At 43.6% G+C, this 72,089-nt stretch overlaps 2 protein-coding genes across 4 annotated transcripts in view; both read right to left on the reverse strand.

Annotated features, from left to right (window-relative positions):
- Nucleotides 1-1,836: 1,836 nt before the first annotated feature.
- On the reverse strand, nucleotides 1,837-39,514 carry Ccdc13 (coiled-coil domain containing 13). The gene is made up of 15 exons (XM_076869428.2): nucleotides 39,294-39,514; nucleotides 37,312-37,460; nucleotides 32,749-32,891; nucleotides 31,015-31,104; nucleotides 26,920-27,036; nucleotides 25,596-25,700; nucleotides 23,275-23,436; nucleotides 20,561-20,737; nucleotides 18,892-19,098; nucleotides 16,560-16,699; nucleotides 15,934-16,017; nucleotides 13,684-13,806; nucleotides 3,953-4,107; nucleotides 3,032-3,158; nucleotides 1,837-2,474 (listed from the first exon to the last, which is right to left on the reverse strand). Exons 1-15 carry the CDS (start codon nucleotides 39,512-39,514, stop codon nucleotides 2,315-2,317), a joined length of 2,160 nt encoding a protein of 719 aa, XP_076725543.2. The 3' UTR covers nucleotides 1,837-2,314.
- Nucleotides 39,515-70,325: 30,811 nt separating this feature from the next.
- The window catches only part of Higd1a (HIG1 hypoxia inducible domain family member 1A), a 9,338-nt gene continuing 7,574 nt past the window's right edge, over nucleotides 70,326-72,089 (reverse strand). For all 3 annotated transcript variants that reach the window (XM_076844180.2, XM_076844187.2, XM_076844194.2), the window contains 2 exons: nucleotides 71,446-71,580; nucleotides 70,326-70,480 (listed from right to left, as the gene is read on the reverse strand). In XM_076844180.2, coding sequence (XP_076700295.1) covers nucleotides 70,431-70,480; nucleotides 71,446-71,580 — 185 coding nt within the window. In that variant the 3' untranslated portion in view covers nucleotides 70,326-70,430. The remainder of the gene's footprint in view (nucleotides 70,481-71,445; nucleotides 71,581-72,089) is intronic.

The following is a 72,089-nucleotide window of genomic DNA, read 5'->3' on the forward strand; positions in this document are numbered from 1 at the left end:
ACTTGAAGATTGTATAAACTAGATTTTATATCCATAGGTGACCTAAGGACTGAACTATGCGCAGACTGACCCCGAAAAGATGCCAACTCATCAGTTTATCTAAAAATGTGTAAACAAGATCACTGTGTCTGGCTAGCAGCAGCTTTTCTCCCCACTCTCTTATTATAAATCCTATTTTTATTGCAGTGGAATGAAATCAAACTATAGATACATGTTCCTTGTATCATAGTAAACAGCAAGGCAATAATTAGCCTTCTGGGGTATTCTTTGACATCTATTAACAGCCCTTAAGGGAGGTTTTTATTACTGTCCCCATTTTATAGATGACATGGAGTCTCAGGGAGGTTGCATGATTTGCCCAAGGCCACACAGCTGGCAAGTGGAGAGAGAGATTCACGCCCTTTGATGGGATGCTCCTTTCTCTCTCAGCCCAGCCCCAAGCCAAGAAGGACAGCAGAGGCACCCTGGAGTGGTGGGTGTGGATCACACCCTGCCTCCTCTTCTCCAACGTGATCCTAAGGGAGGATGGTTGGTCCTATGCCTCCTTCTGTCCTAAGGACTCTGCTGAGGACTGAAGCCTGGGTCCCCACATGCTCAGATCACCCTCACAGGGCTCCCCAGGGCCTGAAGAAAGTGTCAGTTACTTGACCTGGTGTCCACACTCTGCATTTGGCCCACTCCTCACTGTCCTTCACTGTCCCCTCCCAGCACAGGCCCTCTTGCTCTTCTCTGGCTCTCTGCTTGGCCATTGCCCTTCACAAGGAACCAGGAAGAAAGTATGCGTTCCCAGAAGCCCTTAGAGCCCATCAGAATTGCCACTTCATTCCAATGGGCTCTGTGCCACCTTACTGTGGGAGCTCTAGACTGTGCTGCCCTTGGAGGCAGAGGCTCTCTCAGGGGGGTGAGGGCAGTGGGACCAGCTCTGATCCCCTCCATTCCCATCTCTGAGGGATGGCCTGAGCAGATGTAGTCTCAGGACCTCCAGGTGGAGGAAGGAGACGAATTGTCATAGTATGTGCTCCTGCATTTGTGTCACTGTACAAGCTACACACATAACTGTGTCTCACGTGGGGACTGTCTGCATCCACATACACGTGCTCACTTGTGCTTGCATGCGTGTCTACCTGTGTGTACACAGCTACATGCTCCTGTGTGTCTGCCTCTGTGTGTGTGCCTGTGCATCTGTGTGGCCAGTGCATCTGGGGGTGGTGTGTGTAGCTATAGGCTACTCACCCTCCCTGGAGTCAGCCTTCCCTGTGACTGTAATTGCAGCCAAGAGGATGATGCTGTGACAGTCACACAGAAGATGGGGGCTCCCAGGGTCACCTCCTCAGCAGCCTTTCCAGCTCACCATGGGGAGGGAGGTGCACCACACCCATGTCTTCACACACTTCCTCAAAACCCTTCTGCCCAAAGCTCCAGCCCAGCCCCACTTCTGCTCTCTGCCACCAGTGCCCACCCACACAGCCTTTTGGGAGCAGCAGGAGGTGCCCTCTGGAGCAACCAGTGAGGTGCAGAGCTGTTCAGCAGTGAGATGGGCATCCCTGCCCTGGGGAGCTGCTCAACTGGGGCCTCTGGTTTTGGAGGCTGACCAGAGTGAAATAATAGCTTCAGTCCTGCGAGCCCCATTTTCCCCATCTGTGAAATAGGGCGCAATCCCCTGTATTATTAGAGGACAGACGGGTGGGGTCAGGTTTCCATGGGAGATTACCACTCAGATTTCCATGGGAGATGCAGCAATTATGAAAATAACAATTATTATTACAAGTCCAAGCTTGGCATCTGAGCAGCAGGCTGACAAAGAGGCCGGGAGTGTGCTGCCCTACTCTGTGGATGGGGAGGGCCACAGATGGAGCCAGGGCAGGGCAGGGGGATGCCTAGTGAGGAGGGCCAAGTAGGTGGGGGAGGCTGGGCAATGTGCCCATCCCAGGGCACCAGGGGTTCTGCTGTGCATATGGAGCCTGTGGGCATGCAGGGGCCCCCAGGCAGGTTCTAAGACAAGGGCCATGAGCACCTGCTCGGGGGACTGCATCTGTCCATTCACAGCTGGCTGGTCCCAGAGCTCTGGCTGAGGCTGGTGGGCTGCTGGGCCTCCCCCCGTCACAGCCACATCTGCCCAGTGTTCCTGCATGGTTTTGCCATGGCTTCTCTTCTGGCTTGAAGTGTGGGCTGTGGTCACTCTGAAGGAGCTGCTTTTGAGGGCAGAGCTGAGCTGGTGCCCGGATGACTTCCTGAATCAGACGCAGTCCTCAGACAGCCTCATCCTCTCAAGGCCTGAGCTGTCCCACTGGCCTGGCTAACACAGGGCCGCATCCTAGTGCTTGTCCGCTTTCTGCTGCCGCAGGGCCTGCAGGAAGACCCCTTTCACCTGGCTAAGGGTCTCGTGGTACATGCGGAAGTCCTCCTCCTTTCCCCGCAGGGCATTGCCCAGGGCGGCTTTCAGCATTTCGTTCTCCTCCACCTGGATGGCCAGCCTGGACCACAGGGAGACAGGGCTGAGTGTGGTCTGAGTAGCACATGGTGGCGGTGTCCAGGGGGCCCTGGATTGCAGCTCCAGCATGACTGCTGTTTAGGCTCAGGGTTTTCTCTGACCCACCCCCTCCTCTGCCCTACCCCCTCCCCAGGAGGAATACCATGCTGGAGTCCTCTCTGGGCCCACCCACAGCTTTGGGTCTAGTGCCCAGTAGCCCCAGCATTATCAGCTATCCCAAGCAGGAGCCTCATTTGTAGAGGTGCTTTCTCCCCTTTCCCTTTGCATTGTCTTATAAAGCCAACTGAGGGAGAAAGTGGGTCCAGCAAACCCCGCTTAATGAAGCTTCTCTTGGGACTCTGGGGTCATCAGGGAGTGCCTGGGCCCCTTGGCCACTGCAGGGAGATCTCTGAATTGGAAGCCTAGAATCTAGGACCCAGCAGAACCAGCCCTCTGGGCAAATAGAAGTCAAAAGTGCAAGCAGGGAGGGACAGTCCCTCTGCCCTTCGTAGCACCTCTACCTAGACTACTACCCTTTCAGGAAGAGGGGGCAGGAAGCACCTGGTGGTCAGCTCCTCCATCTGCAATTCCACAGGTACACTGGAGAGTTGGGCAGAGGATGGGTCCTTTTTCTCACTTCCTGTTGGGTTGGGCCTGGTGTTAGAGGCTGGCAGACCAGCAGGGCAGTCTTCTGGCTCTGCCATCCTGACCCCTAGCTCACCCCAGCCCACACCATGCTGACGTGGCTGGTCTGGGACCACTCTTGAAAAAAACCGTTACAGCGACTGGCCTTTCACTTAAAGACCACATCCCCCAGCTTCAGCACAAGCCTGGAGTGTGTTCTTCTGTCTAGGGTCTGGGTGTGACCACAGCACAAGTGACGCAGGCCACCTTACAAGATGAGAGGCAGGTTGTCCCCTTCCTTCCTCCCCTTCCTGCTGCTGGCAGGGAAGCTCCAGTGGCCACCTTGGACCAGGAGTTGGAGCTGTGCGTTGAGGATGGTGGAGCCACAAGACAGAAGAGCTTGGGTCTCCCAGCCTGTGGAGAGGCCACGAGAGCCCTCATACAAGTTCACCTATGTGGAGGCAAAAAGGGTCTCCTCTGCTGTTTCAGCCACGACTACTTTTGGCTGACCCAGCAGAGCAACTGTGAACAAGGTTCACTGGGCACAGAAGGTAGAGGGCTGCTGGGGAGGCAGGAAGTAGTGGCTGAGGACATTCAGCAGAGGTACTGCCCCCTCATGCTAAGGGCTAACACGAGGCTGGGCCAGGTCCAAGTGGGCCCGTGGGTCACTGGGGCTCCTGCTTCTGGTTGGGAGCTGGGAGAGGCTGCACAGTAACAGAGGCAGGCAGAGCTCTGCCCTCATACAAACTCCACTTCCCACACTCCCTGATGAAGGCCAAAGAGCAGAGTTAACTGCCTCCTCCCTCAGCAGCGAGGCTGCCCCTACTTCCCACATCAGGACCCTTCCTTGGTCCCTACCTGGTTTATTTTTGGGGGCTGCTTTCTGTGAGGCGGATGCCTTGCCAGGCTCCAAGCGCATCTTCTCCAGATGTTGCTCCAGTACCACAGTGTGGTGCCGCTCCCCCTGCAGCCTCCTTTCCGCCTCCAGGAGCTTGCTGTTGCTCTCCTCCAACCTGGTCATTATAGAGGGGCTGCACACGCCCTGGCAGGCAGGGGCAGCCCCTGGCCCACCTACTGAGGCTCCGAGAGAGGTGGGCATATCTTACACTGGGTGGTGGAAATTGTTCTGGATTTTCATTGCAGTAACATAGAAATGTGCACTGAAAAACCACATAGTTCTCTTCAAGGCTTAAAATGAAAAAAATTGGCAGCCCATCCCTACGCCCTTCACTCTGGATTCTTGTTCCCCAGAAGCAACCACTTTTAGCATTTTAAGCTGCTTCTTTTGAGTGTTTACTGCCACATTTCTACAGATGCTTGTGCTGCTTTTTTTTTTTTAAGGTTTAAATATAATCTTTTGACTTCCTGTCATGCGGAATCAGAATTTGGTTTTATTTTAGCACTCTCCCCCTACCCAACAGAACCTACTTTCCTCTTTTTGACTGAATTGATATTAGGTGGTGTGTTAGTTTTCTGTTGCTACTGTAACAAATTACCACAAAATAGGCAGCTTGAAATCACACAAACGCATTGTCTTACATTTCTGTATATCTGAAAGGGAGCCGGTTCTTTTGGGTTCTCTGCTCCAGGTATCACAAGCCAAAATCAAGGTGTCAGCTAACCTGGGCTGTTATCTGGAGGTTCTAGGGGAGAATCTGTTTCTAAATCCATTCAGGGTGTTGGGAGAATCCAGTTGTAGGTAGCTGAAGGACTGTTTCCTGCTACTGTTGGCTAGGGGTCATTTTTAGCTTCTAAAGGGCACTTTGCCCCCTCTGTCTTCATAGTCAGCTCTGAATCTTTCATGTATGATGCCTTCTGTAGCATAACTCTTGAATGACCCCAGATGGAAAAATGTCTCTGCTTTTATGGGCTCAAGTGATTAGATTTGGCCCACCTGATAATCCAGGATAATCTTCCTATCGTAGGGGCCATCATGATCATTACATCCGCAAAACCCTTTGCAGGCATTACAGCAAAGGACACAGGCATCAAAATCCTGACTACCACAGGGGATATATTGGACAATTATTCAGAGCTGACACATAGTTCACTAATGATTACATTTCCTGGAGTTAATGTTTGTCTTATGTTTATTGTTTTGTTTTCTATATGTGTGTCATAAATCCATGGGCCTTGAAGACCTTGTTGTGTGGTTATTTCACATGAAAAATTTGTTTAATCTTTTTTTAATATTGTTTTTAGTTGTAGTTGGACACAATACCTTCATTTTATTTATTTTTATGTGGTGCTGAGGATCGAACCCAGGGCCTCACACATGCTAGGCGAGTGCTCCATCACCAAGCTCCAGCCCCAGCCCCAAGATTTGTTTAATCTTTAAGTCCCACTAACAGGGAAAAGATAAATGGTGACATATTCATACTATGAAACATGATAGAATATGACAGAACCATTATACTATTCAACACAGTGGCCTTTCATCCACATGAAGCTGTTAAAGTTATGATAATTAAATAAAATTTAAAATTTAGTTCTTCAGTCATACTAGGCACACTTCAAGTTCTCAAAAACCACATGTGGCTAATGGCTACTGCATTGGTCAGTGAAGATCTAGAACAAATCCATCATCTCAGAAACTTCTATTGGACAGCACTGGTCTAGCAATGACAAAGAACAAGGTAGAGCTATACATACAAACGTGGCTAATCTCCAAGTCATAGAACAAGAGCAATTGCCACAAGAATACATATTATACCATTTATATAAAAAAGCTCACTAAATAATGACATGTCCACGGCTACGTATTCAGGTCTGTAACTTCAAGAACAAGGGTCAGGAGATAACAGGGTGGAGTGGGATGACATAAGGAGCAAGACTTGGAAGTGACATACACATGAACCTGACCTGTTGTCTACAGTGGTAACAAGGAGACTCTGGTCCTGTGTCTGTGTTAACAGGGGTTTTTAAGAAGACTGAGGTGCTTTCCCCTGTGAGTGGCAAGAGGTGGGTCTGCTTCTCCCACCTGCCTGGGCTTCTTGAAGAAAAATGCTGCAGTCACTGAAGGTGACTGAGCAGTGATGGCCCTGGGGGCTGATATCCTGGGCTGCAGAGGTCAGCCTGAAATCAAGGTGTCAGAAGGGCTGCTACGCTAGCTCATCTTGGGGTCTTCTTCCAAGCTCATTCCATTTGTTAGCAGAATTGAGTTCTCTTGTGGCTGTAGAACCTCATTTTCTTGCTGGATATTGACTAGGGGTGGTTGCTAGCTCCTAGAGAGCACCCACCATTCCTGCCATGTGATCTTCCCCACAGCAGGGCAGTCTGCAGGAGAATGTCTTCAAGGTCAGCAGGAGACTAGCTGCTGCTTCAACTCTCTGGCTTCCTCTGTCTCTGACCTCTAGACTCATGCAATGAAGTCTGCCGTCTCTCTCACTTTGATCAACTCAGTCACCTGACTAGTAAACTTAATTATGTCTGCAAACTCCCCTTTGCCATGTAAGCTAACATAATCATGGCAACAATATCCCACCATATTCATGGGTTCTGACCACAATGATGGGAATGGAAGTATAAAAGGCCTGTATATAAGGGGGCAGGGATTTGGGGGATAATATTAGATAATGTTCTGCCTTCCACAGTGAAAACACAAATTTTCTTTTTTAAGAAAGAAACTAAAGCCCGGTGGTATTGTTAGAGAATGATACAACATTGTTCCAGGCACACTAGAGTCAACATCAGAATTAGGGTTAAAGGAGAAAAATCACATGGTCCTTCAACAGATGCTGAAGAAACATTGGTAAATCATTCCTTATTTCTGATTTTAAAAACTCAAAGTGACTGGAAATATAGCCAAGTGGTAGCCTGCTTGTCTAGCATGTATAAGGCCATGGATTTGATTCCCAGCACTGCAAAAACAAACCAAATCAAACAAATTGCTTCAAGTAAAAAGGAGAACAGAAGGAAACATCTTAACACAATAAAGTATTTTAAATTCAGAAACCAATAACTCATGAATAGAGGAATGGTAAATCAATCGGTGGATTTACATGATAAGATACTCTGTAACCATAAAAAGAATATGTACTGACATGAAGAGAAGTTCTGCAATATGTTACTAAATGAAATAAGTAGCTGAAGATTATGCATAATATATGATCCAATTTAAACATTTATAACAAATTAAAAATTTAAAAACAAATAAATATAAGGCTAATATAATTCAGTGGATGAACTGAAAACAAAGAGGAACAAGCAGAAGCTACTGAAGCACTGTCTGTGGGGTGGGGCTTTCATTTTTCTGTTATGGATTTCAGTAACAGTTTCCTTTTGTTTAACTTTGTATTCCATTTATACCAGGCAAAACAATAAAACAGCAGCAAACGCCATACTAAAATGGTAAAAGCATGTTATGAGTTTCCACAAAAACTTAGAAGCAATCAAACTCTGGATTTCTTCCCCAAATTGTGCCTTCACCATCTTGATACACATCACCATCACTCATGTAGTTGCTCAGCCCCCAAAGCTGAGAGTCATGCTTGCTTTCTTCCTCACCTTCGGCTTCTACTCTATCAGTAAGTGCTACAGCTTTCCCACAAACACACCAGAGCCAGCTCCCTCGCACTCCTCCTCCTGTGGCCTGGTCTGAGGCTGCTCCTCAGGCCTGGATCCATAGTCTTTGCCCTCAAGACTCTCAGACCCTTCGGATCTCCAATTATTCTCTTTCGGCCAGGCTTTGTCCTCACCAATGTTCTCTTCCTCAATTGTTAACTGCTCTAAGTCAGCCAGACCCTCATTTGTCAATGGCTTGGAGTGTGATTCTAACAATCCTCTAACATCAGGTGTGTCAACCTCATGAGATTCCAAATATTTTGAAAGTCTTGTCTTGTTATTTCAAAATTGATTGTCATTGTATTTCAAGAGTCTGACCAGATTGGCCCAATGCCAGTGTAAAGTGAAGAATATTAAGTGGTCAAATTATTAGTAAATATTTCGACATTAAAATTTTTGCTTTTGGGGCTAAGGTTGTGGCTCAGTGGTAGAGCATTTGCCTAGCATGTGTGAGGCACTGGGTTCGATTCTCAGCACCACCTATATATTAATAAAGTCTATTAACAACTAAAAAATCTTTAAAAAATTTTACTTTCATGTATGCTGTAATTGTGAGGATTTGATAAACAATATTCAGGAGATTTCCCAAACCAACAATTAATTTAACACAAATAATACAAGATCTTTATGAAGGTAAATATGCATAACATTATATACATAATATTATATGTATAATACGTAAATTGATCTTCTATAAATTAAGAAAAAATATAAACAATTTCAAAAAATGTGCAATGGCACAAATAGGTAGTTAACAGAAAAGAACACATACCGGGTTATGTGAAAAACATGCTCATCTTCAATGTTTTGTTTTTTTAAGTTTTTTTTTTTTTTTTTTTTTTTTTTTTGTGGTACTGAGGATTGAACCCAGGGATGCGTAATCACTGAGCCACGTCCTCAGCCCTTTCTCTTTGAGAAAGAATCCCACTAAGTTGCTTAGGGACTCATTAAGTTGCTGAGGCTGGCTTTGAACTTGCAATCCTACTGCCTCAGCCTCCTGAGCTACTGGGATTACAGGCGTGCACCACCGTACCCAGCTCCTCATTTTTGGTCACAGCAAAACAGATGAAGATAATAATGAGATATTAGTGTTCCTTAATGAGTTTGAAAAAATGTTAATGACTGATAAAACTTACTATAGGAGAGGCTATGGGGAAAGGATCAAGAGTTCACATGATTGGTAGGAATGCAAATTTGACTCATTTTAAAAGGGCAATTTGCCATTATTTGTAGATATGTTTAGTGTGAAGCTACTTTTTGATAATATACGTAATACATGCGTTGTCCATATGGCGAAATACACACATATACATATACACATGTATGTACATATGCATGTATATATTATTGGGTGTGGAAAGAAAAATTTAGTAGTTTTAATTGTTCTTATTTATGAAGAATGTGGAATTGGGTGTTGGAGAAACAGAGACTTTATGCAATAAGTAAATATACATTTCTAGTAGAAAACCTAGCAAAACTTCCAATAGTGTAAGGCAGGGGTTTTAATGCCAACATGAGGGCAGCTGATATAAACTTGTACATCTCTAAGGCAGCAAGTTAATTACAAGTGAGTTAATATAATTCTAGACACTTCAACAGAATACCTTGGTTGTGATAATCAGAATTAAGATAATCTCCATCAACAAGTGCAGGGAAGTGGTGAGGAAGCTGTAGTCCACTGGGGCCTGGGGCAGGGCAGGGTGGAGGCTCATCAGTCGTGAGAAACTGAACACAGGCAGCACTCCTGTGTTCCGGAAACCCTAAGCCAATAAATTAGCATAAAGCACTGATCAGAAACCACTGAAACCCCAAGGGCTCCATAGAAACAACCGAAGACCCACGCTCTAGGAGCACTTTCATAGCCTAAGAACTGCCACAAGAAAATCCCCACTGAAGATGAGCTCACACCACCAGAAATACAAGCCACACGGGGAGAACATTCATCCCAAGTGAAGAGTCAATCAACAGATGCTATTTACATCCCTAGGTAATAAAGGTGATACAACTATTTGAAAGGACTAAGTTTAAAATTATTGAAAAGAGAAAGACAATAAATCTTTGTTTGTTTGTTTGGTTATCATGCTGGGGATCAAACACAGGGCCTTGCACATGATAGTCAAGCTCTCTGCCACTAAGCTACACCCCCACTCTGGAAAGGCAAGAAGTCTTAATGAAAGGACAAATGCTATAAGCAAGAGAACAGGACAAATGCTATAATAACACACAACAGTTATTAAAATAGGTTTCATGGTAGATGAAGTGCAACTCAAGAGATTTAGTGAACTGGAAGATAGATTTGGAGAAATCATTTGGAATTCAGCCTAAAATATAGAGTTAAAAATTATGTAAGAAAGCAAGGAATTCTAATGTGTGGTGGCTGAACATTTTAGTAAAAAGAACAGGGAGAATCAAGAAGCAACAAATAAAGAAAAGTCCTTGGCAATACATAGATTGAAGTCCTTGAATTAAAAAAGTACACTAATTCCTGAACATAAAAATAGCATAATAATAATAATGATAATAATAATATAGGAGAATAATATATATAGGAAAAATGTATAGAAAATACATACAGGAAAATATCATAGGAAATATATATATCTATAATTGGGAAAATAAATTTGTTGGAAAATATATATAGGAATATGTGTGTATATATATATGTGTATATATGTGTGTGTATGTGTGTTTGTGTATCATATATTTAGACACATCACAGTGAAACCTTACAATATCAAAGACAAAGAGAATAAATGAAAAAGTATCCAGAGAGAAAGGATATCTACACACAGATGACAAACTGCTAGCAGATTCCTTTTTAGTAACAGTGGATGCTAAAAGATGAAATAATGGCCACAAAGTACTGAGAAAAAATACCCATCTACTCAGATTTCTATGCCAAAGTTTCTCCTAAATTCTCTTTTAAGAGAATGGCACAATAGAAACACTTAAAAGTAAAGATTCAGGGAGTTGACCATTTTTATGGCCCCAATGAACTAACACATGTACCTCAGTAGGGAAACTGAACCCAGAAGGAAGACTGAGGTACAAGAAGCACCAAGAGGAAAGACATCTATCTGTAAGCATGCTGCCAAAGGGAAAGGAATACCAATCAGCCACAGTGGTGCACCCTCTTATCCCAGCAATCTGGGAGGCTGAGGTAGGAGGACCTCAGGTTTGAGACTAGCCTGGGCAACATAATGAAACTCTGTCTCAAAAATTTAAAAACATGAGAAAAGGTCTGGGGATATTGTTGAGTGGTAGAAAGCTGCTGGGTTTAACTCCAAGTATCACAACAAAGAAAAGAAATACAATTTACTTAATATTTTCAGGGTATTTAAAGAAAGAATGTGGACAAGACTGTTAAAAAACAGTCACATGGGTGCTGGGGTTGTGGCTCAGTGGTAGAGCGCTCGCCTAGCATGCGCGAGGCCCTGGTTGGATCTGCAGCACCACATAAAAATAAATAAATAAAATAAAATAAAGGTATTGTGTCTAACCAAAAAAAAAAAAATCTTAAAAAAAAAACAGTCACATGAAAGACACAAGTGGAAAAATTAGAGTTAAAGCATTCATACACACACACACACACACACACACACACACTTGGGATTGAACTTAGGGGTGCTTAACCACTGAGCAACATCCCCAGCCCTTTTTAATTTTTTATTTTGAGGCAGGGTCTTCCTAAATTGCTGAGGCAGGCTTTGAACTTGCAATCCTCCTGCCTCAGCCTCCTGAGTTCCTGGGATTTATAGGCATGTGTCACTGCACCTAGCTAAAACATTCTTAATTTATTCTATTGCTCACAATGATGTAAAGAAACCTATTGATTTTTAAATCTCCTGAGCTGTGTTTTATGTTAAAAGTTAAGGATCACACTCAAAGAATACAGATAAAATGTATAACTTCCAAACTTGTCTAGAAGAAAGGGAAATAACACTTGGTCAGTCTAGTATCAGAGAAAAGAAAGGAGAAAAAGGAGCAAAAATCATTGCAAGTAGAAAATATTACTTGAGATGATTAAATACTATAAAAATGAAAAAGGGTTAGACTCTTATACTTAAAACACTGAAATTTTCAGGTTGAATTTAAAAACAAAGCCAACTATATGCTTTTTTTTTTCTTTTTTAAAAAGAGAGACATATTTAGTTAACTTTTGCTGTGGTAGACTAACCACACCAGCCCTCCTATTGTAAATAATTAGAGAAATGGACATAATCTAAGAAATAACTTGTTTTCAGACAATAGGTAACAGGACAACAGGCACGGAACTCAATACTTGAGAGAAAGGAAACAATGACTTGAGTTCCACTGTCCTGGATTTTGCCTGAGGTCTTTTCTCAGCATGAGGGAGAGGGAATCCCAGCAGAGCCCAGTAGTCTTACTGGGATAAGGACAGGAGACTGGTCAACAGGACAGAGGAGGAACATGAAGGCCCCTGGAATTTGTAGGGCAGAGTACAGGAGGGGGAAGCTACATAAAGACCACTCCTGTGTAAGCTTGCGACAAACTCTAAGGATCAAGAAAGGAATGAACATTGAGGATCTCTGAGAAAGGAAGTCCAGTGCTTTGGGATCAGAAGTCCAAACAGATTAGGAAGTTTGGAGTGTGGAATGAGCTTCATTTTCTTGCTAAAAGCCCAGGGAGAGGGCAAGGCTCTAGAGTAAGGAAAGTGATGTGTCTTGGTTGATGGGCCTGGGCCAGCCCCACAGAGTTTCCTGGCACCCTCCAATGACACAGGGGAGCAGAATGACTCTGAGGACTCCAGAAGGTGTGAGCTGACAGTGTTGTATGTGCATGACTCTTAGAGTGACAGCATCCTTAGATCTGTGTCATGGGTGCCTTGGTTGTGGATACTCTAATCCCAGCACTGCATGGAGAGGCCCAGAAGATGAGCTCTCTTAGGGAGAGATTCCAGGTAGAAGAACCAAGGTGGCCCTGCTGGGCTTCCAGCTGAACGAGGCCATCTAAGTGACCCAGCAAATTCCCAGTGAACCCACAGAATCAAGAAAAAGAACCAACCATCGTGTTTTATGCCACTAAATTGTGGGCAGCTTGTTAAGCAGCAACAGATGACGGAGTCACCTCCCAATTGCAGGTGTAACTTATGGGAAGTGGGAAAGAAGGCTGGTGTTGAGTATGTGTCTGCACCCGGAGGTGCTTTAGTCATGAGGGGCAGACATGGGGGCTGTACAGGCCAGCTGGACCTGGTTCCCCAGAAACCACTGGCACAAGAACAAAAGTCATTCCCATGCCCCAGAAAAGACTGCCCAAAGATTCTTGCTACCAAGATCCCTGTATCTTCTTGGGCTCCCTGCTCTTCATCTTGGAGTTTTCCAGTACCTTCCAAAAATTTAATTCAGCCAGAATTAGTTTCTATTATCTGTCATCAAAGAAACTTGACTGATACATGATACAGCCTGTTAGGACAGAAACTCAATGGTGTCTTTTGTATTTTTCAGTGTGGAGGTCACATGGCTGGCCATGTGTTGGCCTGGGCATCTGCAGTTCTTGCCAAAACGGTCACTTGAGCAAGAAGCACTGATTTATTTGAGTGGAAGTCTGTCAACAACCCTTTGGAGGCCACTGTACCTCCTGGTCCACTGCCTCCCCAGAGAAGTCTCAGCCCCTCGTCTCTCTTGCTCTTGGTAATTCTAGACATCAGCCCAGCCTGCGTCTTCTCCCCTCCAACCTCCAACACGACCAGGTACAATGCCGGTCCTGCCACGGATTTTAATTTATTGCTGGATTGATTTGACCGACTTAACTACTCCAAGGTGTCCCTCCCTGAGAATCCCACCTCGAGTCCACATGCCATGATGCGGTCCTACTGGGTGCACATAGGATAGGGTTGTGGGAAAACCTCAGCGTGATGGCAGGGCCCCAAAGTCATGGGGCATTTGGGTGGGCACATGAGTGGCATAGCCTGGACCGACACCACGGGAGCCAAGCTCTCACATGAGGTAGATCCAGTTCCCACCACATGTGGGTCTAAGGGAGAATTCCTGGGTGACAGATATTACCGTTTCTGCAGGACAGTAACAAACTCAGTGAGCCGGTCTCGCTCCACCTCGGTGGCCTGCCAGAGGGCCTTGATCTCTGTCACTTGTGCTTGCCAGCCTTTTTGTTCTGGGGAGTCCAAGCACCTGGGACTAGGGAGGAGGGCAGAGGGCAGAGGTCATCTGAAGCCTGAAGACACACACTTACCCCTGTGATGGTGGGAGGGAGTGGAAGGACAGTCAGAGGTTCTCAGAGATAGCCAGAGAAGGAACCCAACCCAACCCATCCTGGTCCATCATTCCTAGCCTTACTTAGCTGCTAGAGTTACACTGACCTCTGTCCATCCCATTACTGTGGGGGGCTGAGATTAGTCGGGCTGCTATGAAAGCTGCCCAGGGTACCCATACCTGTGTGGTCTCTGGGGTTTGGCTGCTGTGCCCAATGTCAGGAGGCCCTAATCTGTGGTCCTGCCAGCTTGTCCCAGACCTTCTGCATCTCCTGGTTTGGCCCTGAATCCAGTCCACTCTCCTGGAGCCTGGACATTGGGCTTTGTGTCTTGGTCAATGTTCTGCAGTCCATCACTGCTTTGCTCCTTACCATTGGTCCTGCCTACTGGTTCCTTACCTGTTGCCTGGGGCCAAGTCAGAAGGTGGACTCTATGTTCAAAACCCCCAGAGCCCACGAGTAAGTTCCCTGTTGTTCTCTGCTTGTGCCCTCATGTTTCCTAGTGTGACATTGTGTGACCCTGGACTTGCTCTTCCAGCAATGTTGGATATAGGGAGGTTACAGAAATGGGCAGCATCTTGAAGCTGGTCTGGCATGTGAGCCTGAGGGCCAACTCTCTCTGGGGTGTTAGGAAGGCCTCTTACCCTCTCTTGGCCCCAGTTTTCCTCTGAATATTGAGGGGGTTTGGTTGAGATGGGTTCTGAGGACTGCAGACCCCTCTGTGTTCTGAGTCCTAAAATGCTTTAGGGCATTGCTACTCAAATCAATGGCTAAAACTACTCTGGATCAGTGACTTTAGCATGGCCTAGAAGCTTGTTAGAAATGCAGAACCCTAATCTCCATCCCAGACCTGCAGCCTCAGAACCTATATTCAACCTAGTAGATCCCTAGTGACCTATGTGCATGGTACAGCTTGGAAGGCCCTATCTAGTCACCTCCATGATTCTCGAATGGAGCAGAGGAGATGCAGGAAGATGGGGCTGGCCCCCAGCTCTGTCCTATTCCCAGGCATCCCATTAGAGTCACCTGAAGAGAGTGGGTCAAACCATGGCAGCTCTTTCAGATACACTTTCTGCCCCATGAACTCCTATCCCATCACTGATGGGAAGGAACTGTAAGCTCCGTGAAGGCAAGGCCTATCTATGTATTGTAGAAGAAACAGGCTTGAAAACCAGCAGTCTGGGCAGCCAATCCTGTGTCCCTGTGGAGTTCAGAGGTCATAGCCACATAAGTTTGGAAGGAACTTTGAATGGTCATTTTGCTCATATCCTTGCTTTCAGAGCTGTGATTGAAACCTCACAGAAAGAGTCTGCCCATCCTCCTTTTGCTGTGATGAGGCCTCCCCACCCTCAGTAGTGGCATGTGCCCTGTGGCTCTGTGTCAGTCTACTTGCCTCTAAGTGCTCTTATGACCACAACCTGATGGGTAGGACAACTGCAGGTCTGACCTTGGTCCAGACATCAGGCCAGAAATGTCTCAGGTACTTTGGGGGAGATGATAGCCCAGAGAGAGGACCAACTCGCCGAGAGCCACACAGTGAGTCAGAAGTAGGACGGAGCCCACTTGGGGACCTCGCCTGGAACCTGAGCTGACCTGCCTGAGGGGCGGGGGTGTACTGACAAGCAGGAGCATGGCTCCAGTGGACAGTGGGCAGGGCTCGGGACAGGACTTAGAGGTAGGACAAAACCATCCTTTGTCTATGAGCTGGCAGTAAGAACAAAAGGCCCATTTAAGCCCTTAGGCTTGATTCTATCAACAAAGAGAGGCCAGAGAGCTGAGGGGATATCAGTGACTTAAAGTGGGAACCCATATGAGGTGAAATTCTCCCTCTAGAGACTGATTTTCCATGAGGAAGAGAAGGCCAGTGAAGGTACTGGGAGCCAGGCCCAGGAAGATAAGGAACACAGTCTGGCATCAAGAGGCCAAGGTTCCAGTTCTCTACCAACTGGGACCTCAACTTCCTTGACCCTCCACATCCTTATTTAATAGAGGAAGAGTCCCTAGCTTTCGCCTGGCCTCAGTTTCCCCTCCTTTGAATGGGCTCATACCTGGGTGAGGTCCTGTGGGGGCTGGACAGGGAAGGCCTGGTGAGAGCAGATTCCACCAGCGTGTGACCCAGGCTGCTCACAGAGCTGTGCAAAGGCAGAAGGGACCCATCAGCAGGGAAAGGCAGACTGGGCATGGCTGGGCCTCACCTCTGTGTGTGAGGTAGAATGGGGGCCAGCAGGGATCCAGGAAGCTCGTGGAAGTGACCAATGTGGGCCTTATAGCAGCCTGGGCTGGGTGGCCCTGTAGATTTGCTGCTCTTCTTTGCAGAATTCTTGCTTGCTCAAAATGAAACAGAACCTGGTGATATCAGAACTTTGAGCAACCATCCCAAGTTTGTTTGGGGGTCCTAGAAGCAGATGCATTCTGAGGCCAGCTCAACGAGGCCATTATAGGGAGCTACAACCAGTAACCAGCATGCTCTTGAGGTAATAAACCTGGACCTAATTGGTTCGTCCTGCAGATGCAGAGCAAAAATACTGGGAGAGGCCCACGTATTGGAAGAACAACAGCCCGGTTATCTTAAACTTGTTCCTATGGTTTCCCATCAGGGGCAGCAGGAAGCAACTTTTCTTCTGAATAATTAATAATTCGCTCTCCAACCCCTCTCTTACATTTTTTTTCTTACCGAGAAGATCCCAGCCTGCCGATGTGGTTGCTTGCTGAGGCTGGAGGCTTGGCCAGACCCTGGTCCTCCAAGAGTCTGGTGTGGGCTGGGTGGACCTCAGGCCCGCTGAACTCCTCACCCACTACTTTATTCTGAAGATACTGTAGGGGACAGATGTGGGTTCAATTCTCAGAGCTTTGGCACAGTGGCCTGGAAAAGGCAGGAGGGGGCCTTGGCTCCCTTTCGGGGCTTTCAGGGAAAGTGAAAGAGGCTTCTTTTCAGAAGTGAAAAGCCAGGCCTGTGTGGTGAAGGCACTACTTGCATGATAATGACATCTAATAATGCCTCTCTTCAGAAAGGGAGCTACATGGTATGAGCTCGGTAGCTGGGCCAGGAAGTTGTCCCAAAGGGAGGTGCGCAGCCTTATAATTGGGGCAGATTGGAGAATGATATCTGCAAGCAGGCCCCCTTCTCAGGGCAGCTGCACTTAAATGCCAGGTATGACTGAGGCCAGCCCCCTTTGGCAGTTGGAATACCTAGACCTTTCATACACACCTGGAGCCAGAGAGATTGGCAGGGTCTTGGCAAGGACTAGAAGCCTTGGGTGAAGGCTGGGCTTCCAGGTCCCCTCCCCTCCCACCACCCCCTTCCTCTCCTGGATACCTGGAGGGGCCAAGCTGAAGAAAGAACATTAGAGGACTCTCCACAGGAGGTCAGGCTGTCATTAAGGAGTGGACAGTTGGTGTGAGTTCCTAACAAACTGGCAAGACCCCACTCCCAGCCATTCTGAGAAATCTTGCAATAGGTGCCATCTTGTCTATGGGTAATGCTTGGCCCCCTACTGGCTGGTGACATCTGATGTAGGATCTGTCTTCTCTTGTATGCCTGGAGCAAGGACAGTGATGTGAAGATTCTGGAATGTTTCTACATGCCCTTTCAGATGTCCCTCCCTAGTGAGCTGGGGATGGAAAGCAGGGTGAGGACTACAAAGCAATGTGCCCCCTCCCTGTCACACTGATTCTGTTCCAGCTTTCCTCCTGCTCCAGGCTCTCCCTCAGCCCTAAGGGCTTCAGCATTCTTTACCACAGCCACTCCTATGGTCCCAGGCTATTGTGGCCCTGGAGATGGACTGCTATGTAGGACAAATCAGGCTGGACCAAGCTCTCACACCTCTGACTGGACCATGAATCCCTAGAAATAAAGGCAGGGCTGCTCTGTGACACACCTGTGGCTTTGCCAGTCAACCTCTCAGTGGACCAGAACCCATACGTCTTCTTTGTCATTGGGGGACCTTCATGCCTGTCAGAGAATCTTTGTCCCCAGAGGCCAGTGATTCCTCTCCCCACACCTCAAGCTGGAGGTGCCTGACTCCTAGCAGCCCCAGCTGTGTCCTCAGGCACCTGCCATGGAGCATCCATTGTGTGCTCAATTCAGGGGCAGGCACCAAGGCATGATGGGCTATGCCCCCTTGAAAAGGTTTAGCTTAGGGCTGCAGAGGGAGTTGGAGAGTGCCTGGGAGGGCCACACAACACATTCTGGGGGTCTGGTGCTTCCTGGAGGTGCTCAGGACTAAGTAAGACCTAACAGCTGAGGGTAGCTGGCCAGACAGAGGCAGCTAGGGAGGAAGTAGAGGTGCGCTTCAGGCTTGGAACAGCTCTGGAGTGAGGAGAAAGCAGAGTCATGTGAGGAGCAAAGTGGCATCTGTGTGGCATAATGTAGGAGGAAGGGGAAAGGTGATGAGAAGATGCAGGAGGAATGGCAGCAAGAACAGGTCACGCAGCATCCTGGAATCTGGATGAAGTGGTGTGGTCTTCTGGGATTGGGGTTGTAGCTCAGTGGTGGAGCACTTGCCTAGCTTGTGTGGGGTACTAGGTTTAATCCTCAGCACCATGTAATAATAAATAAATAAAATAAAGGTATCATATCCATCTACAACTAAAAAAAATATTAAAAAAAAGAAGTGTGCCTTTCTTTCCGCTGTCCTGCTGACTGCAACATGAACATAATGGCTGGAGCTAGAGTCGCCATATTGGATTAGGAGAATGAGAGCCAGAGCTGGGAATGGGCAGCCTGGATCCTTGAGGACTGAATAAAGCTGAGATGATGGGAAGCCATGGGCAGATTTTAAACAGAGCGAGTACACAACCAGATTTCTTTAGAAAGGAAAGGTGTGTGTGGAATGAGACAGGGAGCCAGATGGAAGCAGGTGGCTGAAGTGGAGCCAGGAAGGATGTGGTGTGGCTTGGCTAAGGCAAGTGGAAAGAAATGGAAGGAGCTGAGATTTCTCTGGATGTGGGGTGGATTTACCAGGGCTTGGAAATGGATGTTGGGGCAGTGCCAGCACTCTACTCACCTGCACACCAAGTTGCCCGATCTCTAATTCCAGCTGCCGCACCTTGGCCTCACGCTCGGCCACCATGGCCTGCAGCTGGGCCACAAGGCTGCTGCTCTGTTGGGCCTGGCTGTTGAGATTCTGGTCCATTTGGTGTTGGGATGTGCGCATCTTTTCCTCCTGTAGATTCAAGCTGCCCAGAATGTCCTGTAGCTGCTTCAGCTGGTCCTGGTGGGTGGGCAAGCAGGAGGACAGATGGGGGTCAGTGGAGGCTGCTCTGGTCAGGGAAGGATAAGAGGAGACTGCTTCCCCACCTGGAGCAATCCACCCCTCCCCCTAGCCACTGGGAACCTAGTGGTGGGACACTAACTGTCCCACTGAGAAGGAAGAACATATTCCTTGCCTGCCCTGGGTGGGGCTAAAAACAGACAAGTGGGAACTGTTACCCTTCTTCTGTCCTTAAATTCCTTCTTCCTAAGATGAGGACTGAGAAAGATACCAAAAGAGCTCTTGAGGACAAGAGAAAGTTGCTCAGAAGGTGGCTCCTCAGCTGGTAGGACAAATATTTGGGTAAAAGAAAGCCTGATCCCACTGGGTTGGGAAAGTACCTTTGGAGGCAAGACCTAGACTCTCCCAGGGATTCTTTAGCATCTGGCTGAGGCCCCCATCCCTGAAAAGGGAGACTGGGGTGGGAGCAGGAGCCTCCTGCCTGGGGGCCAACAGGAAGGACAATGGCAGTGATTGGGAACAGGTTGGGGGCTGTCGTCCTCACCTCCTAGTGAAGGAGACTGAGGCTCAGAGAACCCAAGGACACATTTCTGGTGAGTGGATGGAACTGATTTATAGCTCTTATTATGCCATCTTCAGTGACAAAGGATGGTGGCATGCATGGACTTCAGGGGACATCCACTCTGTATCTTATTTTAAAAACTGGTTGCTGAGACTCAGAAAGGAGAGCACTGGGCCCCAGGACATCCAGCAAGGTACCAATGGAGGCAGGCCTATCTTACTGTTCTACAGCAAGCCAGGCATAACATGCCTGGGGTGTGTGGGCACAACTTAGAATTGAGACATCAAACTCTGGAGGCACTTCAGGTCCCACAGAGAAAAGCCCAGGCTGTAGGAAAGCAGTATGGCCTTGCTCATCAAGGACAGTTTTATAGTCAGGAAAACCTGCTTTGAGCTGAGCTGTGTATTTTGGATGAGTTATATGACCTTTTGGAATTTCGGTTTCCCCATCTGTGGAAAGGGATTACACTATGTGGCTCTAGGCTCAACCGTTATCAAGTGCTCGTGACATCACACAGGCAAGGGTCTGCACCGGCCCCTCAGTTATCCCTTCATTCCTTATTGAAAAACAACCCATGGTGTGATCTGTCTCTTCCTTCTTCCCCCCATCCTTTTCTTTATCCTTTGAGGTCCATACAGCCAAGGCCTGAGCTGGGTACTGTCATCCCAGCCCTCTTCATGCCTCAAGCAACCCCTCTAAGCTGCTTTCTGTCCCAGGGGTAAGGCCCTGGTGGTGCGGCCCATCTGAAGGCAACCCATCTGGGTTAAGCAGGTGGCCTGTTGTGGGAGTGAGGGCTCACTCAGGCTGCTGGGGCTGGGTCTCAGGTGTCTGGGAGGCTGGTGGCCCATCGTTTGGGAATCAGGCCCTGGCTCTTGCCCTGCCCGAGTGGCTGGGCCATACCATGAGGGCATCAATGAGCTCGTCATCATGTCTGCCCTTCTCCACCAGGGTCCCCATCTGGCTCCTGAGGGTCTTCACTTCGCTCGATAGCACCTTGTTTCGAGACTTCACTCCCTCAGACTTCTTTCTCAGCTCTTCCAGCTCTTTTTGGAGGGTATCCCGCTCCCCAGCAAGTTTCTGTAATTAGAAATTGAGGAGAGGGCAGTAGGGCTGGGTGGGGCCTTGGCACATCTGGGTCCGTGGCTCCCACTCACTGGGAAGGCAGGGGCTGAGGCTAGGGGCACTGTTGAAGGCTGTAGAGCAAATCAGTAGAGCCGGCTCTGACTCCCCACCCCACTCCTCAGGAGTGTCAGGCGGGACTGTGCCTCCCAGCTTGCCCTAGCACTTGACAGACAGCACTCATGGATGACAGTGCTCCTGCCCTCAGCCTGAGAACTCCGCCTTCCAGGCACATGGGAGAAAACCCACAGCAAATCTTGGTGTGACCTCCAGAAAGCTGCCCCACCTCTCAACCCCCTTTCCAGCTAGAGAAAGGAGAAAAACCACACTTTAGGGAAGAGCACTAAGTCTAGGATTCAAATGGAGGCTCTTAGCCCCTCAGAGCTTGAATGAGAAGTTGCCCTGCCTCCCCATCCTCTCACTTCCTCCACCAGCACCCAGCACAGCACCCCAGACTGTGCCTTGCTTGGTCAGTGATAAGCTGGAGACTCGCATGCTACACACATCTCTGAGGCTCTCATTCCTTCATTCTATATGCTTGGCATTGCGATAGGTGCTGACAAATGCCAACTGAAGAGTGAGGGAAAGGGGGGGGAAGATGGAATATGGTTAAGCAAGGGCTTCCCCAAAAGGTTATAGCTGCGGAGAGACTGAAGACCAAAGCAAAGATCTGGGGTGGAGCATGTGTGCGTGGAGCACCATGAGTGAGGGGGCAGCTCAGGGGCAAGGGCAGAGGGGCAGAGGCCAGAGGAGGTATTATCTCCCGACCTTTCGAAGTTAGCTCTGAGACACTGAGGGAGAGTTTGGGATAGTGGGTGACATAATCTGACCTGGTGCTGAGGCTCACTTACTGCTGGAAACATGTCTTCAGATCCTCAATGGGGTAAATTATGGAAACGCAAAACGAGTAAAACAATATAAACCCACAGGACCATGAGCCCTGTGTGGGGATGCAGCCGTTGTTCACCTGTGCTCTGATGTCATGCTCTGGGCTCTAAGGGACAGCTGGCCATTTCCTCCCACTAGTATTGTAGCTTATTGCTGGTCAGCCATTCAAGATGCTGTCTGGTGTATGAATGTGCAAGCCCAAGCTGTGTGCATTTCAAATCTAACATTTCCAATCCTCACCTCCCCTTTGCCCCTTGAACCTACTTCTATTTCCCCTAACCACATGTGACACTCTCTGAAAGTCCTTTTTGATTCTACCTACTCCTTTTCCTTCCATGTTCAGTCACTCACAATATCCTGGAGTCCACTCTTAATGTCAGGTGTCCATCCCTTCCACTACAGTCCTATTATCTTGTTGTAGGTCCTTGGTCATGTCTTGAGCAGATTATGCTCTGTCTCCAATATCTCCTCCACCTCCCAACTATGTGACATGTTCAAAAAGCACAGTTGGCCATGTTCTTTCACAGCTTGAAACCCTTTGGAGATGCTCCATTGCCTTCAGGATAAAAGCCCGCCTCCCTGGCTGGCATTCAAGGTCCAGCAGGTCCTGGCCCTACCTACCTCTCCAGTCTCACTGTTCCCCTCCTCATAACTGATGGTCTAGAATGCTGGGAGGAACATGTGATGATGGTCACCAGGTTCCCAGCACAGGGTCCAGCCTGGAGTTGACACAGACGGAAGCCTCCCAGTGAAAAGTTTAAGGCTTCACTATCAGGAAGGACACTGTCTCAGGGTCACTGAAGTGGGCCAATTGTTTGGCCTTCTAGCACCTCCTCCTGCTTCCTCAGCTACTTTCTTTGAAGTAGACCCTACTTCCTACTCTCAGTCCAAATCTGGGAAAACTGACTTAATACCCAAACTTGGTACAGGTATCTGAAGCCTGACCAATAAAACCCCTCGCATCCTTGGCCACAAGGATTGGCTCAAAGATGGGCACCTGATCCAAGCTAGGCCAAACTTTGTTGGAACTACTGGGATAGGCCCTTTGTCTGTGGGGGCTGGGTTAGAATAGAGAAGTCAGGACTACCAGGGATTCCCATGGGAACAAGTGAAGTCAATCCAGGAGAGAGTGTACTAAGACAAGATCTAAAAGTCCCTGGATCCATCCATACCTGAAGCTAGGGCACCTCTAGACTAGTCATTTACATGGGCTAATAATTTCTCTTTGATGTTTAAACCTGGTAGAGTTAAGATTTTCAACACCCTCAAGCTGCAGACTCTGCTGCTGATTCCAACTTGCCCATCTCTTTTATTAGCCTGGGACTCTCTATCCTCCTTTAAGACCCATCTAATCTTATTCCACTTTTGGAGCTATGACTCTCCTCCTTGCTCCCTTTCACAATCAGGGTTACTCAAAATTCACTGAATGGTCCTTGGGTGAAGCCCCATCAGGCAGCTAGAGCTGGATTGATACGAAGCAAGGAACATGCACAGAGGTAACCCAAGGCCCCAGGCATCTCCTGCCTGTGGGGAATGCCTCAGACCCTCCTGGGAACTCTGATGATCTTCCCCCTGTCCACCTCACCTCCTTACTGGGCATGCATTACCTCCCAGCCTTCCTGTTTTTCCCTTTCCAGGCTACGGATCCTCAGTAGGTTTTTCTCCTGTGCCGACAGCTTCTTTGGGTCTGGGTAGATAGGTAGCTCATCATTGGCTGTTCCTGCAGACCTACTCCGGGTCTGTCCCAGCTGCTTCTCAAGCTCTCGAACCTGAGGGTGGGAAAACGTGTTCTGACCATGTGCCTGCAGTCAGACCAGCACTCTGAGGTGCCATGGATCCTGAAGACGGAACCACTGTTCCAGATGGCTGTGGGAGCCCCAGACAAGGGGGCCTGGAGTGGAAAGATCTGAGTTGGTATTTTGAGCAAAGCAGGAAGACACTCAAGAGGTTTAGCTTAGAAAAGACACACTTCAAGGTTAGAAAATCACCCCACTTCTGAGGGGCTGTTTGAGGGCAAGAAGCAGATGTATGGCCCCAGCAACCTGGAGGGATAGGAAGGCAAGACTCAGTACAAGGAAGAACTCTAACAGACAGTGTGGAGGGGGAAGGTTCTTGGGAGATGGTGGGCCATAGGCAGGAGAAACAGCAGAAGGAAGGCAGGGTTTGGAAGTGAAGAGCCTGGCTCAAATCCTCACTGGCTGTGTGATTTATGCACACCTTACTTAACTTCTCTACATCAGATCTCCAGGGCAAGGGTATGGGAATCTGCATCTTAAACGAAAGTCATGGGTGACTTTTAAGATTAGGCAATGTAGAGAAACCCCAAGATGGCCTCGGTGAAGCCCTCAACACAGAGCTCAGCACAGACAGGCTCTCACAAGATGCACGTAGATGTCATCCCACAGCACAACACCTTTATCACACTGGAATTTAATCAGAGAACTCCCAGGGTCCTTCTTATACTGGTTTCCATGTCAACGCAACCAAATGATGGAAGTTGGTGAACTCGAGCCAGGAGAGGAGGCAAGATTCACTAGGATCATTGGTAAAGGGCAGGAACATTGCTTTGAAAGCACAAATTAGTGCCCTCCTGTGGCACTGTATGGTAGCTCCAGTTAAACCTTAAAGAGCACAGTGTTAGCTGAAATTATTTAATATACTACTTGAGTGCTGACTGTGGCAGGCACTACACCCAGTGCTTTACAAATATTATTTTTATTATCATTATTGGTACTGAGAATTGAACCCAGGGGTGCTTAACCACTGAGCCACATTCCCAGTCCTTTTAAAATATTTTATTTAGAGACAGGGTCTGGCTGAGTTGCTAAGTGCCTTGATAAATTACTAAGACTGGCTTTGAACTCATGATCCTCCTGCCTCAGCCTCCTGAGCCGCTGGGATTATAGGCATGCAATACCACGGCCAGCAAATATTATTTCATTTAACCTTATGACACGCTACAAGGGCAGTATTATGGTCTCTACTTTGCAGATGGGAAAATAAGACCCAGAAAAGAAGAGATTTGCCTGAGGTTACAGACTAATAGAACAGTGAGAGGCTAGATTCAAACTCAGATCTCTTGGATCCCAAGGCCTTGCACTGATCAGCAACTAGAGGTTTTGTTTTTTTCTTTTCTTTTTTTTTTTCACCTTCATGTTGGCTTCAAGTAGACCCTGAGAATAAAAGCCACTAGTCATGACCCTGATGTTGCTGGGAATGAAAGTGATGTGCTCATGTGTTTTTCAGTTTAAGGGTAAAAAGAAAAAAATCAGTGCTGCTAATCTTTGTCCAGGCCTTTCTCTGGGCCAGGGACTATGCCTAGCACCCTGTACACATTGACTCATTCATTCCTCCTGGCAACCCTGGGGGTAGGTGCAGTTATCCCCATTACACAGATAAGGAACTGAGGCACACAAAGGAAGGAATTTGCTTGAGGTCACCCAGCCAGTGAGTGGAGAATCAGGGCTGGAATCCAAGCAGCTGGACTCTGGAACCCCTGTTTTCAGCCTCCTTTGGTCTGCTCCAAAATATTTAGAAAACAAAGAGGGAGACAAGGCAAAGTTTTTATTGGGTAATGAAAACTTTCAAAAGACAACAAGCATCTGGATGAAACTGGAAAAAGCCTACAATTACAACAGTCACGCAATCTTACGTGAACCAGGAAAAAATATGCCTGGAGAAAAAAAGTCAAACCAAAGGCACTGGCATTCATTAAGTGCCAGTGCCTGGCATGTGGTGTTATGTAAGTGCTTGTTCATTAAATAACAAATTAAAATCAGGCTGGGTGGAGAACGTAAACACTGGCCTGAGAGTACGCTCTGCAGGACGTAGGCCTTTGGAGCTCTGAGTGCTCACGTCTGTAGCACAGTTCTCTGGGCCTTTTTAAATCCTCTGTTCTGGGCCAGGAGCGGGGTGATGACACACTCACCTTGCTTTGAAGAACGAGAATTTGTTGAGCCCTTCCCCTCCAGGTCCCTGGAGAGGACAGGAGCTGCTGGATGTTCACGTCTTCCCCAACCTCACTGGACAAAACCTGTAATGAGGCAGCGTGTTCAGAGCGGCAGGAGACAGGGCACCACCTGAAGTGGTGCTGGTGTGTGGGACTCCTGGGGGCAGCCTGCACCACACGCCCCTCTCCTACCTCAGGGCGTAGCCCTAAAGGCTGGTTTGCCACTTTCCTGGCTCAGCTCTCGAGGGAAAGTAGCAGATCCATCATTGTCAGAGTTTCTTCATGATGCTTAGAGGAGCCATTGCCAGGAACTGCTAGCAATGGCCAGGTAGGTCCCCTTGCTCATGGCACATTCTGTAATGAGTGGGCCACAGAGCTGACCAACACCTGCTTCCTTAACCCACTCACTTATCAACTAGACCTGAGAGAAGTCTGGATGGCTACAGGAAGTACACGGCCTCAGGGTCTTGACCTTTGCGAAAAGCCACAGTGGCCATCTGAATGTAGCAAGGAGGAGTGCTGGAGTGGCACTTGAGGATGCTGTGCTTCAAGAAGGGCACAACTCTGTGGCTACTGAAGTTCCGTGTTCAGCTCCACCTCAGGGTCTGAGGCGGAAGCAGGACACTCCAGCTTGTGACCTGAGCTCTCTGAAGCCCAGCAGGAAATCCCTTTCGATGCACCAAGTTACCAAGTCCTTGGTGCTTGTTTCCACAATAGAATGTTGTTTTGGAAATCTTGGCTGGTCTGAGAGGTTCCAGCAGGGAAGACAAATGCCAGAGAATTCACTACATAAATAAAAATCAACAATAAACCAGCTGGGCCTCCAGGGCCTGTGCCCTACTTCTGAGTGCTTTCCTTTGAAAGGGCCCTTTAATGCACAAACCACCTGTTCATTTTCTGATACTACAGATAGCAGAGGGCAGGGGGAAGGTCTTGGCAGAATTTTGAGTCGATGGTGGCTTATTAAGTGGAGACCCAGGATCTATTAGGGCACAGGGAATGTAGGGAAGGCTTAAAGGAATCCCCCTGGGTGGAAGGGGTATCCTTCCTTAGTCCAGAGCTAGGCAGGCACCACAAAGGAATAACCCTAAGGCAGCTGGTGACCTTGCCCATCAGATGGGACTATACCAAGGAGCCCTGAAAGGAAGTTACTGGAAGTGGAACCTGACCCAGAGCAAGCAGGATGCTCACTGGCAGGACACTCCTTGCTCCTGGACTATGGAAGCTATGTGCCAGCTGTGCTCTTCCCAAGGCCAGCCCCAGCCCTCAACAAGTCCCAAGCTGAACCCAGGTTCTGAAAGACCTTCTGGGTCATCCGGAGCTCCTGCTTCACGGACTGAACCTGGTTGCGTAGATCACTCATCTTCAGGTTCATGGTTGCCAGCCTGTCCTTCAGGGTCTTCACCTCTGGGGTCTCCGGCTGGTTGGCAAGAATAGGGAGAAAGCAGTCACTCGTTGCCTGAATTGTAATAGCAATCAGCCCCTATTTATCCAAGTCTGCACTGGGCACTGTGCTGGGTACTAGGTGCTTGGTTCTTCCTAGCATGGACTCTCTCTGCTGTGCTCAGAGATGGCATCACAGCTAGTTTATCTGCCCTTAGAAGAGGGAGGGAACTTGTTCATTCACAGAAGGCCACTCCAACTTTGCAGGAGGGCCATGACCTTCCTAATTCAGGGTCTCCCTCTCCCAGAATCACACTGATCAATCTGGGCCTTGTCTCTGACAGATAAGGGGCTTTGGGCTCCCTTGAAGGCAGTGTGCTCACTGAACAGAGAAAAGGACCAGTTTCCCCCCGAAACACTCCATCTCTGAGACTTGAAAAACTGCAGCAACCATGGAAACTGACTGTTGGACCTCTTAGTGATGTCTTTTTCCTTTTTTAAAAAAATAATGCTTGGGGCTGGAGTTATAGCTCAGTGGTAGAGCACTCGCCTAGCACATGCAAGGCCCTGGGTTTGATTCTCAGCACCACATAAAAATAAATAAATAAAGTAAAGGCATTTTGTCCAACTATAACTAAAAAATCAAATATTAAAAATAATGCTTGATGCAATGTTGCAATATTTGGCTACAGCTTTTTCTCCAATGAGCTGACTACCTCTCTGTCTTCTATATACACTGAGGAAAACTCCAAGATCAGCCCATTCAAACTCCTTCCATCAATGATGAAAATAAAATCCAGAGAAGGGAAGTAACTTGCCCTCGGGCACACAGCTGGTTGGGGGTGACATAAGTAGGAATAGAACCCTGGAATGGACCCTGTCCTGGTTGATCTTCCCAATTTACGACAGTTGCTACTGTCGCTATTGCTGGCAGCAGTAATATTTGTTGGTGGACTGAGCATCACCAAGCAATGATGCTGGGTCCCTCTGCTCCTGCTCCAACAGACTCAGAGTGCTGGACTTCTGGGAAGCAGGGTGAGGGTACAGCAACGTTCTAAATCTTCTTCAGTAGGCACAAACAAAATCTCCTGTGGGTGCCATTATGAAAGACAGTATGGGAAGTTCCATGGACCTCAGAGGCTCTGAATAGTTCAACTGAAAACCAGCAGTCAAAGAAATTATTTGGACACATGGTCTAGAAACCCTGATGGTATTTTTCCCTCATCTATGGAATGGGTGTCCTGCTTCTTCACAACACCATCATGGGGCTAAAACGAATAACCAGTGTGGACAAAATTTATGAACTGGAAACTTATGTGAAATACAAGTATATCCTTTTGTAAAAAAGACATTTTTTCCATGTCCTCCTGCATGTCTGGCTGCCTGCCATCCCCTCATTGCTATTGGGTGCCTATCTTCTTGCCTGTTAAATGTGTGGCTTTGAATCTGTCCTGAGCTGGAAAGCAACACCTACTTCTGCCTGTCAGATCTTCATGCCATGAGTCCCAGTAGTCCTGGTAGCCCTGATGCTGAGAGCTGAGGGAGTACATGGGCTTCTCCTGGGGCTGCTATGACCCTGCAGCATCTCTCTGGTCAGAGCATGAAACTAGCATCCAGGTTGAATCTGGCTCTAGATCCTGGTTAATCGTGCCCTCTCAGCCTCTTGTTCTCACCTGTAACGTAGGGGTATGTGATATTCATTTCTGTGTTCCTGCAACGGTTGAAGGGATAACTCTAGTAAAGGGCACTATCTAGGCCAGGTTCTGACAGAGGGCAATGCCAGGGGCCCTTTGTCAGCTCTGGCAGCCAGTTGGCAAAGTGGACTGAGGTCAAATGATACTCTGGAAAGGGCTGGGCCAGGGTCTAGTCCCTTTGGGCAGCTGGGTCTGGCCTACCTTGCAGCCATTTTGGACCTCTTTCTACCCAGAGTGAAATTCTATAGGCTTTAGGGGGGACCTGGTATAGGCACATCTGCAGCCATCCTGGGCTGTTTCCTTTGAGGGAATAACTGGAATGCAGTCCAGGAGAGCAATGCCAACAGTGCTCATGCCTCAGCCTCACGCAGTCCCATGCAGAGCACGGGGCCTCAGCTCCACTCTGGAATGTATTTTAGAGGCGAGGACAGAATGTGGCAGCCTGGGCCACCCCACAGAGTGATGAGGGGGAGCATTGCTCTTATTCTCGCTCTGATCATAAGACGCCAGGGAAAACATGTGGTATGGATGAACTGAAGCTTGCAGCCCCGCACATGCTCTTCTGTCAGAAGCTCCCCAGGCTGCCCAAGGCCACAGAACTGAGTAGAAACTCCTGCTCCACTACCTTCTGAGGACCCCCTCCATGGGTGACCCCGCCCCAGCTCTTTTTGGCTCACATTCCTTTTCCCTGCTGTGGGCTCTGGGCTGTAGCCCAAATGCTATCCAGCTGGCATCCAGGTAAGCAAATGGAATGGGAAGGCTGAGTGCTTCCTAGCCTTGGCCCTGGCTTGCACTGTGCTCCTGGAAGGCCCTTCCTGTTCACCAGAAAAGCCAAGTTCAAGGATGCCCCCATCTCTCTTCTAGCTGATTTTCCTGAAGGGTATACTCCCTTTGTGAACATAGTGCCCTGGGGCTTTCTCTGAAGGCCCTGTCTGAGTCCTTCTTTCACAGGGCTATTTCTGTCCCTCTTGGATGCCTCTGGGGACAGAGGTCCTGTTTTGATTTCTAAGTTACAGGACTCAGAAAATCCCAACAGGCTCAACAGGTGACTGAACAAACAGTTTCTCTTTTAGGGCTGCTCTCCTGGGAACATGGAGGTGCTTGATGTTCTGGATAAACCAGGGGCAAATTAGCAGCATCCCTCAGAGCCAGGAAAGGCCTAGAACACTCAGTCCAGTCCCTGCCAAGGGCAGAGTCTCACTTCCGCCTCCCCAGCAATGAGACAAGTTTTCACAAGGCTAGACTTAAGGGGACACACACCCTCCACACTGGGGGACTGAGTCCTCAAGACAGGACTGAGGTGGACTAATCCTGCAACATAGCAGACGGGGCAGGAAAGGGAGCACCAAACTAGGAGTTCTGGGCTCAGCTCCCTGTCACCAATTGACCTGGTTTCCCAAGAAAACCCTGGTGAGTCCTCCCAGGATATTATGTTTTTGTTTTTGGCACAGAGGATTGAACCCATGGGTGTTTTACCACTGAGTTACATCCCCAGTTCTTTATATTTTATACTTGAGGTAGAGTCTTGCTAAGTGGCTGAGGGTCTCACTAAGTTGCAGAGGCAAGCCTTGAACTTACGTTCTTTTCTGCCTCAGCCTTCTGAGTAGCAGGGATTACAGGCATGCACCACTACATCCAGCTCCTCCTGGGATGTTCTTGAGACTGATGCTGTTTCTAGTCTGGCTTGGGCTACCTGCCTCTGGCAACCCACTGGGTTGGCTTCCTTTCATAAAGCTACAATTCCTGGCTTTCATGGACTGTGTGCTGGTTTAGTAAAAATAGGATCTGGGGAACAAGCCCCTATTTCCCAAATTTACTCTTATTCTGTAGATTTGGAGCTCTGCAAAAAAAGCAAGACTCTTCATAGTATGATTGCCCATAAAGAACAGGAACCCATTGGGCAGGGGTGAATTCCCTGTCCCTGGGGCAAGGTAGAGTTGGATCTCCCTAGTGAGGAGCTATAAAGGTTAATGATTGGACTGTAGCAGAGGCCAGTTGGTCCAGGCCTGCCCTTCTGGTGCTGAGGTTCTAGGATTCCAGGGACCTGAGGTCCCTCCCACCTGCCCTCTCTGGAGAATGAATCAGAGCTAGATCCACCCTGGGGTGTAGCCAGGGCATCCTGGCCTCAGGCCATAGGCTGCCTAACCTTCCTGATAGCAGCTCTGAGGAGGCTGCAGTGGTAGACAATGAGCCCTGTCTCAGCAACAGGTGTGTGTGGGTGGGCCCTGGCAGAGGCACCTAGGCTCTGGCTCTGGTGGAGGAGGGGAGGCCCTGGCTGATAGCTACCTCATGCACTCCCCTGTACAGAAGAGAATTCATACCAAGGCTTTGTCTCCCAGCTGGGCCCTCGGTGGCTTGGCTCCTGCATCGGTGGACCCCTTGGCTGGCAGCCTGGATAGGGCTGTCTGCAGCTGAAAAAGCAAAGCATGCACTTAATGTTTAATTCTGCTCCACAATTGCACAGCTCAGCTGAAGTGTTCTGAGTGTGTGGTTACCTGTCTTAGAGGTTTGTCCTTTTAGTTCACTTTAGGATCATTAATGGAAGAATTCTCCTTTACTAACTGCTCTGTGATGGGAGAGGGTTTAATTGATTGCCTCCCCCACTCCTCAATTGAATGGTAAGAAAAGTTTAAAGCTAATAACATAATAAATAATAATGCTATAGTCATAATCTGTCTCCAGGAATTCTATCCAGAGCCAAGGAGTAGAGAATAAAGGAATTATGGACTTCAGGTTACAGATGAGACAACAGAAGTAGAGACACAGAGATGCTGCCACATTGGCTCATGGCCTCATGGCGAGATTGCTGTAGACATCCAGACAACTGAACCTTTAATTATTTCTTTATTGTTCTTTGCACAAAGACCATACCCTATCTGACACTGTGAGGCATGACCCACTCTCCAACCTCTCTGACCTCATCTTGTGTCTGCTCTTGACCATATTCAGGCCTTCATTTTGCTCAGGGCCTTTGTGCCTGCTGAGCCCTCTGCCCGGAGGCCGTTCCCCACCCACCTCTCTGAGTCTTGTATGTATGTACCTACTCCCTCCATGATCTCTTTAAGCAGCTCCCATCCAGGCCCACATCATCTCCTTGCCATGGCCATTACTCAACATGTTGTTCTCCTTTACCTCTGCCATGGTTTATTCATAGTCATGCACAAATCTGTATTGGTCTGTCTTCCAGGAGGCCAGGAATCATCCTTCCCTACAATCTCCCCCAGGGCCCAACAGAGACCTTACATGGTTCTCAAAAAATACATCATAGAAAAAAGGAGCTCTTCTTATTCAAGGCCAAGTGTGATGACTGACATGGATTCTGGAAGGGTCTGGAGTGGAATATAGCCTAATACTACCACATCTGGTGTGGCCTGAGAAGGCCTCTCAACCTCTGGCAGCTTCAGCTTCCCATGTTACACTGGGAGAAGCTGTGAGGTGTCCCTCTAGCCTCTGGATCCATTCTAAATCCTAAGGGACCCTGAGCCATTTGGGCTGTGCCTTTGATTGACCATCTGTGGGATCATCTGTGGGAGGGCAGGAGGCTGCAAAAAGGAAGAGGGACATCAGCGAGATCTACTGATGGAAGGTCTCTGGCTCTGGCTTCTGATGAGCAAGGATCTCTGTGAATTTATTTAGCAAATGTTTATCTAGTGCTTACTAGGTGCCAGGCAGTGTTCTAAGCACTTTATAATGTTAAATCATTTAATCCTCATAAAGCCTTAGAGTGGGTACAATTATTGCTACCATGTGACAGATGGAGGATCTGACACACTGAATGCTTATGACTTGCTCACAGTCATAGGTCTATCAGTGCTGGAGTTGAGAGCCACACCCTAGTAGTCCGGCTCCAGTTCTGTACCCTTAGCCACTCTGCCAGGCTGCCTCTCAATGGCTTGTGTCCCCTTGCTTTCCCTCTCTGGATGTAACAAAGACTGAGGAACTCATTGCAATTTTAAGCCCTTCAGAAGAACCCAAAGCATCTAATGGCTCTCTCTCTTGACCAGGGCACTAGGAGTGTTCCCCCCCCAAAGGAAAAAATGACTTTGGCCCCTCACTTCCCGCTCCAGCTCCTGGATCCGATTGGTCAGCTGCTTCATTTTCATTTTCCCACTCTCTGACTCTGCCATTAATGCCCGATTCTTTTTGGAGAGTTCCACAATTTTGGTTGCGACTATATCTCCAGCCATACCAGCACTCCCTAAAATGAAAGAAATGGTGAGGTCAATTAAAAACACAGGTCTGCACATCAGACTCATGCCACACCTCCAACAGCACCAGGGTTTAAAAGCCAAAGTACTGGGAATGAATGGTCACAAAAGGTAGAGGTCCTGGAGAGTCACCACATGCCAAGGAACCCTAGGAAATGTAGCCACTTAGATTCAGTCTTTCCTCAGTTGTTCTAGGAAAATTGTAAGATCAGAAAGCAGACTTTTACTACACTGAGATTCATCTCACCCCAGTCAGAATGGCAATCATCAAGAATACAAGCAACAATAAATTTTGGCAAGGATGTGGGGAAAAAGGCACACTCATACATTGCTGGTGGGACTACAAATTGGTGGAACCACTCTAGAAAGCAGTATGGAGATTCCTCCAAAAACTTGGAATGGAAACACCATTTGACCTAGTTATACCACTCCTAGGTTTATACCCAAAGGATTTAAAATCAGCATTCTACAGTGACATAGTCACATCAATGTTTATAGCAGCTCAATTCACAATAGCTAACCTATGAAACCAACCTAGGTGCCCTTCAACAAACAGATGAATGGACAAAGATTTTGTGATATATATACACACATACATACATACACATATACATACATACATATGTATGTATATACACAGACACAATGGAATATTACTCAGTCTTAAATAAGAATGAAATTATGGCTTTTGCCAGTAAATAAATGGAACTGAAGAATATTATTCTAAGTGAAATTAACCAATCTTAAAGAACCAAAGGCCAAATGTTTTCTCTGATGTGTGGATGCTAATTCACAATAAGACGGGGGGAATAGTGGTACTTTGGATTAGACAGAGGGGAGTGAAGGGAAGGGAGGGGTATAGGAGTCGGAATAATAGTAGAATGAACAGACATTATTCCCCCATGTGCATATATGATTACATGACTTGTGTAACTCTATATCATGTACAACCAGAAGAATGAGAAGTTACACTCCATTTATCTATGATGTGTCAAATGCATTCTACTGTCATGTATAACTAATTAGAACAAACTTTTAAAAACATTTTAAAAAGCAGAGTTTTAGTTCTGTGGGAGACAGGTTTATTGCTCTTCACATAATCTCAGTGATGGGATTGTAATTCACACCCTATGATCTGTGATTTTCCTGTGTCCTCAAACAATCAGGGTGCAGTGTCCTCAACCCTCCTATATCTGCCTGGCTCTGGGCTTTGGCTGATGAGATGCCAACAGCTGAGGTGTGGCAGAGGCTTGGAGAGCATGCGTGTAGTTAAGCTTGCTCTGCTCACATATGCCATCTCCACAAGAACAAATCCATGCCAGCTAGTTGATCCCAGGAGGAAGAGGGGCACATGAAACAAAGCTGAACCATTACAGCCAAGCCTGGCCTAGCTCAACAAATCTCCAATTAACCCCTAGATGTTTGAGCTAAATAAATTATTATTGCCAAATGCTGCTGAGATTATGCAGTTGTTTCTTACACAGAATTTTGTGGTAACATCTAACCAATAGACATTCATACATTCACTCAGCAAATGTTTTACTAGTTTCTACCAAGTACTTGACCCTTTTAGAGATTCAGGGTTGAATAAAAAAGATGGATGGGATTTACATTGTAATTAATTATCTGTAGGGAAGACAGATAATAAAACATCAAACAAATAAGTATTAGAAGATCTGGAAGGAATAAGTGATATGAAATAAAAAGAGAGGCTGAGCAAAGGATGTTAATGATGGGGTGATGCTACTTTACCTGGAGCAGCCAGGATAAGGTAATATGTGAAGAGACCTGAATGGATAAAGTAAGGAATCAAGCCAAGAAAAGCAGGTTCTCAACTAGGAAGAGTGTTCTAAGTAGAGGATACAGCAAGTGCACAGGCTTGGAGATGGGGGCACGCACAGGGAATCTGAGGAATATAAAGTAGGCCGCAGTAGCTGGAGGGCTACTTGCAGTGGGTAAGGGAAGTGGTTGGTGAGATGTGAATGGGGGGAGTTGCATGTTGTGAGGGCTGTGCAGAAGGCAAGCAGTGAGAGCTAGCCCAGACTGGCCACTGACTGCCTGGGTAGCCTTGGCAGTCACTTGTCTTCTTTGGAGTACAGTTCCTCTACCTGTGCAATAACAGCTCCCTGAATGCTTTTGACACCCCAGAAGTGTGTGACTGGCAGGTGTTTTCTCAGTTCTACTTTTTAAAAAGACCATGATATGCTGCAGAACAAGACAGAAGGTGACAACCAATGGAAAGCAAATGGTAGCCCTTGGTGGTTTTTGAATTACTGCCGTCCAGGCCTGCTATGGGTAGTTAGGAACAGCAGCCCTCAGAACCTCACATCTGCTGGAAAGGCCAAGCACACGTCAGGAGAAAGAGCTCAGAACAGACCTGGAGCCCTGGAGTATCTGGAGAGAGACAGGAACTGCTGAGCATCAAGAGAGCACACTGGCTCCCTAGCTCCTTTAACAAGTTATGGGCAGGGAGGGGATATCAAGGGTCACTGGAAAAATCATCAAACTAGCAGTTTAAGAAACACCGTTGTAACACCAATTCTGGTTCTGGTTGAGACAGAGTCAGCACACTCTTTCTCACTGAATACAACTAAAACCCTGGGACAGTATGTGTGAAGCAGCTACCTGAGGGCTCTGGAAGTAAAAGGCAGCAAAGCATACGGGGTAGGATACCAGACCTAGAAGCACAAATGATCCAGAGGGGAGTTTCTTTCCAAGGACTCAGGCAGCACAAATCCTAGAACTAGCCATCAGAAAGAGGTCAAGAGAAGCCCTCTTTAGTACAAAGTGAAGGAAGAAGAGCCCGAAGTAGATGAAGAAAATCATCTTTTTTCCCTTTTGTCTCCCAATCCTGTCTCCAGGCCAGTCCCACTTCTGGGCTGTCCCCTTGTTGATAAATGGGGGCAGAAGGGGAATGGGAAAGCACAGAAATGCTAATAGCTAGGTATATAAAATAGACTAATTTCATCTCTGTAAGTTTTTAAGACTTATAATGTTCGTAAGCCAAAGCTTTAATAGTGATGGAATTACCAGTTTTGTAGGTGTAATTCATGTAAAGCCTGCAATTTATAAGTGGGAAGGGTGAGAGACCTATGTGGTGACAATACTTCTATGTTCCACTTGACATGGTAAAACACTAATCCTAAATAGACTCTAAAAAGGTGAGTATTATTTTGTAATCACTAAAGCAATCACTGAAAATCCAAAGAAAAATAGTCCATCAGCTATCAGTAGCCTGTCACTTGTGGCTTGGTTTAAAAACATAAACTGAACCAGTCAGACCTCTCTCTGGATTTAAGCAGTCCCTGTTATCCTGATGAGGCCATCAAGGAATCTGGAAGTTGGCCAAAGCAGCTTGTGGCAAAGAACAATGGACAAACCCAGGAGGAGGGAGCAGCCCAGGTTCTCCCTCCAGGCTCTACTGGGATGAAGATGGGTCTCCTGCTCCCCCTGGTGCCCATCAGCTTCTCGACAGCCTTGCAAAAGTATAAGCAAGTTGCCCTTGGAGCAGCTGAGTCTGAAGCCAGGTTGTGTCTATCCTCACAACACAAAACTTATCTACAGGGTTTTTGTTTTAGATAGAAAAGGCCAAAGAATGGGATAGGCATCAGGGATTTTAGGACACCAAATTCCTCTTGTTTTTTAATTCAGCATTGACTGATCAGATCTTAGTTCTGAGCATTTATTTTCAAAAGCAGGGAGTGATGTTGGCAGGCGCTGGGTCAGCTCTGTTGCTCTCTATGATTGGTAATACCTACTTTTTGGTATTTTGGCCTCTTGGGAAATGTTCAGTGGGTGTACACATGACAGAACAAAATTGGGGCCAGAACTCCACCAAATCTGCAGGGCTAAGGTCAAATTTATAACCTCAGGGCCAATGTCCTGCTCACACCCACAGGGTCAAGTTCATCCCCAGGCCAACAAAACCAAGGACCACAGGGCCAAGGTCTCCACCAACTGAGCCAAGGTCCAGCATAGACTCTGCTGAGAGAAGCTGGGTCCCAGGAACTTCTCCCAGGATGACCAATGTCCTTCCTGGAAGCAAGGCAGATGCTGTAGAGTTAAAGCCTGCTTCTATTGGGCCTTCTTAAACATCCTTGATGTGATGTTTGAGCCAGAACACCAAGGAGAAATAGATCCTAAACAGGCTACGAACATGATGGAGACCCTGGCTGGGTCATCAACATTGCCTTGATGATTGCCTACTGCTTTTGCTGCCCCTACTGTTCCTTGGCATGCAGGCCTCCCTGGCTGCTCTCTTCTTCTACCCTCTGCCTCACTTCCAGAATTCATCTGGACAAACGTCACCACAACTGACTCTTGGCACTATCTCTTGGGCACCTGCCTCCTGGAACCATGCTAACTCCCCTGGACTTCAGGGCAGGACTGTTGCAACAGTGGTGGAGCTACCTGTGAAGGCAAGTCTGTCCTCTTCTATTTTCTTTTTGAGGTGCTTGATTTCAAAGTCCCTTTCCTTCAGCAACTTATACAATCGCCCGTTCTCATCCACCGTTTCTCTGAGCTCCTCCCGAAGTTGTTGGATCTCATCTTCAAGCACCCTGTGAGGCAAAAGAGGAATTACTGCTCCTCCCTAGGGGCAGGTGGGCAGGGGTAGGGCCTCTCCTGCCCAGGCTTGTGGTACTTGGGTACTAGGTGGTGATAAGAACTTGTTTGTACAAAATAGGAAAGAGAAACTAATGAAAGACTTGAGCAGATTTTAACACCCTGTTCTCGGATCTGAGTGATTAAGCAGATATTCCCCACATGAGTGAAAGGAGAATGAAGGTTTGAAAAACATTGGTTATTAGTTGGCTTCAAGACACTGATATAAAACCTGACTCAGGAAATTGACACAACTTTCAAGCATCCAAGGGACATGCATAAAAATGAATTGTAGGCTGTAAGGCAATCTGAGCAAAATTCCAAATAAAGATATCAGAGAGATAATTTCCCCTAATGGCAATTGACTAAATTAGAAATTGATATTTAAAAAATTAGCAAACACAATCATATATTTGGGACTTAAAAAACCTGATTTATATATTGTATTATGAAGCATTTAGAATTAATAGACCACAGAAGCTATATCAAAACTTGTCAAAGGCAGCTATAATTAAGGCTATGATTTTCTTTCCATTTCTTTAGCTGCCTTGCAAAAGTCTGGATATTGTTTTAAACACACACACACACACACACACACACACACACCCCAAATAGGAATTTTCTAAGTCTTAGATTGAGGCTAGGTTTCCAGGTTTTAGGTAAATTTGACAGAAAATTAGAACAGGAGGTTGATTCTGTATATTCCAGATTGTACTGGAAGGGTCCTTCAGAACTCTAAACACTAAGAAACCTGTGATCATGTCTGTTAGGCAGAGAACAGACTCCCTAGAGACAGTTGCTAGCAAAGTAAATATTTTGTAGGTTATAGTAATTATTAGGTAACAGTTCTTGTTATTACTGCTGCTTCTATTATTATTATTATTATTATTATTATTATTTTATAAACGGTTCTAGTCTCCACTAATTTCAGTTTCTCTGGTTTGGGATAGATCATTTGGAAATAGGTCTGAGGTTAACTTGAGCTTATATATAGGAGTTTTATGTTTTTTCCCAATTACTGACAATTATTTTTTTTCCAACTGACATTTTTAAGTAGGTCATTTAAAAAATGAGAAATCATAAAAAAAGTAAAATTTGAAGATGAAGAAAAGAGACTCTGGGAAAAATCAGACGCAGAGACAGCTCAACAATGCTTGTACTTTTTATGGCAAAATGATTAGCAGAAGATTTTGTATCAATGCAGTCTCCTGCTTCCAATAGCCTTATAGATCCATGTGCATCTGTGTAACACTGTTGAATATAAAACACACTAAGAAGATTCTGGATACCTTTCAACTTTTCTACCAGCTGTAAAAAAGCCAGGAATCTACCAAGAGTTCTTTAGGACAGGGTGTGTTTATGCGTTGCTACATGTGAGGAAAGGAAAACTGGAAGAGCAGAATAAACTGGAAGAGCAGAATGGTCCTAGATGGGATTTGGAGCAACGACCAAATAAAACCATCAGTCTGCCAACCGGTTCTTAGAGACACACACAGTTTACATGAAAGACTGTGAAGGAAAATCCAACGTATAAACCACACCTTTAATGAGTTTAAACATGTTCCCTTTGACTGTAAAATGATTTTTAAATATATTTCATATCTATTTACGTTTGCAGGAGCACAGCTTTATCAGATGCAACAGCCTTTAATAAAAACCTCTGTATCAAAACCACTTTCAATTTAAGAGGCTACACAGGGTCAAGCTGAGCTGCTGGGTGCCTGCACCTGTTTCTCCCCCACCACCCCTACCTTATGTAATGTTCCTGGAGAGGTGAAACTTGCATTTACCTCTGCTCAAAGATGTTTTTCAAGTTTTGCTCCTCTGTGTGGAGAAGGCTGAGGCCATCAGAGATCTCCATGGATTCTTTTTGGTCATCATCTCTGCTTTCCTGTTCCTTTTCCTTTTCCCTCTTTTTCTCCATCTGCTGCTGTAACCTTCTGTGCTGCAGTTCCTGCATCGCCTTGAACTGGAGCCTCAAAGTGTCCTGTGAGCCTTCGTCGGCTGCCATCTTGCCTAGGAGTCAGCAAAGAAGCCTAAATCAAACTCCACACTGAGTACTCAGCACACAGTCAGCCTTGTCTGCAGCCTGGAGTTTGTTGTTGAGCTTTGCCTGTGTGTCCATGTGTGTCCATGCAAATACTCAGGAGCCCCATTGCCACTTTGGAGCATCTGAAACCCAAAGCTGAGCTGAGCCTCCTCCCCCAGCCCTGGACTTGCCACCAGACTGCACGTGGCATCAGGATGCTCCCCATTATGCAGATATGATATTTGCCTGTCTCTTAAGTCAGTGGCTCTCAACTCTAGCTGAACATCAGAATCTCCTGAGAGGTCCTAAAATAGAAGAATGCTTGGACTCTTCCCCAGATCAATTAGGTCCCAATGTCTAGAAATGGGGCTATGCATCATGACTTCCTTTTCTCTTAAAATTGAGGTATAATTCACATATAGTAAAGTGCATAAAGCCTGAGTACACAGCCCAGTGAATCCCCCAGGTGTGTGCTTCTGTGGTGACCCACTGCTGGGGCTTAGAAAATGAAACCTCCAACTATGGTGTTTTGGACCTGCTGAGTTGAAAATATTTCAGAATCAAGATTCTTTCAGGCCTATTTCATCCACCACTCCCATCTCTTGGTCTTATTTCTCCTCCATAGGCACAGGAAAGGGCTTTTGCTGAATATAGTATGTCACCCTGAAACTCATGTTGAAATTTAATCTTTGTTGTGAGGTACTAGGAGGGTAGAAACTTAGAATCTGACTGTGGTGGTGTTTAAAGGTGATACCTTTGAGAGTTGATTTGGATTAGATGAGGTCATTAGGGTAGAGTTCCCATGACTGAATTCTAGTAGCTGTATAAGAGGAGGGAGAGAGACCAAAGAGACGCATGTATACACATGCTCCCTATTTTTTGCCATGTGATGCCCACACCCCCTCAGACTCTGACAGCGAGAAGGTCATTACCACAGCCAAGCACAGTGGTGCATGCCTGTAATCCCAACCACTCCAACTACTCAGGAGGCTGAGGTGGGAAGATTGGTAAGTTTGAGGACAGTTTAGTCAACAGAGCAAGAGGCCATTACCAAATACAGCCTCTCAACCTTAGACTCCCAGCATTGTGAGCCAAAGTCAACTTCTTTTCTTTACAATTCACCCAGTCTGCAGTATTGTGTTACTGGTAACAGAAAAAGGACAAAAATACATGCATCATCCAATAGTTATAAATCCTAATTCTCCATAAAAATCATCCAATCTGTCCCCATATCTCCCGACAACACACACCCCAGTTCTCGTTAGCATGCTTATAACCACCTCAGCCACTCCCTCTCCCTGGAAGGATCCTCTCTCAGACATTCACCTCACTACTTCCTCTCAGACGTCATCTTGTAAGAGGCCCATCTCACATTCTATTGGAGAAAGCATCCCTGTCCTCACTCTGCATACCCCTTACTGTTTTTATCTTTCTTCATAACATTCAGCTTCACCTGACTAATTTTGTATTTATCTGATTATTTGTTGACTACCTGTCTCCCTCCCCACCAGCTTCATCATGGTGGGCACTGTGCATTGCTCACTGCCCTACCCTCAGTGCCTCTATCAGGGCTTGGGATATGGCAGACTAAATTGGTTCCTATGTCCTCGCTTCCCACTCCTCCTCACCCCACTTGTAGTCCATCATGCACTGGTTGAGGGACTGGTTTCTCTAAAGTACAGCTTTGAACTTGACATGCCTCTTTGCAAAAAACAAAAAATAAACAAACAAACAAAAAACTGTGATGCTCATTAGCTACAAAACTAAGTCCAAAAGCGTTAAAAACTTTAGGGGATTTGGCCTCAGTCTCTCCTTCTAGCTTGTTTTCCTTCCATAATGCTAAGTTCTAATTAGTTGTGTTCACTTGCTCCTTTGTTCTATATAAGCCCCCTGCCATAGGCTTAAATCTTGCTGGTCCTCCTGGCCCAGCACTAATACCACGTCCTTTCCTGATCCTCCAGGAACAGTACTTTCTCAACTGCTTTAGCCATACCTTCCTGATACACCTATCTCTATTTTATGGTCCCACAGCCTCTACCCAGTGGTTCTTAAACTTACTTCCATTATGAATCTGCAAGGACACAATCTAAAAATACTGATTCCCATGTAATTTCCCTGGAGAATCCGACTTTGTTATAACAGTCTGGAGTGGAGACCAGGCATGGAGCTGCCCAGGTAGCTCTAACATGCTGTCTGTGGACTGAGCCCAGGGTTTCAAAAAGGTCTGGCCAAAGCAGGAGCTGGCACTATGTTGAAATTCCTCAGTAGACAGATTTGCCCAGTAAGAGAGATTGCACAGGAAACAATTAACTTGCAGGTCTGGGTTGTCTACACTTTGCGTGTTTCAAAGAAAGTTTTCGCCCTTGACTTGCTGCTAGTAAATAACCTCTAAGCCCTTGGAATATCCTGCCTGATTAAGAGTAACTTTCTTCACTTGGGGTCCTTGGAACCCTCCAGATAGTCTGTGCTAAGAATGTGGGTGAGCACATGGTATTTGCTTGACTTCTGGAGGGGCTGGAGATTGAGTGACTAAAGTCAGTTATGCCAGTGGTCAGCCATTCCTTGGTGACCAGCTCCCAACAAAAACCCTGACCACCAACGTTCAGGTGAGCATCCCTGGCTAGCCATACCTCATGCATGTTGTCACAAGTTGGTTTTAGGAGGAATAAGCATTGGAAGGTTGTGCCTGGTGTCTCCTGGACTCTAGCTTTCTTCCCTCACTCATTTTTATCTGTAATCTTTCACTATAGTAAAGCATAACAGAGTATAATATGATGGCTTTTCTAAGTTCTATGAGTTCTAAAAAAAACACTGAAACCAAGGGTGGTCTTGGAGACCCCTGAACTTCAGGAACCCTGGAACATTTCTATTGAAAGTGTTATAGTCACAACCACCTCAGTGGGTTCAAAAAGATGGGGATACCCAAGGATATAATGTAAACATAACAATTAGACTTAATGTTTTACATTTTAGGCAAATTGTACTCCATGTTTTAAATTTAAGCAGGGATCAGCAAACTTTTTCTGTTAAGGGTCAGACAACAAATAGTTTAAGCTTTGTAGGCTGTATGTTTTTTGTCACAATTACTAACACTCTGCCATTGTAGCAGAAAGGAGCCAGAGACAATGTGTAAACGAATGGGTATGGCTGTGTTCCAATAAAACTTTACTACAAAAAGAGGCAATGAGCTGGATTTGAACCATAAGCCCTTAGTTTACCAAATTGATTTAGAGGAATTTCACCTGAAAAAAAATTCCAGGGATTGATGCAAACCCTATTTCAGTCTTTTATTTGAAAATTTAACTAAAACAGTTTTAAAATAAATTTATCTTGTGATTCCCCTTCTTTTTGTAGATTACAGGGAGAAACAACCATATCCTTCAGTTTCCAAACTGCGTTACCTTGGGACGAGAAGGGATGTGCTATTATTAATAATCACTCTTCATCAAAGCAGGCCAGGAAAACAAATTCGAGTGTAAAGTAGTGGTTCTCATTCCTGCTGCATGCTGGGATAACCAGGGAGTCTGAAGGAGCTGGGGTTTGGGTGCCATGCCAGGGATTCTGAAGTCATTGATAAGGGTACAGCCTGGTTTGGGAGGCCATATTAGTAGGCTGGCCTGAGCTGACAGCACCTGGAGTTCAAGGTGGACTTGGCTCTCAACCAGATATGTGCGAGTTTTCTAGAACCCTCCAGGACTTAGTCCCTTCTTCAGTTAAGCAGGAGATGATGGTACTGAGGTCACAGATGTGCTGTGAAGGGCAAATGCAAAGGGCAGTGTGAAAACATTTTGTCAACAATGGACGGATAGAAACAGTATCTCCCCCTTCCTGTTGGTTTCTTTGGAGGACCCTCCCTTCCTCCTCTACTTTATCCAACATCCAGATTCTTATGGTGACACTAGTGACCCACTAGCAGAAAGTCTTCCCTGGCTGCTTGGCCAGTAGTGACTAAACCCTAAAACACCACTGCTTCCAGCCTCTGTCCACGTAGCCTCACATCACAGGGTCACCTCCCTTGACCTCATCTACCAGGACTTTCCTGTCTCTCTAGCTACCTGATCCTTCCCTAGCAACTTGGCTCTTGCACATTTATCCCATTAATCCATTCTGTACATGACCATCTGGGACCTTTCTAAAACAAGATCTAAGAGGCTCCTCCTCTGCAAGACCCTGCCAGGATTCACGGGAGGAAACTCTGGCTAGCCTGAAGGCTGTACCGTATCCCACAGGCATTTTTGTTCAACTCTTACAGAGCACTATGTTAGGATTTCATTTTTTTTTGCCAACATTCAAAGATCTATAGATTTTAATTAAATTCATATTTGCAGATTCTTTTATAAGTTTATAGGTATGGCAGTACTGGGCCTGTAGTCCACATGGTCAGCAGGCACTGGGCAGAGGGAATTCCCTCTGGACAGGATATGTTGTTCCCAGTCAATCACTGTCCTGGCCACTTTTGGAAGCAGCAGATGGCACATCAGCTGCCCATTATCATTGCACATAAAGCTTCTTTCTCTTACACCTTCTAGATTCACCCACTTTCATTTCCTACTGGTGCCTGAAGATGCCTGGGTTAGTGGCTCTTGTTAAGGATCAGGATCAGAGGCATCTCAGGCTTTCTTCAGCAACTTCCCTGCCTAGGATGCCTCTCTCCTATTACCTGGGTTGGCCCTTTACCCTTTCCACTAACTCCCACCTAGTCTTTAGGATTCCCCTAGGGGCATTCTGCGGACTCTCAGAATATCTTGGACATCCCCTGGTCACTATACCTCCAATATTATAACTACCTATAATTTTATTTATATTCCCTTTACAAAGAGGTCTCTTAAAGGCAGGGCTTTATGTCTTATTCATTTATTAATTCTCAGCATCTTGCCCCAAATAGGCCCTTAATTAGTGTTCGCAGAGCTATCACTGAATGAATGTAGCCAGTGCTCAAGAATGAGAGAAAATAAAGTTTGAAAAAGTAAATGAGTGAATGAACAACACAGTAACTTGTAAAGTTTTTTTCCTTTTCCATTCCCAATTTGCTCTTGAAGACACTGGAGAACCAATACTTCTTTGATGTTCACTGTGCTATCGGAAAATTACATAATCTCTTTGCTTCAGTTTCCTCATCTGTAAAATGGTATGATAATCACTGTGAACTTTCTGGAGAGGTTTATAAGGATTGAGAGAGCACATGGAAACCACTATCTTTATCACCTTATGAAATGGTGCCTTGGCCCAATCCAACCTCTGGAAGATGGACAGTCATGCTTGCACTGAAGGACACCTGTAGACCAGACCAGCTCTCAGGGCATTGGCATCTGCTCTGTGCCACGTAGGAAGTCATTAGAGATTTGGATTTAAATGGTGTTGGCTGTGGCCAGGGCATCTGTCTGTTTTTAAAGCTCCCCAGGTGAGTCTAATATTCAGGGGGAGTGAGAATGACTGTGGAAAGTGCACTGAGAGGCTGGCTGGGCAGGGATGCTACAGGAGAGGCATCTGTCAGCTAGTCCAGCCTGGCAGGGAGGGAGGAGGAAGAGTGCCTGAGTGGGAGCGGGGGGGGGGGGCGTTCTGCTGGGAAAAGAGCACTGGCAGGCAGAATGTGGTGTGTGGGAACTGAGAGATTCAGGATGGCAGAAGGTAGGGTGGAGATTTGAGGAGCTCTGGACTTCCTCCTGAGGTGTTGGGGATACTCAGAGAGTGCATACAAGACCACAAGATCACACTTGCCTTTCATGAAGCTGGAGGTCTAGCTGGGAGGGGGTTTCTGGAAAGGACTGTGGGCCAAAATCAGAGCTGTGGCAGTGCAGATGAAGAAAAGGGAGCAGGAACTGCCACCAAAGGACCAGAGGTGGTATGCAAAGGGGAAGGGGAAGTCTAGAGGGCTGAGGCCTGGGTTTGAGTGCCTGGGGAGATGGTAGGCTCTGGCAGAGAAGCAATTTCCAGGCTGCAGGCAAGTAGGTGGTAGACTGTTGTGTTTGAGCCCTAGGCCTTCCATATGGAGAGGGTGTGTAGGCAGCTGCCTGGGTGGGTTTGAGCTCAGGAGAGAAGCCTGGGCTAGAGCCTCAGGTAGCTGAGACCAAGGGTTTGGAGACAGTATAGAGTGAGAAGGGCGTGGCAAAGAAGGAAGGGGAAAATGGAGGAAGAAGAGACATCTGGGAGCAGACAGAGGTGCGTAGATGTCACTGGGTAGAGATGGGGACAGATGTGTGAGTCTGATCAGGGCAGACACCATGGAGACAGGAAGCTGTGGTTAGGAGCAGTGGGAGAGTGGAGGCCAAGTTCTCCTCGGAGATGGACCCCAAACCACATTCTTCCCTTTCTTCCTAAGCATCTTAATTGTATGTCAAGGACATCAGGGTCTCAGTGGGGGCTGCAGACTTCCAGAAAACAAAAAGGAAAATGTCCGCTTTTTCAAAGCACATAATAACACTGAAGCTAAATTTTTCAAAGTGCACCTTGACCCTACCTGATTCCTGATAAATCCATGACAATGCAGTATACATCAAAAAGGTTCAAAGATGTGCTTGTCATTAGGGGGAATCCAGATTATTGAATGGAAAGCTTTTGGTCATGTTCTACCTGCCCTGAAGGTAGACAGTGTTGTGTTCATCTTTGAATCTCATTCTCCACAGTACAAGCCTGCACATGCACACGTTGGGTACTAAATTAGCATTTGTGCCATGATGAATAAACAATCCACAGCAGCAATTTTGACACTAAAGCACTAAAAGCACTCAACTTGGATCCATTAGTTCATGTAGAATGTGGGTCAAAGAATCAATGTGCAAATATTTATTGGTGCAACAGAGTTACAGACAGAGCTCTGTTCTTGTGGAGTTTATGGTTTGGCAGGGGAGCAGACACTGATCAATTGACTATGCAGGTAAGTATACAGAGCTGTGATGCTCTGAAGGAAAGGTATGTGGTGCTGAGACTCTTTATCAGGGGTCTGGGGTCCAGGAGGGCCTCCCAAAATGAGAAATGAGAAGAGACCTGATGTACATGCAGGAGCTAACTAGAAGAACATTTGGGGACAGAGAGGCAGCAAGTGAAAAGTTCTGTGGCAAAACTGAACAATGACACTGACCAATTTTTTGCACATCCAAACCATCAGCAAATTCTCTTGGTTCTTCCTTCAAAACATATCTAGATGCTGAACACTTCTCCACCTCAATCACTCTAGACCAAGAAGCATCATCTACTTGGACCATTACCATAGCTTCCTAAAGCAGACTCTGTATCTACTCTTGCTCCCACCCCATATACTCCAGTCTCAGAACCTTAGCCAGGGTGACCCTGCTACATCCTAGCTGAGACCATGCCCACCTCAGTACAAAACTAGAGCCTAGTGTAACCTGGCTCCCCCTCCAATGCCAACTGCATTATCAGGGATGCATGAAGCTCACAGCCTTCTGCACGGACTGTTCCCTCTACACTCTTCTCCAGGCATTCACATGGTTCCTTCCTTGACCTGGGATAAGTCTCCACTCATAGGGTATCTTCTCAGGGTCACCTTCCCTGATCATCCCTAATTAATGTTGAATCCCCTCCCCTCCACTCTTTCTCCCATGGGTTTAGTTCTCTTCATTGTATTTTTCACCACCTGACCTACAGCACAGTTGACCCATTCATTGTTTTTTCCCCACAAGTATGTGAGCTACCTGAGGACACATATTTTTATCTATTTTATTCATGGCTGTATTCAGCACCTGTGTCAGTCTGTTATGGAAGGTTGCCAATGAGGAATTTTGCAAGGAGATGGCTAGGCGAAATGCAGCAGCTGGTTATCCTCAGAGAAATCTAGATATGTTGTTAGGAAAGGGACCTTATGAGGGTCAGCACCAACAAATTGCATATGATCCTGGCGTATACGCACAAATTGCTGCAGATGCTGTTAGGGCATGGAAGACTTTACAAGGACATGGAGGTTTACAAGGTCAATTATCTAAGATAATACAAGGAACTAATGAATCTTATGCTGAATTTGTAGATAGGCTTATTCAAACAGCTACCAGAGTTTTTGGGAATACAGAACAAGCAATGCCATTAATAAAACAACTGGCTTATGACCAAGCAAATCGTTGGTGCAGAGATATCATTAGACCATGGAAACATGAAGATTTAAACACATATATTAAATTATGTAGAGACATTAATGAACAAGAGCAAGTCATGGCAGCTGCAGTAAAACAGGCTTTAGATGCCAGAGACATTAATTAACAAGGGAAAATTGTGGCAGCTGCAGTAAAACAGGCTTTAGATGCCAGAGACATTAATGAACAAGGGCAAATAGTGGCAGCTGCAGTAAAACAGGCTTTAGATTCCAGGCCAAGAACATGCTACAATTGTGAACAAACAGGACATTTTAAAAGGAATTGCCCCATAGGAGGAGGGTTTAACAAAACTAGGTATCAAAGGAGTAGAATACCGGGTATTTGCCCACGATGCCGTAGAGGGAGACATTGGGCTAATGAATGCCGTTCTCAAACCACCATAGAGGGTACTCCATTATCAAAAAACGAACAAGGACCAAGTGTTTATCCACGATATCGTGGAGAAAGGCATTGGGCTCCATTGCCAAAAAATGGACAGGGGGGCCCAATGCTCCGGGGCCCAAAACCACAAATATACGGAGCACTGGAGGAACCCAGCAACCCTATCAGGGTAGTGCCCAGGACACATTGTCCATCAGATCCCTCATCAGACAAACCAGAGGGAGCGGAGGGTTGGACATCTGCGCCTCCGCCAGATCAGTACTAACTCCGGAGATGGGAGTTCAAATCATTCCCACAGGGGTGAAAGGACCTCTTCCCAAAGGAACAGTAGGCTTATTATTGGGACGCAGCTCTTCTACTCTAAAAGGACTTATGATAAGTCCTGGGGTAATTGATCCCAATTATGAAGGTGAAATAAAAATTATAGCCAGTTCTCCAAATGGTATATCAGTAATTTCACCAGGAGATAGAATAGCACAGTTACTAATAATACCAAGCCTACATGATAAATTTTCCAGTCGTGCTATAGAAAGAGGTTCCAAGGGATTAGGCTCCACTGGTGTAGATTGGGCTATGCTGTCTTTAAATTTAGATTCTCGCCCCATGCTAAAACTAAATATTCAAGGACATGAATTTAATGGGCTACTGGATACAGGTGCAGACCTTAGCATCATCTCTCGTCAAGAATGGCCAAAACATTGGCCATTACAACAAGCCACTCAAATGCTTTGAGGCCTAGGAGTGGCGACTAATCCCCATAGAAGTGCAATGGTATTAGATTGGAAGGATCCTGAAGGATGTGAAGGAACTATACAGCCATATGTATTGGATCATCTTCCTATAAATTTATGGGGACGAGATGTCCTAGATCAATTAGGTTTGACATTAACAAATAACATCAACCAAAATGCACCCACTATTATGACTAGACAAGGTTTTAGGAAAGGAAAAAGATTAGGAAAACAAGAACAAGGTATAGCAGCACCAATACAAATAGATCAAGGAACAGACAGACATGGGTTGGATTTTCAGAAAGGGCCACTGAGACAATAAAAATTACTTGGAAATCAGAAAGACCAGTATGGGTTCCTCAGTGGCCCCTGACTAAAGAAAAGATACTAGCAGCCCATGATCTGGTCAAACAACAATTAGCAGAAGGACATATACAACCTTCTGTATCTCCCCATAATACTCCCATTTTTGTCATCAAAAAGAAATCTGGTAAATGGAGATTATTGCAAGATTTAAGAGCCATTAATAATGAGATGGTTATTATGGGACCTGCTCAATCGGGGATTCCTCAATTGTCTGCTTTGCCAAAAACTTGGTATGTTTTAGTTATAGATATTAAAGATTGTTTTTTTTCAATTCCAATTCATCCTGAGGATAGTCCACGTTTTGCATTTACTATCCCTGCACTGAATCATGAAGGTCCTGATCAGAGATATGAATGGAAAGTACTCCCTCAAGGGATGGCTAACAGCCCAACTATGTGTCAAATTTATGTTAACAAAGCAATCCAGCCACTTAGAAATCAAAATCCTGAACTACAAATATTTCACTATATGGATGATGTATTATTAGCACACAAAGCTAAAAACACATTGCTAGACTGTTATGCCACACTTACAAACTTATTAAAAATTATAATCTAGAGATAGCAATAGATAAAGTACAATTAAATTTTCCAATTAATTATTTAGGAGTTCTATTATCCTCAACCATGGTCCGTCCACCAAAAATTCAAATACGAGTAGATCAACTCAAATCACTTAATGACTTTCAAAAGTTATTAGGAGACATAAATTGGATAAGGCCTTATCTAGGTATACCAACAGGAGAGTTGGGACCTTTATTTGATATCCTAAAAGGTCCATCAGATCCAAATTCACCCCGAATGTTAACGCCTGAAGCAAGAAAGGCATTAAAAATCATTGAAACATATATGGAAAATATGCATTTGGATAGAATTGATATAAGTTTGCCTTTATTATTTATTGTACTACCAACAAAAAATATTCCTACAGGAGTATTTTGGCAAGAAGGCCCATTATTATGGATACATTTATCTTATTCTCCTAACACTATTCTTACTAGGTATCCTGAGGCTGTAGGACAATTAATACTCAAAGGATTAAAAGCAGCAAAGGGAGTGTTTGGAATTTCTCCCAATAAAATTATTACTCCATATACTATGAATCAAATTGATGAGTTAGCTAATGAGTTAAATACTTGGGCAATAATCATGTGCAAATCTAATGTTTCATTTGATAACCACTTACCATCTAATCCTTTATTGTCTTTTTGGTCATCGCATCCTGTAATTTTTCCAAAAATGACAAGAAAAACACCTATCGGGAATGCTCCAAATATATTCACTGATGGATCAAATAATGGTACAGCAGCAATAGTTACACCTGATCAAACTTTTACATTTTTAGTACCCAAACAATCAGCTCAAAAGGTAGAGCTTAAGGCAGTATTACAGGCTTTTGTGATGTTTAAAAATTCTGTATTTAATTTATTTTCTGATAGTCAGTATATAGTTAATGCTATAGTATCCCTTGAAGATGCTGGTAGGATTTCCCCTTCCTCTACTATTTTCTTTTTGCTTTCCACTATACAAAGTCTAATCTGGGACAGAAAAGATCCATTCTTTATAGGACATATCAGGGCACATACAGGATTGCCTGGAGCCCTTAGTTTGGGCAATGATTTAGCAGATAAAAAACTACACATGACATACATATTTTCTCTACACTAGAAGAAGCTATAAATTTTCATAAAAAGTTCCATGTCAATGCTAATACTTTACAAAAGCGTTTTAAAATAACTAAGGAACAAGCTAGACAAATAATAAAACAATGTCAAAATTGTGTGACCTTTTTACCACAAGTTAATCTTGGAGTCAATCCTAGAGGATTGATACCTAACCATATTTGGCAGATGGACGTCACACACTTGCCAGAATTTGGAAAATTAAAATATTTGCATGTTACAGTTGATACTACTTCTGGATTTTTGATGGGCTCCCTTCATGCCGGAGAAAAAACTAAAGATGTTATAGCTCATTGCTTACAAAATTTTGCCACTGTGGGCGTTCCAAAACAGTTAAAAACAGATAATGCCCCTGGTTATACTTCTACCTCTTTTAAACAATTTTGCTCATCATTTGGCATTACTCATATAACAGGAATCCCATACAATCCACAGGGACAAGGCATAGTTGAAAGAGCTCATCAAACTATTAAAATGTACTTATTAAAGCAAAAAGAAGGAATTGGGAAGGGGTATATATTCCCCAAAGATAAACTTAAAATAACCCTTTTTACTCTAAACTTTTTAAATTTGGATTCATCAGGGCTTAATGCTGTGGAAAGGCATATGTGTCCAAAAAATGTATATAAGCCCAAGGTACTTTGGAAGGATATTCTAACAGGACAATGGAAAGGTCCTGACCCAGTAATTGTCTGGAGTCGGGGGTCTGTTTGTGTGTTTCCACAGGGAGAACAGCAGCCGATTTGGATTCCAGAGAGATTAACTAAGGTCCTGACCCAGTGATTGCCTGGAATCGGGGGTCTGTTTATATGTTTCCACAGGAAGAACAGCAGCTGATTTGGATTCCAGACAGATTAACTAAAGCGATTTCTACAGACCAAAAAGAAGATGTGATATCCAGAACTCCAGTTTGGTTATTCTTACATCTGCGACAGAACCAGAATGCTTTTTTCAATATCTATATTATTATTGCCCTTTCCCATATTTTTTTTTTGAGCTCATACAGACCTAGGTTAATGTTTTGCTGATCAGTTCTATTTTTTGACTATAGAGTTTTTAAACATTGCAATGGAGATTTCACCTGTAAAAAGTTATAAGGCCTTTACTATTATGTTATGTGTCGTATGTATTATGTGTGCACACTTGTGTTTTGTGTTTGAATGTACGTATGTCCATATGTCATATATGATGAGCGCTCATGAAAAAATGGATCCAAATAATTTTTTTTTATTCACGTGATTTAAATGGTTTAATTTAAATTGGGTAAACAGCTGTTGAAGATTGTTTTAAAATGTGAACAAAAAAGGAGGTTAACAGATCTGTTTGTTTACTTTCACCTTTCCTTTTCATTATATTTAATAATTCTCTTAAAGATAATGTAAATTGTTAAGAAAATTGTTTTCTTTTGATGCCTTCTGGAACGTTACATAATTTTTTCTTTAGCCATTATTGCCAAAATTCCTATCTTCATCCCAGTGCCGGTGAAGACAATGTAAATTGTTAAGAAAATTGTTTTCTTTTAGTGCCTTCTAGAATGTTACATAATTTTTTCTTTAGCCATTATTGCCAGAATTCCTATCTTCAGTGAAGACAATGTAAATTGTTAAGAAAATTGTTTTCTTTTAATGCCTTCTGGCACATAATAGGTGTTCAATAAATATTTTCAGAACAAATTAATGAATTTGGTTTTCTTTAGATCACCATCCTTAGTAGTCAACTAAGGCTATCAGTAAGTAATTGTGACTATAAAGAGGCTATCCTTAAGTAATTGTCATAAATGCTTACATAAGCATAATCCCTTAAAACCACTCTTAATAATATTTGTGCCTTCCACTTGTGGTGCTCTGGGGCAGGGCCAGGTCTTGTTACTTGCTCTAGACTTAAGTAGTAGAAGCTGAGATGCAGAGAAGTTCAAAATTTAAGGCTAACTAGAATTTCTGGTCTCTGATGTGACATGTAAAAAGCTTAGAAGCTGCGGCTCCCATCCTCAAAACAAGAAGAAAGCTGAAAAAATGGAAAATTGGTAGTACTTGGATCCATCAGAGAACTGTGATATATGGCAAACTGAGCTGACCACTGGAAAGACAGGTGCATGCAGAGAATCACAGCCTACAGGGAATAGAAGCTCACAGCTAGAGCCGGTATCAACAGGGACACTTTAAACTGTACCTGATGACTTGCTGGAGGCTCAGTGTAGATGAGCTTAGGAGTTTAAAACTTGAAGGGGTCCAGCTTAGGAGGCCTTCAGACTTTCATAAATTTTACCTCTAAGAACCTTACCAGGTTCTCACTATGAGGTCACAGGGAAGCCCTGACATACTTTTGGCAGGGAGAAGGGTAAAGTAACCATTCTGAAATATGCCTAGAGCTCTCTACTAGGCTCCTTAATGTGGACTGCCTTCAAGGGACACTATTTTATCAGAGTTTAGTTGACTGGAGTTTACTAAAACCTAATAGATTCAGAAGCGGAAACACCCAACTCAGGCTCAGTAGGATAGAGCTCTCTTTGTAGGACTATAGAAGGCTCCCCCTTCTTCCATACTTAGCACCACATCAATAGGATTCCTGTGTGACAGAGGGTTCCAGTTAAAGAACCATAAGCCTTGGACCCTATTTATAGAGTTTTTAAGAAAACCCATACAGGAGGGGAGACAGAAACAAGGACAGCAGAGGAAATTTTAGTCTCTTGACTACAGCAAATAATAAATATAGCCTAACTCCTAGCCAGATAAACATAAAACCTCACACTAAAGCCCTGTCTACCTCAGTTTAATTTACCTAATAGATCATGTCTGTATCTCAGTAAAAAATTTATAATGCATGGTAAAAGGCAAAACAAACAAACACAACAGTCTGAAGAGACAAAGAGAGCATCAGAACCAGAATCAAATATGAAGGCAATTATGGGAATTATCAGACCAAAAATTTGAAATAACTATGATCAGTAGGCTAAAGGCTCTGATGGAAGAGATGAACAACATGCAAAAACAGATGGGTAATATAAAAAGAGCAATAAAAACCAAGAGACTACATGGGAAATTCTAGAAATCAAATATACATTAATGGAAATGAAAAGTGTCTTTGATAAACTTATCACTAGACTGGCCACAGTGAAGAAGAATCAGTGAGCTTGAAGATGGGTCAAAAGAAACTCCCTGAACTAAAATGCAATGAGAAAAAGAATGAAAAATAAAAGTAAACAAAACCCAGAAGAGAATATCTAAGAATGGTGGAACAATATCAAAAGTGTAACCTATGCAGCAGGCAGAAAGAAGTAAAGATACACTTGAATAAAAGAACACCATCAAACAACTGAAACCAATGGACATTTATAAAAGACTTCATTCAATGACAGCAGAACACACATTCTTCTCAAGCTCACATGGAACATTCACCAAGACAGACCATATTCTGTGACATAAAATGAATCTTAACAAATAAAGATATCATATGAAGTAAGCTCATAGGCCAGAATGGAATTAGAAATTAATAACAGAAAAAGTCTGGAAGTTCCAAAATATGTGGAGATTAAATAACATACTTCTAAATAACACATAAGTCAAAGAAGATGTGTCAAGAGTAGTTTTAAAACATTCTGAACTAAATGAAAATAATGACCTTATTAAAATTTGTGTAATGCCACAAAAACAGTGCTTAGAAAGAAATTTGTAGCATTGAATGCACATATTAGAAAGGGTGAAAGAGCTAAATTGGTCATTTAAGATTCTACCATAGAAAACCAGGAAAAGAAGAGCAAATGAAATCCAAAGTAAGTAGAAGAAAAGAAACCATTAAAAATCAGAGCCAAAAAATCAATGAAATAGGAAACGGGAAAACAATAAAGTAAAAACCCCCAAAATTGGTTCTTTCAAAGCATCAGTAAAATTGATAAACCCCTAGCCAAGCTACTCTCTCCAAACCTTTCAAAAGCAAAACAAAACCCAACCCAGAAAAACAGCGCAAATTACTATCAGAAATGGAAGATAGACCATTACTACTGATTCCATGGACATTAAAATAACAGTGGAAGAACAACTTGATGCCTACAAATCTGATAACCTAGATGAAATGGACACAATCTACCAAAACTTACACAAGAAAACAGGTTATCTAAATAGATTTATATCAATGAAGCAAATAGAATTAATAAAAACCTTCCAAAACAGAAAATATCAGGCCTGGATGTTTCACAAGTGAATTCTACCAAGATTTCAGGAAAATGATACCAATTTTCTACAATCTGTTCCAGAAAATAGAAACAGAATATTTTCTAACTCACTCTAACTTAATATCAAAATAAAGATATTATAAGAAAATTATTACAGGCCAATAGCTCTCATGAACATAGATGCAAAAGTCCTTGAAAAATGTTAACAAATCGAATCCAGGAAGATATAAAAAGAACTGTACACCATAACCAACTAGGGGTTATTCCAGGCATTCAAAGATGGTATAAATTGGAAAATCACTTTATGTAATCTATCATTTCAACAGGCTAAGAAGAAAAATCACATGATCATATTAATAGATGCAGAAATGCATTTGACAAAATCCAATACCATTCATGACAAAAACTCTAAGCAAAATATGAAGAAAGGGGAGTTTTCTCAACTTGATAAAGAACATTTGCAGCTGGGCCTAGTGGCATACACCTGTATTCCCAGTAACTTGGGAGACTGAGGCAGGAGGGTCACAAGCTCAGCACCTTAGCAAGATCTTGTCTCAAAATTAAAAGAAAAAAATTTAAAAAGGGCTGGGGATAGATTTCAGTAGTAAACTGCACCAGAGTTCAATCCTCAGTACAAAACAAACAAACAAACAACAACAACAACAACAACAAAAAACCCAACCCAATCAAAACCCTATAGCTACTATTATACTATTGTACTCAATGATGAGAAACTAGATACCTCCTCTTAGACTGAAAACAGGGCAAAGATGTTCCTTCTCTTCACTCTTATTCAACATCATATTGGAAGTTCTAGCTAATGGAATAAGACAAGAAAAGGAAATAAAATATATATAAGTTGAGAAAGAAGAAATAATACTTATCCACAAATGATATGATTATCTACGTAGAACATTCTAAAGAATCAATAAGCAAATTCATAAATTTCAGTGAATATAGTAAGGTTTCAGATATACAAAAGTCAAATGCCTTTCTATGTAACAGCAATAAGCAATTAGAAATTGAAATGAAAAACAACTATTTACATTAGCACAAAAAAGATTTAAATAAGTATAAATCAAACAAAATACCTACAAGATCTATATGAAGAAAACTATGAAAATCTAGAAATCAAAGAACTAAATATATATGTATCTTATATTCATAGGAAGAATCAAGATTGTTCAGATGTTATTTCTTCCCAACTTGATATACAGATTCAATGTATTTACAATCAAAATCCCAGACAGTTACTTTCTGGATGGCAAAAAGTTGATACTAAAGTATATATGGAAAAGCAAAAGACCCAGAATAGCGAACATAATATTGAAGAAGAGCATTAATCAAGACAGTGTACTATCAGTGAGAGAACAGACAAGGGAGCCCAAATAGAGCCCAGAAGTAGACCCACATAAATAGTCAACAGGTCTTTGACAAAGAAGTAAAGGCAGTCCAATTGAGAAAAGACAGAGTTTTCAACAAATAGTACTGGAACAAATGGACATCCACATGCAAAAAAGAAAATGCATCTAGACACAGACCTGTCTCAAAAATTAACTCAAGCTAGGAACACAACTGTAATCCTAGTGTCTTAGAAGGGTGAGGCAGGAGGATCTCAAATTTGAGGCCAGCTTCAGCAACTAAGAGAGGCCCTAAGCAACCTAGTGAGACCCCCATCTCAACATAAAAAATAAAAAGGGCTGAGGCTGTAGCTCAGTGAGAAGTGTCCCTGGGTTCAATAGCCATTACCAACCACCCCCTCCAAAATGAACTCAAAATAGATCATATATCTAAATGTAAAGTGCAAAACTATAAAACTTCTAGAAGATAATAATAAATCTAGGTGACCTTTTGTTTGGCAATGCATACAGAAAATCAAAAGCATGATCTATGAAAAAAATTGATAAGTTGGACTTCATTAATGTTAAAAAAACTTATCTGCAAAAGACACTGTTAAGAAAAGCCACAGAGTGTAAGAAAATCTGCAAAACACATATCTAATAAAGGACCGTATCCAAAATATACAAAAAGTTTAATAAGAAAATATCTTGTTAAAAAGTTGGCAAAAGTTCTGAACACCTTAAAGAATATATGTTAACGAAAAATGAGCACATGAAAAGATGCAAAAGATCATAGTTTATTACAAAATGCAAATTAAAACAACAAGATACTGCTATGTATGTATCTTTTGGACTCGTCAAAATCTAGAACGTTCATTTATTGCTGGTGGGAAGGCCAAATGGAAATGCCATTTTGGAAGATAGTTTTGACAGTTGTTTTCATAGCTAGAGACTTAACATATGACCATATTTACCCAAATGAATTGAATACTACTCCATACAAAAACCTTCACATGAGATGTTTATAGTAGTTTTATTTTTTATCATTACCCCAAATCAGAAACTACCAAGAAGTACTCCCATAGGTGAATGGATAAACTGGTACACTCACACAAACCATTGTTCAATGGTGAAAACTGAATTATCAGGTCATGAAAAGACGCAAAGGGAACTTAATTAGAACATACTGTATGACTGCAGCTATGTGACACTTGGAAAAGGCAAAATTATATAAAAATAAAAGATCAGTGGTTGCCAGGGGTTGGAATTGGGGTGAAGGAATGAACAGTGGAGCCAAGGAGGATTTTAGGGCAGTGAAACTCTTCTGTGTGATACTGTAATGATAGATACATGGCATTAGACATTGATCATAACCCATTGAACTGTACAACATAAAAAAAGAATGCTAATATAAATTATAGATTTTAGTTAATGTTTATCAATATAAGTTTATCAATGGTCAACAATATAAGTTTATCAATGGTCAACCCATGGAAGAGGTTGTTTAAAAGGAAGGAAATGGGGGTGGAGAATATATATGCAAACTATTTTCTATTCAATAATTTTGTAAATCTAAAATTGCTTTAAGAAATGTTTAATTTCTTTCTTTCTTTCTTTTTTTAAAGTTAAAAAAGCTGCATGGAAAGAACTCTCGGCTCAGGAAGGACTTAGAGCCATGGGGTAGGGAGAATGATATTTACTTAGGAGTCCTGTGGAGAAGCAAGGTCTTGAGGCTGTTGAGTGCATAGGAGACAGGGACCAGTGAAAGACTGAGTCCCTTGTGGGTACCCGCTTCCCTTGCCCCACCAGCCTGCCACTTTCTTTCCTCTTTCTCCCTCCCTCTCTTGCTTTTAAAAACTATGTTCTCTTTGATATTCCCAGGGGTGACAGGGTGATGCCTCGAGACGCCTCATTTAGGCACTGCTGGACAAGGCCTATAGGAGTGGGGTGGAGAAATCTAGTTCCCCGGGTTGGAGTCCCGCTGAGTGCCTCTTCCCGTCCTGACAGGGTTAGGGAGGGAGGACTGAGATAAGGGGCTTGGATGCCACCCGGTCGCGCAGATCCCGCTGCACCCTTGGTGCGATGGAGACTGCTCCTGGCAGTGCGCGGAAGAGCGCGCGGGTCAGGCGGACCCGAGTTCGAGTTCTGCCTGTACCACCCACTATGTGTCTCTGGGCAGGCGACCCCCCTGCGCCGCACTAACCCTTGTACTGCGCGGAAAATCAGTGTCTGTCGCGGGTGGGGACTGGGCGTAGGTGAAGATTCACGGGAGGAAGGGAAGAGACTCCGCTCGGCGCGGGCGGGTCCGGCCAGCGTGTGCGCTCGGGCTCGGGTCCTGCCCCGGTGGCTGTGAGCTCTCCCGGCTCGGCCTGGCCCGGGACCTGCCGCCCTCCCAGGCACTCACAGCGGTCTCTCTCCTTCTGCCTTCCAGGGTCGCCGGGCTTCGTCACCTCTTCCGGACGCGTGCACGCGCTGCCCTGGCAACCGTCACCAGGGAAACCGGCAACGTCGCACTTATGACGTTATCACGTCTCTACGGGGGCTCAAGAGAGCCCTTAAACTCTGAATGTGACCGTGGCGCCGCGCCGTGTGTTGAGGAGGTAGCAAGTAGCATGGACATTGGCGCGGTGAACTGGATGGAAGAGGTCGTGGAGTCCTTGAGACTTTAAATTGCCTGAAGTGTATTTAATTTATTTTTTTCTGAACTTGTGATTGAACCCAGGGGACGCTTTCACTGCGTCCGCACTTTGAGAAAGGGTCTTGCTAAGTTGTCCAGGCTGACCTCCAACTTGCAATCCTCCTGCCACAGCCTCCCAGAGTTGTTGGGATTACATGCCTGCCGCACAGGGCAGGGCCTGAAGTGTGTTTTTAAGTTTTTGTGACGTTCTGCACAGAGATGCACATTTTGCTGTCCTGTAAGGAAGTTGGAAAATGGACGATTTCACCATGAAATTTAATGTAGCCATTCAGAATATCTTTGAAAAGTGTAAAACAGGGTGGTGGAAGGTTGGAAGCAAAAGCATTCTACTGTCATTTTTAACTAATTAAATTAAAAAAATATATAAAAAGAGATAATTCACTTATATTTACTTATTAAAAAAAAAAAAAAAGGTAAATGAATCGGGGACAGACCTGGATGGATCAGTAATGTTTTATTAGGCACCTGAGGGGCATACTTTCAAGAGACAAAGAGGCAACTGATTATAATAGGGGTCTGAATTTTATAGGGTTCAGTTAGACTTGAATCAGCAGAATGTATGGGTTGCTGGGAAATGGTGAAAATCCAGAGCCCATTGTTTTCTATCTCTTCCTGGGACCTATGGTCCTCCTTTATTCCCTGGAGATTGTGGTTCCTCTTTTTTCCCTGGGGGTTGTTGTTTTCCATATCGAGGTGGCACTCCTGTAATCCCAGTGGCTTGGGAGGCTGGGGCAGGAGAATCATGAGTTAAAAGCCAGCCTCAGCAAAAGCGAGGCCTATGCAAGTCAGTGACACCCTGTCTCTAAATAAATACAAAATAGGCCTGGAGCTGTGTTCAATCCCTGGTACCCACTTCAAAAAGAGGTTATATTATGATGGAAAGTGAAAAGAAAAAACAAAACCAAAAAGCAAAACAAAACAAGACACAAATATGTTAAATAAATACTTTGTTTTTTCAAACTAGGCACAAAATCAAGACTGATATACAGTGATTCAAAGTGGTTATATATATATATATATATATTTTTTTTTTTTTTTGAGAGAAAATTTTAATATTTATTTTTTAGTTCTTGGAGGACACAACATCTGTGTTTGTATGTGGTGCTGAGAATCGAACCCGGGCCACACGGACGCCAGGCGAGCGCGATACCGCTTGAGCCACATCCCCAGCCCCTAAAGTGGTTATATGTGTGTGGTGGAATTGCAGTATTGTTTTTGAAAATTTTCATGTTTCTCAAAACTTTTTTCTTTTTTTTTTTTTTTCCTCCATAGTTATGAGTATGCGGTACCAGACCACCACCAGCACTGCAGGTATAAACTCAAGACTTTCTGATAAAGAATGAACAGATCTTTCTGGTTGGTCTCCAGTTGCCTGCCTACTGAGCTGAGGGGGAAAGACCTGTAATCTGCAAGTGATAGTGTTAGGGACAGACAGATGAGGATGGTGGGAACACGAGGTTAAGAGAATAATTCTATAAAATGGGCCCCCTGTGCTGACCCCCAGATGCTTTTTTTCTGAAGAAGCAATTTACCTGCAGCCCTGCCTGGCCTAAGTGGTTAGGATATGTCACATTCCTTAGCAAACTGCCTGTTCACTGGAGGAGAAATGCAGGCCCAAAATAATTGATAAGAGGGACCCAAGTTACCCTGAAGGGGTAGACTTTTGTGACCAGATTCTGAAACTCTGGGAGATAAGGATTCCTCCTAACCATAAAATCTGTAGGAACTCATGGTTCCAATTAGAACTGGTCAGCATGGGCCAAAGTGATCTAGAGTTGCTATGGCAGTGGGGACTTGAAAGTCTGATGTCATCCTGCTGTCAGTCAAAAGTCAAAAGGTGGACCTGGGCAGGACTCTCAGAAAACTTCTCTGGGTACCCCAGTAAAACTGGAGTGCAAGACAGGCACATTGTCTCTCTCCTCTCTGAGGGGACCTACTGTCTCCCTTGAGGGTGACTCCTTTGCCTTTTCCTATCCCTTCTATAAACTCATTTCTGTTACTCTGAGAGACATGTCTAAAATCTTTCTGACTTGATTGCAGGAATCAGGGGTTGAAGGGCAGATCTTTGCACTGCCTCAGTTTCTTGGAAGCTCCCAGCTCTGTAACAATAGCAAAGGCACAAGATGAAGAGTGGGATTCAGGTACATATATGAGCCTCAAGGGGTAGGGTCTTTTTTTTTTTTTTTTTTTAAAGGAAAGAGAGAGAGAGAGAAAGAGAAAGAGATTTTTAATATTTATTTTTTAGTTTTCGGCGGATACAACATCTTTATTTTATTTTTATGTGGTGCTGAGGATCGAACCCAGCGCCCCACGCATGCCAGGCCAGCACGCTACTGCTTGAGCCACCTCCCCAGCCCCGGGGTAGGGTCTTTTATACGGGGCATCATTCATTCACCTCAGGATCACAAGGGGATTATGTGGCATGGGATAATGAACAAACAGCTAGATCTACTGAGAAGGCTTCTGAGAAAACACCATTCCCAACCCAAAGCCAGGTTTCCATTAAGATAAGAACAATCTATGACAAAGTTAAGGCTGCAGAATTTCAGAATAGGCATTCTAGAATGCATATTAGAAGAAGGGAATTGGTTACATTTGTGCCAGCAATCAAAGGATTCCCTAGCCCCCAGGACACTTTGCCACTGAGCCCCTAGGCCCCTCAGCGTTTTTTAAAAAAAATTTGAGATAGGTTCTCACTAAATTGCCCAGGATGGCCTCAAACTTAACCTTCCTGCCTCAGCCCCCCATTTGCTCAGATGACAGGCATGTGCCACAGTGCCCTGCCAAGAATTCCTTTTGACAAGGATTTTCCAGTAATCCATTCTTATGAAACCAGCAATGACTTTTCTCTAGGTTTGTTATCTTTCCACTGCTAGTACTGAGGCTTTCCAGCCATTTTTTTTTCCTGATTTTTAGTCTCTTGAGAATTTTCTTTAGTTTATAAACCTAATGTTTTATCATCTAGGAAGTCAAGGGAATTTGGGTCACCATAAACTTCCTCTGGTAGACTGTCCAGATGTTTGTTAATCCCAGCCTGCTTTCTGTTTCTCTTACCAGAATTACTTGTAGAATACTGCTCTTGCTTGCTTTTAAATCTTAAATGTTTATTGAGATGATTATACATTCACATGCAGCTGTAAAAAACAATATAGAGATCCCCTGTACACTTTACAAGTTTAACCGATGGTATCATTTTGCAAAACTATTCTACAATATCACAACCAGGATATTGACGTTGATAAAATCCACTGATCTTATTTCCATAATTTTTCCAATTATATATTCCATATATATTTCCATAATTTTACTGTATTCATTTTTGCATTTATCATGCATAGATTCACATATCCACCACCAGTAATATATACTGAACACTTTAAAAAAATAACACAGGAATTTCTCTTTTGTGTTCTTATGTTTATTGAGGGACATCTGGGCTCTTTTCAGTTTGGAGCAGTTAAAATTAAGCTGTTATGATCATACATGTACAGGTTTTTGTGTGATCATGTTTTCATTGCTGTGGAATTCATGCCTAAGTGGGCAGTTGTTGACTACATTGTAAATGCATAGTTTTTTATTTTCTTTTGAGATGGTTTAATTCACTATGTTTTTCAGGCTGGCCTCAGCCTCCTGAGTAGCTGGGATTACAGGCACATGCCCTCACACCTGGCACATATTTAGTTTTTTTTTTTTTTTTTCTTTTTCTGGTTACTGGGACTGAAGGGGCACTCGAACACTGAGCCTCATCCCCAGCTCTATTTTGTATTTACTTAGAGGCAGGGTCTCACTGAGTTCCTTAGTGACTCACTTTTGTTGAGGTTGGCTTTGAACTCCTGATCCTCTTGTCTCAGCCTCCTGAGCCGCTGGGATTACAGGCATGTGCCACCATGCCTGGACATAGTTAGGTTTATAAGAAATTGCTAAATTGTTTTCTAGAGGGACTAGACACATGATCAAATCAACTAACAACACATTTCTTAGAATTTATTCCTGTGATTAAGTGACCTGTGACTGTATTTGTAACCAGAGTTCATAGCAGTACTTGTATATCAGTGTTCATAGCAGCAGTATTCACAACAGCCAAAATGTAGAAGTGCCGCAGTCTGGCTTGGCACAATTCAGGAGCCACTTGTCAAAAGAAACTAACTTTATTTTTAGAACCACACAAGCCAAAGAAAACAGCTCCTCAGGAAAAACCCTCAGAGCCCAACTGCCACCACCGGCTTCCCACAAGCCACACACCCCAACCCAGCCTCTTCCTCCCACAATCCTCCTGCTCTTGAGGCCGATTGGCTGGGTTGCATGGGCGGAGCCAAAAAAGTCCCCCAATGAGCAGCTCCGTGGTCTGAAAGGGCAGGGAAACAGCCCAATGAGCATCACCGCAGAGGAGCCAATCAGCTAGATGTTGCTGGGGCCGCTGTGAGCCAATCATCAGCTGGCAGTCTGAAAGTTTGCTGGGGCCCCTTCAGCTCATCAGCTGGCAGTCTGAAAGTTTGCTGGGGCCCCTTCGGCTGTGGCTCTCAACATCGAAGCAACCCAAGTGTTCCAATAGATGAACAGATAAGCAAAATGTGATATACACACATTCTGAATATTCAGCCTTAAAAACAAATGAAACTCTGATATATGCTACAATATGAATGAACCTTGAAATCTTATGGCAGGTGAAATGAGCCAGGCACAAATGGACAAATATTGTATTATCTACCTACATATCTATTTAGAATGGACAAGTTCATAGAGAAAATCAGAAGTCATGGGGGTGGGGAAAGGAGAAATTGGAGAGTCAGTGTGATGCCTGTACAGCGTGGGATGATGAAAAATTCTAGGGGTGGATAATGGTAATAGTTACTCAGTGTTATAAGTATTCTTTAGTTCCAATGAATTAGACATCTAAAAATGATCAAAATAGTAAATTTTATGTTGTGCAGAGGTACTGCAATATTTTTTGTTAAGAAACCGAGCATCTTTTTGTGTGGGTCTAACTACTTTTCCTAATTCCTAAAATAGATTCTTTCCACAGTTCCCTACAGTACCTTTATCCATGCTTATTTATCTTCTTTTTTATCTTAAAATATTTTTAGTTGTAGGTGGACACAATATCTTTATTTAGTTTATTTTTATGTGGTGCTGAGGATCAAACCCAGTGCCTCACATGTGCTTGGCAAGAACTCTACCACTGAGCCACAACCACGGCCCTTATATATCTTCTTAAAGATAATAGGGTCATCAAATAGTTTCCCTCACTGAAAATTATTCTCTCCTACAAATAAGCAATATAATCAGTGGTTCTACTTACTATCAGAAATGAAACTGAATTGAACAAAGTCAGAAGGAATTGCTGGATTTAACTGTCATTAGTCAAATCACAAACCACAACTTCTTTCATAAATAGCAATATTATCCTTAATCAAATAGATCATGAAAATGCTTTGTAAACTGTGTACTGCTCTTCAGTTACCTATATTATTTTAGTAGTAAGGCATTTTATCTTTATTACTACAGATTTAGCTGTTTTGCCTCATTTTGGAAGTGCTGCAGCCTAAAACCATGGTCCTATTTGGCCTGGTTTCATTGTTCTCCATTTTGAATCTTTTCAGGTCTAAAATACAATTTGGTTTTTATTCTGTGAGTATTTCTTTGGGCTAGACTTGAGTCATGGTATTGATGACAGGTAAACCAGGAACACTAAGGCACTAGTTTATATTCAGGTGTTGTGGCCTGTATCCAAAGCTTCTCCCTTCTCATAATTCGACACTCATTAAGACAAGAGTCATCACAAAGGTAATATGAGCCTGAATTAAGAGCAAACAGAAGCAAATTGCCTTATTTTTGGCCCAAGATTAAGCCTGATTAAATTATACTGCTCAACACTTATTAACCCACATAGATTAAAAAAATGCTCATTTACTCCAGGTTCAAGCCCCTTCCTAGTGGACATTCTGGATGGATTTGGCTTTGTTGGCCACTAACCTCCAACAGACTCCCCCAGCACATTTTGTGTTTTAGCCTAACATCGTTTTGGCCATTATCAAGTCTTATTTTACCCGTGGAGCTATTCTAAGATATGTTTATATGTATGGTGATCTCAGTCATCATGTTGACTTTATTAAAAAACTTAATGTTCTGCCAAGACTTAGCAATCCTTAGTCCCAAGGAACTCCTTGATGGATGAGATCTACCCTGGCTTTCCACCAAGTCTTCAGCACAATAGAATAGTAATGTAATTTTCCTCCCTAATTTCTCAGTTTTGTTCTTAGCTCACATGTCAGTCTTGCAAAATATTTGGATGAGTCACCTGATTTCAGTAATTATCTGTTTCTGTCCTGTTGATGAGGTCCCCAAGGCTTCATGCACTTACAGTATTTACCATCTCCATAGAAAAGAGTATATGTATGTGAGACCTCCTCAACCTCCTTCTTAGAAAGGCTGAAACAATATTGAATAGCATTAGGTGGCAAAAACAGGTGAAGGGCCTAGGTTGTGATGGCAACAGGGAGAGGAAAAAGGACAAATCTGAATGATGAGAGACTCTGCTAATGAAAAACGGATAGGACTTGGTGATTGGTTTAATGATAAAAGAATAGGAAGAAGGAAAGATGCCCAGGAGATGACAGTGAGCAAGGGAGGTATTGCTGACAGGATGAGTGACCTAGGAAGGGCCGCCAACAGGGAAGACAGCAAATATGGTATGAGATGAGGTGAGATTAAACATCATTGAAAGGCGTGATGGCAAAAATTTACTCACTCAGTTTCACCAAGGGAAAAAAATCACCAATGTTATGAAAACTCACAGAGAGGACTTGATCCTGGGTTCCTCCAAGGGGGATAACCACATGCTGACCTCTATTCTAGACCCATCTATCACTGCTGAATTTAGAAGAAATTTGCCTCACTTTGTTATTGCTAAAAACAAATTCTTTCTTCTCCCCTTAGTGTTTGGGGGGGGGGGGAACTGCAAATAAAAAAACTTAATTTCAGAACCTGAATCCATTATTTATACAGTCTCTCTTTATTTAAGAAGGAAACAGCTGCATGTACAGGGCTGGTTCTTCCCCTACACTGATCCTAGGTTAAAGCATTTACTGGGAAAATAGCAATCCAGTCAAGGCTGGCACACATTCAGTTTCCCTTCTGAAATTTGAAGAGCTTTCAAACAGGAAAAGCATATAAAGTTATTGACAATCCCACTATTGGATAACTTTAGATCAGCATGGTTTTGGCCTAGTAGCTATGATGTAGCTAGGGCTATAGATTTACATGGGGATGAAATCTAAATTCAGCTTCCTCAAAATATCTGAGCAGCAGACTCATCTGTGAGATAAGAGGCAAGACCTACATGAACCAATCCTCTGATGGTGGAGCTTGGACCACTCCAAAATTCTGGCTTTGTGATAAGGAAAACTATACTTAGGGACTCAACTGTGGACTCAAATTCCAACTCTCACCACTAGATGTCGCTGTTGCTCAGAAATTAGAAATAGGTATAGTCATCTCTGGGTAACTTCAGCAGATAGGTCCCAGGACCCCTTGTGAACATCAATATTCTTGGATTGTCAAGACTCTTATAAAAAATTGCATAGTATTTGCATGTAATTTATGTAAATACTCGAATAAGTTGTCTCTAATTATAATACACAAATATATATATATATATATACATACATAAACAGTTGTTAAATTGCTTTATTAACAAGAAAACAGAATCTGTACATGTTCAGTAAATACACAATTTTTTTCCCTGAACATTTCTAATCCACAGTTGAATTCATGGATGTAGAACTTGCAGATATGGAGAGTCAACTCTAACTTTTTTCTAGGGGTGGCAGGACTGAATGTAAAAAACCCAAAACCTTCTCTAAATAATTCAACAAAAATATACTGGATATACCCATGCTTCAACATCCAACATTAAGCCAAGAAATCTAATTTCAATGAAAATCAACATACCATCTCCTTAAAGTAGAATATTGCTTTCTTGAGGAGACCTCTTCCAAACCCAACCCTGGGATAAGTCCTCCAACCAGATGTCTGCATTGCATCCCGTACCTAGTAGTCATCATATAATAACTTATTTAAACCAGCCTCCCCTCCTAGACTTTATATGTGGAGAGGGCAGGGCCCATTTCTCCTGTGCTGCTGCATTCCTATACCTAACCCAGTAATAATGGCAACAGCAACCACCAATTGAGAATGTATCACATCCATGTTGAGCCCTTTACACTTACTACTGTTATCTTGTCATCATTTTATAGATGAGAAAACCATGGCTGTTTAGTTAGAAGTGGCGGAATGAGGATCCCATTCAATAAAATACAGTATCACAGCCACTTGAGCCACTTCCAAGAACTTCCACCCTATTCATCCAACTTATTTACCATTCCTCCCTCCTTCAGGAAAGCACTCCCACTTATTTTCTCTTGATCATATAATGCTCATTATCATCTCAACACTTCACCTTTATTCTCTCACAATCCTCTGCCATTTGTCTAGAAAAATGATTCTCAAGTTAATAATTAAACAAAATCAATAGGGTACCTATCTAGTAAAATGACAATTTTCTGAAAACATAGAGAACATAGAAAGATCAACACCAAGACTAGTATAATTGAAGTTTTGAACTTACTAAAGAATTTGAGCAGTCAAGCAAAAAAAGAAAATCCCTTATTTAGGGGAAATTTCACAAGACTTAGGCTTCTCTATGTCAATATTTACAATATTCCCAAGAAAAATGTAAACTAAGAATTTCATATCTAAATTGTTTTTACTGTGTAAAGGTTACAGATAAAAATATTCAAATATGCAAAAATTTAGAGGAATTTTTCCATATGTCTTTCTTGAGGACACTATTAAAAAACTATCATTAATTTCTGCCAAGAGATTACTGAGAATGTTTGTCTGTTTTCAATGTTAAAATTGTAGAACTAGAGAGAAAGAAGTGTGCAAATGGCAGAACAGAACGTAAACATTATATATTCCCACAATGTAGAAATGAAACAACTAATAAAACTCTCGAAGGTAAGGAGAAAGAAGGCATGGGATATAGAATAAGTTCTCTGGTCATGTAACCTCTAATGGTTGGCAATCAAGGCCTATCAGTTAAAAGCTGAACTGACACATCAAATAGAAGTATAAGCATATTTAAAACAGTACAAGAGAAAACTCTTAGGAAAGATAATATTGGCTAGTATTAGAGGTGGAGGGGAGACTACACTCGTTTTAAATATGGTTCGTATGGCTGCATAGGGATATGTGCCTGTAATCACTGTGACCCAGGAGGCGAAGGCATGAGAGTTTTAAGTTTGAGGACAGCCAGCCTTGGCAATTTAGTGAGATCTGTCTTAAAACAAAAAATAAAAAGAACTGGAGTTATTGCTCAGTGGTAAAAATCCTTGGGTTCAATCCATAGTAGCAAAAACACCAAAAAAATAAAAGAAATTGCTCATATGAAATTATTAATGGCTGCAAAGAATGTTACAACTGCCAGAACAAAAACTACCCACAAAAGAAAGCATATCATATATTAAAATACCTTAAAATTCACCTAAATAGCAAAATATAATTAAAGTAAGGTACAAAAAAAAGGGGAAGGACAAATTTCTGAAACTTATTCCCAAATTTGTTCCTTTATAAATAAAGTTTTATCTTTCACAAAACAATTGCTAAGATTGCCTAAGAGCACCTTGTTATCTATCCAAAGCTGAAAAAAAATAGTTTCTAATTAGAGCTCATAATGACCTATCAGCTAGACAGGACCACAGAAGTTCTCTAGTCTAAACTCTCATTTCATGGGTAGGAAAAGACTGAGAAAACTCTGATTTAGTCCAGGTAATTCCAGCGTTAATCTTACATCGGCCAACATTTCAAGTACCTAATACCAGTTGGTATCAACCATATTACTTATCATCCTGGGATTTTCTTAAAAAAAAGTTCCAAAATAGTAGATTGTTACTTTTCTTACAGAAAAAGTCAATCCATCCAATCAAAAGACACACACACACACAAACACACACAAAAATAACCATTTGCTCAGTTCTAGGGACAGCATAATATAGTGGAATACTGGCAGTTCAGCAAGGCTGCCCAGGTTCTAGTCCCACACTTAAAACCTTTTCTAGCTATGTGACCTTGGGCAAGTTGCTTCTGCTATCCTTGCCTCAGTCTTCTCACTGTGAAACAAGAATAATAGTTCCTACCTCTTAGGGTTGTTAGGAAGCTTTAATGACACATATAAATAAAGTTCTTAGAGCATGTGTGACACAGTAAATATTCAATATATATTATTTATTATTTCCACTTCATAGGTATTCTTAAATGGTAGTTCCTACAAAAAGCATAAAACATTGTTTTTTTCTTGGAACCTAATTTTTGTGCTACTCTGAAGAATGAGTTATTTTTCCAAACAAACAGATACAAGACATTTGATGTGTTTGTTATTTTAATAACAACACATATACCATGTTATCACCATGGAATGTAAGTTCAGGTTAGACAAAGGAATTTTATAAGTATACTAAAGCACGCTGTAGTTTACCAAAGCTTGTGTATAATGTCTGACCAGACTAGCTTGCTCAAAACCAGCAATCACTTCCATTTTAGGTAATTTGTTTAACACTTGCAATTCATACAGAGAAAATAAATATGCTGCACACATTAAACGGCATTCTTAATTTACCTTTGTATTAGCACTTAAAATACGTATTTCTCTTTCAAGATAACATTTAAAAATTATTCTAATACAACAGCAAAAATATAATTCTGCAATTATAAAAGAGCTAAAGTGGAACCAATAATTAAGTTATTATGTTTATAAGTGTGATTCTGAAATAAATACTACTTCTATGCAGTTCTGTTGTGAGCTTTCTAGGTATGGTTTAAACACACACATACTCTCCCTCCCTTCCTCTCTCTCTCTCTCAGTTGTGGGAAGATTTACAAGTTATATTTCATGCACGTTTGTGAAATGTGAAATAGTTCTTTAAGAGCCAACTAACACTAAAAAACTGAAGTTCTTAAATCAGTTCACAAGGCAGGTAGAAAAGTTAAATTAACTGGGTTAAGTAGGATTTCCACCCAACATTCAAAATATGTGTATGATATTCTGTAGTAAACTGGGAGTAATTCAGGCCTGGCCTTCTGTCTTCTTTAGAAGTAATTTCTGTCATAAGCATTTAAGAAAGTGAGTGTTGTAACACTATCCAGTGTATGTTTCTTTTGTGTTAACTTGACTTCCCTGAATGATCCAGTCAATGAAGTCATTAATAATTTGATAACCAGGCAAATCAAGTGGGCAAGAAAAGAAGCCATTATTCAAAATACCGTGTTACAGCCTGAACCCACTCAAGGGATTTATTTTTTGACATAAACATATAACTTTAACATAACAAAAACAAGCACTTCCAACAAGACCAAGACAGCATCTCTTCTTCTAAGGTTTAGGTTTTGCCCAGAATTCCTTATACAGGGAATAGCCCATACCTAGAGAAAAAGAATGCTAGTTAAGTATTAAAATATTCTCTTCAATAGTAAGAAAATACAAAACATTCACAGAATAGCTAAAAATAGTACCCTTGCTAGTAAGATCCTATTTTCCTAAACAATTTAAATTTCTAAAACTCTTTTTATAAATAATTTCTCAAGGCTAGTATATATCACAATGTTACAATATTTGTTTTAAAGATCAACAAATATTGATCTAGCATTTTTAAAAGGAGTCACAATGTTGCCATAACACCAGATAGTCAATAAATTATAGCCAGGTGTGGTGGCCCACACCTGGAATCCCAGAGGCTTGGAAGGCTGAGGCAGGAGGATTATGAGTTCAAAGACACGCTCAGCAAAAGCAAGGCACTCAATGACATCCTGTCTCTAAATAAAAATACAAAATAGGGCTAGGGATATGGCTCAGTGGTTGAGTGCCCATGAGTTCAATCCTCAGTAGCCTCCCTGCCAGAAAAAAAATTATAATGCCAACCAAAGCATATATATATAAACATTTTAAAGGGCTGGGGTTGTGGCTCAGCGGTAGAGCATTCACCTAGCACATGCGAGGCCCTGGGTTCAATCCTCAGCACCACATAAAAATAAACAAATAAAGGTATAAAAAACATTTTAAAAATCTTTTTCATCTTTTAAAACTCAGTAAAATAGCAATCAGGTCTTTCTCAGAAAACTGATGTTACTACCAACCCTATTTGCATGTCTAGATTCTTCAATGAAATTATAAATTCAGTGATAGACTTTAAAACCTAAATCCTTCTTTAAAACCTTAATAGGATATATCATAGACAGTAAAACTGTATCACACTCTAATTATTTTTGTTAACTCAATTTTTAGGTGAAAATGACTTGTATTTTCAAACTGCTTCAAGGTCTGCTAAAAGTACCTCTCTTGTTTTGTTTTTTGGGAAACCACAAATTTGAAATTTCCTTTAGGAACCTACCCAGAGTCATCGCTCCTACAACAAAGCCTTGGGCTGCCACACGCATGTGAATCAGATGAATAGACATTTTAGTATTTCCCCTGTTCTTTAATTTGTATAATCCATATGCAACAATTGCTGCAAAACCTGCCATTCCTGTAAAACAAATAGTTGTAAATATGTTAGATGCATAGGGGAAGGGGACCAAGAGGATTTTAACATTAATCAATGTCTTTTCTATTATTTCTATAAGATAATTTATCAGATCATTAATTACCTGAACACAAATAACAGTTTTAAAAAAATTTTCCCCTAGAATCCAAAAATCTATAATTGATAGCAAACATTAGCAAATTCAGAAAGTCAGGGTTATTTTTAAAAATGTGGTTTGTGGAGCCACTAAATAAAGTCCTTTAAAGGTGTATCAGGGAATAACAGGAATTAAGCTGATGATTATTAAAACACAACAAGTATGCTCAATATCTTATATGTTATGGAATGAGTTTATAACTCTTCCTTCCTGTCCTACTGCTCTTCCTAAAGGCAATAACTTAAAATCACAGAGACAATCTATACTTTACCAGCACTGAGAGATCTTGCCTATATACTTCAAAATCTGAGATACTATACTGGAAAGTATAGCACTGCATAGACAAAGCAATAGA

This window comes from Callospermophilus lateralis, chromosome 1 (assembly GCF_048772815.1).
Source record: "Callospermophilus lateralis isolate mCalLat2 chromosome 1, mCalLat2.hap1, whole genome shotgun sequence".
NCBI lineage: Eukaryota > Metazoa > Chordata > Mammalia > Rodentia > Sciuridae > Callospermophilus > Callospermophilus lateralis.

Bases quoted from the DNA above. Each gene is read 5' to 3' on its own strand.
- Ccdc13 (XM_076869428.2), bottom strand. From the start codon at position 39,514: ATGGCAGCCGACGAAGGCTCACAGGACACTTTGAGGCTCCAGTTCAAG. The intron at 13,807-15,933 runs GTATGAGCCCAT...CCCTAGTCCCAG, and splicing joins CCCCACAGGACCTCACCCAG to GTGCTTGGACTCCCCAGAAC. The intron at 3,159-3,952 runs GTAGGGACCAAG...CAGAGCCAGAAG, and splicing joins AGCCCCCAAAAATAAACCAG to ACTGCCCTGCTGGTCTGCCA.